Source organism: Peromyscus californicus, unplaced genomic scaffold (genome assembly GCF_007827085.1).
Source record: "Peromyscus californicus insignis strain IS unplaced genomic scaffold, ASM782708v3 Scaffold_6__1_contigs__length_162567912, whole genome shotgun sequence".
Lineage (NCBI taxonomy): Eukaryota > Metazoa > Chordata > Mammalia > Rodentia > Cricetidae > Peromyscus > Peromyscus californicus.
In genome coordinates this window covers 86,601,052-86,673,140 of record NW_026294584.1, presented here as the reverse complement: position 1 = coordinate 86,673,140, position 72,089 = coordinate 86,601,052, and the positions used below count along the sequence as shown (strand labels likewise).

General features: G+C 42.0%; 1 protein-coding gene across 1 annotated transcript; it reads left to right on the top strand.

Annotated features, from left to right (window-relative positions):
- The first annotated feature begins 14,723 nt into the window (after positions 1 to 14,723).
- On the top strand, positions 14,724 to 71,410 carry Rmnd5a (required for meiotic nuclear division 5 homolog A). Its single transcript, XM_052719951.1, is given in 10 exon segments — positions 14,724 to 14,999; positions 28,453 to 28,595; positions 43,599 to 43,733; positions 45,061 to 45,161; positions 60,615 to 60,781; positions 61,494 to 61,659; positions 62,332 to 62,434; positions 65,088 to 65,117; positions 65,119 to 65,243; positions 66,912 to 71,410. Coding segments are annotated over 10 exon segments (1,176 nt in total). The 5' UTR covers positions 14,724 to 14,857; the 3' UTR covers positions 66,976 to 71,410.
- Positions 71,411 to 72,089: the final 679 nt, after the last annotated feature.

Sequence of the window (72,089 nt, the reverse complement as noted above, 5' to 3'; positions counted from 1 at the left end):
TTGATCTCGATTTAACTTTCATGTCAAGTAATTCACCCATTTCTTTTAGTTTTTGCAGTTTTGTGGAGTACAGATTTTTGGAGTATGTCCTTATGATTCTGTGCATTTCCTTGATGTATGTGGTAATGTCCCTCTTTCATCTCTAATTTTATTAATTTGGCTCGTCTCTGTGTCTTTTGGTTAATTTGGCTAAGACTTTGCCACTGTAGTTGATTTTCTCAAAGAAGCAAGTCTTCCTTTCATTGATTCTTTGCAAGCTTTGTTTGTTTGCCTGTTTCGATTTCATTGATTTCAGCCCTGAGTTTGATTATTTCTTGCCTTCTCCTCTTTTTGCATAATATTTCTTCCTGTTCTAGAGCTCTCGGGTGTGTTGTTAAGTTACTAATAAGAGGTTTTGGGTTTTTTTGTTTGTTTGTTTTTGTGTTTCTCTGTGTAGCTTTGCGCCTTTCCTGGATCTCGCTCTGTAGACCAGGCTGGCCTCGAACTCACAAAGATCCTCTTGCCTCTGCCTCCCGAGTGCTGGGATTAAAGGCATTAGCCACCACCGCCCGGTGATAAGAGGTTTTTGATGTAGAAACTTAGTCCTAAGAACTTGCCTCCTGGAACTACCTTCATATTTTTATTCAGTTCTAAACAAAAAAATTTTTTTTTTGGTTTTCCTTTTGAGACAGGGTTTCTCTGTGTAGTTTTGGTGCCTGTCCTGGATCTCGCTCTGTAGCCCAGGCTGGCCTTGAACTCACAGAGAACCGCCTGGCTCTTCCTCCCGAGTGCTGGGATTAAAGGCGTGGGCCACTGCTGCCTGGCCAGTTCTAAATATTTTTAATTTTCTTCTTGATTTCTGTCTTGACCCAGTTTTCATTCAGTGGTGAATTATTCAGTTTCCATGAGTTTGTAAACTTTCTGTTGTTTCTATTGTTGACATCCAGCTTTAATCAGTGGTGGTCAAATGGAATGTAGGGTGGTACTTCAGTTTTTTTTACATCTATTGAGACTTGCTTTGTATCCGAGTATGTGGTCATTTTGGAGAAAGTTCCATGATGTGCTGAGAAGGAATTGCATTCTTCAGTGTTTGGGTGAAATGTTCTGTAGATGTCCACTAGGTCTATTTGACATTATTTAACTCCAGTGTTTCCCTGTTTAGTTTTTGTCTGGATGACCTGTTTATTGCCAAGAATGAGATATTGAAGTTACCAACTATCAGTGTGTAAGGGTTAGGACATGGTTTAAACTGTTGTAGGTTTTAAAAAATGAACTTGAGTGTCCTTGTATTTGGTGCATTAATGTTTAGAACCACAATATTTTCTTGGTGGATTTTTCCTTTAATGAATATATAATGTCCTTCCCTATCTCTTCAAATTAGTTTTGGTTTGAAGTCTATTTTATCTGATATTAAAATAGACAACTGCTTGCTTCTTGGGTTTGCCTGCTTTACTTTTTTCTACCCTTTTACTCTGAGGTGATGTCTATTCTTGTTGGTGAGATCTTTTTCTTGAATGCACCAGAAAGATAGATCCTGTTTTCTAATCCAGTCTGTTAGTCTGTGTCTTTTTATTGGAAAAATTGAGACCACTGATATTGAGAGTTATCAATGAGCAGTGCTTATTGATTCCTGTTATTTGTTGTTATGGTGGGGACCCTCATCCTACCCCAGCCTTTTTATTTTCTGTTCTGGGATTATTTATTCTATGCCTTCTTGGATATAGTTAACTTCTGCTGACTGAAGTTTTCCTTCTAGTGCCTTTTGTAGATCTGGTAGGTAGAAATTGCTTAAATTTGGTTTTTGTGGAATGGTTTCCTTTCTCTGTCATTTGTTAGTGACAGTTCTACTATGTAGAGTAGTCTGGGCTGGCATCTGTGGTCTCTCAGAGTTTGTAGAACATCTGCCCAGGCCTCTTGGTTTTCAGAGTCTCCATTGAATAGTCAGGTATTAGTCTAATGGGCCTGCCTTTATATGTGACTTGGTCTTCTTCATTTGCAGCTTTTAATATCCTTTCTCTGTTCCATACCCTAATGTTTTGATTGTCATGTATTATGGGGAATTCCTTTTATAGTCCTATTTGGTGTTCTGTATGCTTCTTGCAGCATCTCTTGCTCCACACAGGCATCCCTTTCTTTAGATTGGGAAACTTTTCTTCTATTGTTTTGTTTAAAACATTTTTTGTGCCTTTGACCTGGGTTTCTTCTCCTTCATCTATTCTTTTTTTTTTTTTTTTTTGTTTTGAGTTTTTTGAGACAGGATTTCTCTGTAGCTTTGGAGCCTGTCCTGGACTAGCTCTGTAGACCAGGCTAGCCTCGAACTCACAGAGATCCACCTGCCTCTGCCTCCGGAGTGCTGGGATTACAAGCATGCACCACCACCACCGCCCAGCATCTATTCTTATTATGCCTAGATTTACAGATTCCCTGGATGTTTTTTGCCTGGATCTTTTTGGATTTAACATTTTCTGTTGCAGCCTATCTTCAGCAAACTCCATAGCTTTTGGGCTCCAAAATCCACAGGAATTAGCCTCTTTTGCATGTTCCCCTGTGCAGACAGCGGGCTCTTTTGCTTCTTTCCTCTCCTAGCGGATTGTGGCTTTCACTGGGCCCCCTTCTCGGGTTGCTACTACACTGTCATCTAAATCATCACTGTCGGCAGATTTGATGAGTCAATTGGAATTTCTCAAAGGAAGGAATTGGTTAAAAGAGAGTTTCCCCCCACCACATTAAAAAAATGGGAAACATTTTTACAATGGAGGGAGTTTGGTCTCTGTTTGATAATATGCTAGATGGTTTGAAAATGGAACAATTAAATGGGAGGATAATTAACTTAGATGGGATTTACATAATGTCAATTATAAACATTATCAGTTTGATCATTCTTGTTTTATCCCTAGAAAAGTTGGTTTATATGAGTGCCAAGTTGGCTGATATGAGTGACAAGATACAAGTCTTAGAAAAACTTAATTAGAACAGATCATAGAGATATTCAGACCCAGACAGAAGAGTTTAAGGAGAATCAATTTCAGCATTACTTCATAAGGTTACAGATTAACAACCTAAGGGTTTCAAACAGCCAACCTTAATTTACCCAGTAATCTTACAGGAACTATCAAATTATAGATATCCCCAAGACTGTGTAAGAGTTGAATAGACTCGATGTGCAGTGGTGGCGCATGCCTTTAATCCCAGCACTCAGGAGGCAGAGGCAGGTGGATCTCTGTGAGTCTGAGGCCAGCCTGTGCTACAGAGTGAGTTCCAGGAAAGGTGCCAAAGCTACACAGAGAAACTCTGTGTTGAAAAACAAACAAACAAACAAACAAAAAGAGTTGAATAGACTCCTATGCAAATGTTAGATTTGAGGAGATTCAAGAAAGTGATAGTCTCACATGGCATTCACTCAGCTTTTGTGAAGCAGATGCTAAACTCATGGTCAGCTTGTAATAGAATTAACCCTCAATACTGGAGAGATTTGGTTATAGTAGCCTTAGAAGTTGGTCCTCAGTTACAATGGAGGACCTGGTGGAAGGATGAGGCTAAGACCATTGAACTAGAGGTACTGAGATTTCCCAAGATCAACTTCTTAGAGAAGGCGATTATTCTGATATACAAAGACAATCTGACTTTATGCCTCACAGCAGCCTTGAATGCTAGGGACAGAATTGAAGAAGTAGGAAAGAAAATTGAGTCATTTCCTCAAGTTATACAGGGCCCAAAAGAAACTTTCACTGATTTCTTATAAAGATTGACTTCAGCAGTAAATAGAATGATACCAAATTCAGAAGCTAGACAGACAATAATTGAATCTCTGGCTTTTGAAAATGCTAATGCACAATGCAAAAGGGTAATTAGGCCATTAAAAGCAAAATCAGCACCCTTGGAGGAATGGATCTGAGATACAATCAATATTGAATCTCATGATCATGATGATGCTTAGATAGGAGAGGTGATTTCCAGAGGTTTAAAGAAAAATAGTGATGCCAAATGTTTCAATTGTGGTAAACAAGGTCACCTAAGAAGGGACCGTAAATAAGGGGTTCCTAGAAACAATGTTTTTTCAAGGATTAATCCCAACAGAATGCTCCTCCCATCTGGAATATGCAGAAGGTGTAGCAAATGCAGATATTGGGCTAATGAATGTAGATCAACAATGGTAATCCCTTGCCTTTGCTATTGGGAAATGCCCTGAGGGGCCTCTCTCAGGCCCCCATGTCAAATTTGGTTCAGTCATTTCCTGTCATCGGGAAGAAACTCCTTCCCAGAGCAATTGAAGAACCTAATGCCTGTTGTAAAAAACCATACTTCTCTGAATGATAGAACAGCTTTAGAAAATAAAACAAAAATTTAAGTAGAAATTTTAAGTCAAAATTGATAAAGATTAGATTTGGAAACTCCCCAAAGTTAGGGTTGAAGAAGGGTTTTATTTTTGTCTTTTCAGGAAAATAAAAACCATCTTGAAGAATCAAAGACCTTTGGACAGATAAGCACCCAAAGAAGAAGGGAAAACTACCTAAAAAATAATTACCAAGAAAAGAAATAATCTAACCTAATGCAATCTCCAAATTCTCCAAAAAGATGATGGGATCTCACAATGATGATTCCACATGGACCATGATAATTCCACCAAGCTGATAAACACCACCCAAAGATCAGCATTGGACTACAAACTGCTCAGGACAATTTTGAGATGATCCAGCCTCACAGCCAGGACAAGCCCTACACTTTCCCATTATGTAGAGACTGGACAACAAATGATACAGCTACCTCTCCCAGGACTTGACAATTAACCCAAACAATTTCTTTTCAGGATCCCCTAAAGATACCTTCACCCTCCCCCCTCCCAGCCCCCTGCAGACAGAAGGAAGTAAATTTAAGAACAGGATGCCCACATTCCCAAGAGGTAGGGGTGGATGGATTTTGGTCCTTCAATGGGTTACAAATATTTGTCATTGTTTAGGGTGGTTGGTTACAAGTTGTTATTGGTAATGGTAAGGAAAAAAGCTGAACAAAGGAGATTAGATTCAGGGTTCTTGTTTGGAAAAGAAAAGAAAAAGAAAAAAAGTGATACAGATATGATAGGATAAAATAGTAGAGTATTGAATCTACTCTGAAAAAAAAAGGGGGGGGATACCAATGTGATAGGATAAAAGGGTAGATTACTGAATCTACTCTGTAAAGAAAAAATGGGAATATAGGTGTAAGACAAAAAAGGTAGATTATTGAATCTACTTTTAAAAAGCAACTACTAGTTTTAAATATTTTGTTTTTTGTTTTTTGTTTTTTGTTTTTGGTTTTTCGAGACAGGGTTTCTCTGTGTAGTTTTGCGCCTTTCCTGGAACTCACTTGGTAGCCCAGGCTGGCCTCGAACTCACAGAGATCCACCTGGCTCTGCCTCCCAAGTGCTGGGATTAAAGGCGTGCGCCACCACCGCCCGGCTAGTTTTAAATATTTTATATTGGATTGTATTTTTCTATATTGTATACAAATTGTGTATATTGATACAAATTTGAGATTAATTTTTTTTTTTTTTTTTGGTTTTTTGAGACAGGGTTTCTCTGTGTAGCTTTGCGCCTCTCCTGGAACTCACTTGGTAGCCCAGGCTGGCCTCGAACTCACAGAGATCCGCCTGGCTCTGCCTCCCGAGTGCTGGGATTAAAGACGTGCGCCACCACCGTCCGGCTTGAGATTAATTTTATTAGAACATACTATATATACACTTCTAATCTTGTTCAAGGTATTGTACCTATACAGTTCATTTAACAATGTAATACAAATTACTAGTCCTTGAAAGTTATTATTACCAACTATTTAGGACAATAAAGAAATACAGGTTAGTAATTAGCCACCTATTACAATTGAACTTGTAGTCATAAGGTATATTTTCAAAGTCAAATGGAGATATATTTTAGATAGATAGATCTTCAAACACTTCAGAGATCTATGGCATTTAAGATGTTTTAATAACATAGATTCTTTTTTTTTTATGACCATGAGACATGTCTGTTCCTGGCAGCACCAATCTACTTCAGAGAAGATGATGGGCATCAAAGAAACTCCTTTTTGTGGCAAAAGTTAGTCACTGAGCAAGAAAATGCCCTTACTTCAACTACTAACAGTATGCTGTCCAAAATGGGCAAGCAGGACACAAAATAAATGACTGCTAAACTTTGCCAAGACAAAATTGGGCACCCCTTCATAAAATCCTGCTTCATGCTGGGCGGTGGTGGCGCACGCCTTTAATCCCAGCACTCGGGAGGCAGAGTCAGGCAGATCTCTGTGAGATTGAGGCCAGCCTGGTCTATAGAGCGAGATCCAGGACAGGCACCAACAACAGGCACCAGAACTACACAAGAGAAACAGTGTCTTGGGAAAAAATAATCCTGCTTCACAGATAAGTCTGTCAAATATGCTAGGCCTGAAGGCCAAAGTTAGATGGTCCAACATTGCAAAGGAACCTTGGGTGACTGTCCAGGCAGCCAGCTGTTTCTGTCATTTCTCACCTTTTTTGTAAGTTGCTTGCCTGCACTTCCTGTTTACTTAGGTAATATTTTTCCTTCTCAGGTCTCTGAGGGAGTTGAAGAATAGATAGTTATAGTTTTCCTTGTTAACAAATTCGGAAAAAAAAATTCACTAAAGAGGTGTAAAGTGTATAAGTTTGAAAGACATCAAAAGATAGTTTTCATTGGTAATACAAGTTAGGATAGAAAGTGAATTAGGTACAACATTTTGGACTCACCAAAATATGAAAAATAATGGAGTATTTTTTCTGAATTTGTCAAATGTTTCTGGACTGGACATTGTTAATGTAATTCTTGACTGTATATATTGTATATAGTTATTGTACTTATTATATATAGTTTTTTTTATGTTAGTTATAACCTTCCTTTATTATTTTAGACAAAAAAGGGGAAATGTGGTGATATACTGTTTGTAATCTAAGAAATAAAACTTGCCTGAAAATTGGAGGACAGAGCCAGTCACAGAGTTAGCCACAGAAGTCAGGCAGTGGTGGCACACACCTTTAATCCCAGCATTTGGGAGGCAGAGGCAGAGATCCCTCTGGATTTCTGTGAGTTCAAAGCCCACACCAGCTACACGAGATGAATCCAGTCTAAAAGAGAAACAGAGACAGGCAGTGGTGGCACACACCTTTAATTCCAGCACTTAGGATCACACACCTTCAATCCTAGCAGTAGTATGGTTGAGACAGGAAGTAATATGGCTAGGCAGAGAAAGGAATATAAGGCGGGAGGAGACAGAAACTCTTTCAGGATGAGGAGCTGGTGAGGTAAGAGGTGGTGGCTGTGGCTTGCTCTGCTTCTCTGATCTTTCAGTTTTCACCCTGACATCTGGCTCCAGGTTTTTATTATAAGATCATTTAGGATTCATGCAACATGATTCAAACTCAAAGCTTTCAAAAGCAGGAAGGATGCATCTTCCCATACCTGTTTCCTTGTATAGCATCTTCTGTTACTTAATGAGCATTGACATCTCTGTCATGCAGGGTTGGCTGGAAAGAACATACAGTTTACCCCTTCTAAGTTATTCATTTTATAGATAAGGAGAGTGAGGCTGGGAGGCATTGAAAGAATTAATTACTTCAAGGTTACAGTGTGTTAGCACCCTTCCTGCTCTACCTAGTAAAGCACACAAAAGAGAGGTCAGGAAATTAAGACAACCAGATTACAGAAAGAAAATGAATCATACCAACAAAACCCAGAAGAACAGGTCCACAAGGCATAAACACCCCCAGGGGGCTGAGTACCAGAAACTAGCGACCATCCTCACAGGAAGTCTAGAGGAAAGTAGCATTTTTGCTTGGTAGCCAGATGAGAACCACTCTAGCCTGAAAAGTAGTGAAGGCTGTGCTGTGAGAGCTTGGCTGCTGTGGAGGGGCTAACTTCTGTTAACATTAATGGAGCAGAAAGGTGGGGAGATCGGCATAGAAGAAACATCTTATTTTCTGCGCTGCCCACTGATCCTAGAGAGTAGGTCACGATGCAAACAAGCATCATTCATCCAGCCGGCAAATGTCAATGTGTCCCAGACCGTGCAGTGGATGCAGAGCAGAGAGTGTTCATGTTGTCAATACATGCCGCCAGACCTTTTGCTTTCATTCACTTCCTAAGCTGGTCTTCGTGGTAATTTCCAGAAATGAATATGCTGAAAACTGATTTTGTGAAATCTTGAAGAGGACTATTTTTCATGATTCAGTATTTTTTAATAGCACAGTCTGTCAGTTTGCCCTTTCCTTTTAGCTGAGAGCTATAACAAAACCAGGCACTTGCTCCAAGATCTGTGAAAACCTTGCTGATACATTTTCACAATTATGATCATGGTCTTTCTTATCCTTATCTCAAAGCATATTTTGCATAAAAATATTTTTAAGGAAGTAAATTTTAAAATTTTCTCAAATATGAGAAATGAAATTTATGGTTGTGTGTGTGTGTGTGTGTGTGTGTGTGTGTGTGTGTGTGTGTGTTTTATTTTGGCATGCTTCTATCTGGTTTCCAGATTCTAAAAATTAATCAATCTGTTCTTTTATGTCTTAGTTTGATTTCTACTGCTGTGTTAAAAATCGTGATTGAAAGCAACTTGGGAAGAAAAGGGTCCATTTCCTCTTAAAACTCCCCTTCACCATCCATTGTTGAGGGAAGTCAGGATAAGAACCCAAGGCAGGAACCTGAGGCAGGAACTGAAGCAGAGGCCATGAAGGAATGCTGTTTGATGACTAGCTCCCCATGGCTTGCTCTGTCTGCTTTCTTAGACATCCCAGAATCACCTGCCTAGAGGTGGTACCACCCTCAGTGAGCTGGGCTCTACCACACCAATCATTAGCCAAGAAAATGCCCTACAGACTTATCTGCAGGCAATCTGATGGAGGCATTTTCTCAGTCTTTTCCCTGGTAAATCTAACTTGTGTCAAGTTACAAAAACCAGGACATTTTATTTCCATTTTAAATTGTTGTGTATGATGTGCATGCTCACCTGTGTGAGTCAGGGTATGCACATTTCATGGCATGTGTACATTCAGGGGACAACCTTGGGTGTCAATCCTCACCTTCTGACTTGTATGAGGTGGTTTGTCTTGTGGTTTGCCACTGAGTGCACCAGGCTAACTGTCCCATGAACGTCTGGGTATTCTATCTCTACCTCCCATCTCTCTGTAGAAGTGCCACGAATACAGACACACACTACTGCATCCAACTTTATGTGGGTCGTGGGCACCCAAACTCGGGGTCCTCGGCACCCAAACTCGGGTCTTCGAGCTTGTACAGCGAGTGCTTAACCCACTGAACCTTCTCCTCCAGTGCAAAGTAGTTATTAAAAAGGAATAATATTCTGTGGTTTTTGTTGTTGTTACTGGATAAGATAGTGAAATGGACTTAGGGCTGTAGGTCTGTTGGTAGAATGCACAAAACCCTGGGTTTGACCCCTAGTACCATATGACATCTGTTATGGTGGCATAAACCTGGAATCTCAGAAGTGCCAGCACCAGGGACATAGAGACGGAAGATCAGGAGTTCAAGCTCATCTCTGGGTACATTATGAGTTTGAATCCAGCCTGGAATATGTGAAACCCTTTCTCAATGATAAGATAGTAAAGTTGTAAATATAATGAACTTTCTCTTTGTTAAAGATGCACGTGGGGGTTTCTGTATAGGAATAACTAGGGGAATTCACCCCAGAGCTGTTCCTCCCAACCTCCATCCCATGTCTTGAGATTTCAAAGGATTTTTACTTTTGTTTACTTATTTGTATTTCTATTTTCTAAAAATTGACATTATTTTGATCAGATGACAGAAAGCTCCCCACCTACTTATTTAATTGCCTTGTTGGTGCAGCAAAGTATTGACCAAAGCGATGCAGGGTATGGTGTGTTTTGGCTCAAAAATTAGAGGTACAGCCATATGGTAGCAAAGTCATAGCAGCAGGAATATGAAGGAGCTGTCACCTGCAGCCACAGCCCAGAGGCTTCTCCTTCTTATCCAGTCTGGGGTGCCCTTCATGGAATGGTGCCTGCTTACCTTTAAGGTGGTTCTTCTCATATCACATAACCTAAGCCAGACACTCTCTTACAGCCATACATAGAGGCCTGTCTCCGAGTGATTCTAGACCCTGTCAAACTGACAGTCAATATTAACAACCACACATCATTCCTTTTATTTAGCCTGGTGCAGGGATCAAATGTAGGGTCTTATCCACGCACATGCTTCCCTACTAAGTGACACCCTAGCTCCTCTTTACTTTTTAGTTACTGTTTATTTACATGCCCCAGAGAATCAAATTTAGAGTGTAGGGAGACCAGAGCGAAGTCCAGAATCGCTGCAAAGGACAGATTCTCTACACTGAACAGAATGCCATCCCAGGAGTCCATTCAGTGCTGCAATGGGCTTTCCTTAGTGTGTGTCTAAGTTTCTTGTTAGGGTAAAAATGCAAAAATCGTAGACAAAACAATTTGTGGCTGCTCCGGAGACTGAATTCTCTCTCTTCAGGGTTCGTTACTTGCTCCTCCCTGTGACAAAATGCCTGCCACAAACAACGTCAAAGGGGAAAGATTTATTCTTCGAAGGCTTCAGAGGGTTCCGTCTGGGCTTGCTCTGCCTCATGTCCCTAGGAAGAACACCACTGTGGCAGAAACATGCCATGGAGGTGCTTCACCTCATAGTGGGTAAGGAAATCAAGGAAGGGATTGGGAACCAACTGCAACTTTCAAAGACTCACCTTCAGGACCCTAGTTCCTCCAAGGAAACCACATATCCTGCAGTTTCCAGAAAGTCCCCAAATACCAGACAGGGATCGAATGGTCAATACATGAGCCCAAGGGGAACATTTCATATTCAAACCCATAATCCTTTTTTTAAAAGTTTCATTTTATTTTTTATTTTTATTTTATTTATTTATTTGGCTTTTCAAGACAGGGTTTCTCTGTATAGCTTTGGAGCCTTTCCTGGAATTCACTCTGTAGACCAGGCTGGCCTTCAACTCACAGAGATCCGCCTGCCTCTGCCTCCCGAGTGCTGGGATTAAAGGTGTGCACCACCACCACCTGGCTCATTTTATTTATTTTTATATTTGTACTCAACCATGTAAGTTGAGTGCCTGCAGAGGCCAGAAGAGGGATTCAGATCCCCTAGAACCAAAGTTACAGACTGTTGACCGTAAGCTCCTGGGAACTGGACCCAGGAACTCCTCAAGAGTAGCAAGTGCTCTTAAAAACGGACCATATTTTCAGTACCCATAATACTTCTTCCTTCTAAAGATCCTTCTTTGAGAACTCAGTGCTTAGGCTCAACACAGTTATGAGCTGGGTGAGAAAACCCATGCAAAGGGAATGTAAAAGCATCTGACCGTCTAAGTACTATGTTACCCCTCCACTCAAGCTGGAAGCTTCCTCTCACCTAACGTATGGCTCTCCTTTAACAAACGCATGAGAGCACTTTTCTGTTTAACTCAAGGAGAAAGGAAAGAAGTCAGGTCTGATCTGGGACCTTCCAATGTAGTTACAGAAATGTCTTAGTTAGGTTTCTTTTTTTTTTTTTTCTTTTTTTTCTTTTTGGTTTTTCAAGACAGGGTTTCTCTGTGTAGCTTTGCACCTTTCCTGGAACTCGCTTCGGAGACCAGGCTGGCCTTGAACTCACAGAGATCCGCCTGCCTCTGCCTCCCGAGTGCTGGGATTAAAGGCGTGCGCCACCACTGCCCGGCCTAGTTAGGTTTCTTATTGCTGTGATAAAGCACCACAACCAAAAACAGCTGGGGTGGGGAGGGAGAAGAGGGAGAAGGCTTTATTTCAGCTCGTAACACTCCATTGCTGAGGGAAGTCAGAGCACAAACTCAAGGCAGGAACTGAAGCAGAGGCCATGGAGGGGTGCTGCTGACTGGCTTGCTCAGCCTGTTTTCTTAGACACTCCAGGACCATCTGCCTAGAGGTGGCACTGTGATCTGGTCTTTTCCACATCAATCATCAATTAAGAAATTCTCCAGTAGGCTTGCTTACATGTAATCCGATGGAGTCATTTTCCTGTGTTGAGGTTCCTTTTCACAAATAACTTTGTCAAGCTGATAATAAGTTAGCCAGGCCAGTACACACCGTGTGGTCAACTAGAAACTGAACTAGAAATATGGGGCAGTATGTAGGTGTTGGATGACGTCCTAGTGGTTTTACTGTGGACAAAGTCTCAATCAGCCCTATTAGAACTTTCAACAGGGAGGAAACTATTCATTGTATAATGATTAGTACAGTAGCCATTAGTCAGCTCACTGAGGATCTCAAGTGTGATTAGTACAGTCAAGGAACTACATGTTTGATTTCACATCAATTTTAATTTAAGTATGGATTGGTACTTTGTGTATCTGTGCAGGCTCAGGCGTTAGCAATAAATAAAATTTGTCCTGTTGCAGGGGTGGGGTGGGGCTATGAACGAGCTGCGTGCTCAGCTCACACTAAGAGTGTGACAATACTGGGCAATACGACGGGGCTGTGACGGGTTACGCCGGGTATCACGGCAGCTCTCTAGATCTGAAGCTGCAGTTAATGAAGAGTCACTGTTTATTTTTGATTGGTGGCTAATAATAGCTCTTACTGTGCCAGGCATTATGTTGAAGGCCTTCTATGGATTATCGCATTTAGCTATTCTACCAACCTCTACGAAAAAGGAGGTGAAAGAGAGATTTTTAAAAAAGGTGACAAACTGTCACGGCGATCGTTGGACCGAGGGTAGGCACAAGTGCAGAGCTGTCTGTGCAGTCTGGCAGCTAAAGAGGAAAACTTCAGGGGGTCAAGGGAAGGTTGCCCACGCTCTGGGCTAAGTCAAGTCCATTGCAGTCCCAAAGCAGGAAGAAGAACGCAAGTACAGCAGCCAGGAAGATCTAGGCAGTTGTAAGAGGAGGCACGGTGCCCTCCGGCTTGTCTTAGAAAGGAAGGCGGCCTTTTGTTCCTTTGGGTGCCTGAGAATTTTCACAAAATGGATGTTTGCTAGAAACCCTTTGGGGGAGAATGGTAAGGCTGATGGAGCTAAACGGTTTTTATCTTCGAGAAGCAGGAATCAGGGCCATCTGCCAAGAAAGAGGGATAGAACAAATGGTGATAAGGGGTAAACGGAGCCCTGAAATACCATCAGCTGGGGCTCCCAACTCCCCAGCACCACCCTTTATCATTACGGGCCATCATATACTATCCCACGAAGTCTAACCACCCAGGGAAGTTTCTTTTTTCCCTTACTTGTTTCCACACGATGAAAACGGAAATTGAAGTTCAAAAAGGTTACCCCCTTAATTAAAGGGAAACAAAGGCTGTCTGTCCACTACGGTGCAGGCAGTGTTCTGGCTAACAAACAGACCACAACAAAGGGTGTTTGCCCTTCACAGCTTTGAGTGGTGCAAGCCAAACACATGACACTCCAAACAATTATTATTTAAGACTTTGACAAATGATACGGGGAAAAGATGCTGCCATAAAAGAGATGGTGGATTGATGGAGAACATGTGGGGAGGCAGCGTCGACACAATCATGGTGGAGGTGGGGATGCTATGAGTGGACCGGCAAGCTGGCAACTTCAGGACCTGGAAGGTGGACTCTCCCAGGCCCAGCCATGGGCAAGTGCTAGTGGGGTAGCAGCCTGGTGAGCAAGGGGGCACCGGCCAAGGCCGGAACCCCGCGGTAAACCAGGGCAAAGCCTGCGCCAAGGTAAGGGCAAGGAGCAAGGGCCAGGTTGCCCAGCTCGCCGACGCGTGTTCCTGACCACTGCCAATCCGTCCGGCACGTGGACGAGGCGACAGGAAAGGCCGCGGGACAGCGGGGAACGAGAACTGGACGACGCCGGACGCCGGCCATCCCTAGAAGGGCCACCACCTTCCAGCGGGTGAGCGACCCCACCCGAGCCCTCCGCCCACAGGCGGCCTGACTGCCTTTCGTCCCGGGAGGCGGGCCTCAACGCCGGAGCTTTGGTCAAGATGCCATGCAGAGAGAACATAAATCGGGATTAGGGCGAAGTCCTGGGGAAAACAGCCCTGTTGATTTCTGTCTCGCTTCCCCTCCCCGCTTCCCAGTAGGAGAAGATGCTCGCCTCGCTCTCCAAGGCACCCCCCTCCAACAGCGAACGCATTGGTTTGGCCCCTCATCCCGGATTGGCTGAAGTTTTACGCCTCGGCCAGGGATTGGAGGACGCTCGTCTCTTGCCCAGCTCCCGCGTCCATTGGTCAGCCTTCCGCTTCTGGGCGGAGTCGCCGGGGACGGTTTCCACCCTCTTGTTTACCGGCCGCGTAGTTGACGCTCTCGCTAAAGTTCCCTGTTCAGCGGCGCGGACCAATTGCGCCGCTCGCTCCGCCCTCGCCGCGCTCCCTCGCCGCCTCCCGCGTGGTACGGCCCACGCCTTGAGAACGCCGGCGCGTCCCTCCGCCCGCGCTCGCCCGCGGCTTCCCCCCCCGCCCCACACGCACCCCGCACCGAGCCCGCGCTTGGTACGGCCCGCGCCACCTCCTCCGCTCGTGAGGGAGGCTTGACCCCCTCCCCGGCCGCGGCTCTTGGTGCCGCCCGGGAGAACCAGGTCATCGGCCGGTTCCCCTGAAAACAAAAACAATCGGCGGCGCCGCCGGGGGGGCAGCCGAACGCGGAGAGCCAGGGGGGCCCGGGGCGGGACGCGGCGCCGGGTGGGGCGGGCGAGAGAGCGCGAGCGGCGGGGCCGGGGCGCCATGGGGCGGGCGGGCACGGGCTGCGCGGGGCTACCCCGGCGCCGCGGCTAGCGCGCCCGCCTCGCCTTTGCTTCCCGCGCCGCCCGCCGCCTTGGGGGACGAGGAGCAGGACGCGGCCTCGGTGGGGCCCGGGCCGAATCGCTGCGGACCGCCGAGCGCCGGGGAGCCGAGCGCCGCGGTCTCCGGCATGGATCAGTGCGTGACGGTGGAGCGCGAGCTGGAGAAGGTGTTGCACAAGTTCTCGGGCTACGGGCAGCTGTGCGAGCGCGGCCTGGAGGAGCTCATCGACTACACCGGCGGCCTCAAGCACGAGATCCTGCAGAGCCACGGTGAGGGCGGGCGGCCGCGCGGGGGTCGGGGCCCGTCGCTGCCGTCTGCTGGTCCCCAGGCCGCGGCGACTTGCCCTCCTCGCACGGACCCACCCGGAAACGCGGTGGCCTGGGGGGGGTGGCAGCAGTCCGCTGCACACGGCTCGGGGCGCGGGGTCTTGCGTGGTCGTGCGGGCCGCAGGTGTGCGCGTGATAAATAGGGTCTGCTCAGGGCTCTGTCCAGTTCCTCGGTCTCGGAGACCTTGTTTTTCCCACCCCCGGTGGTTCTGGGGTTAGAGAGTTGGATGTTCTTAGCTGTGGATGTTCTTAGCCTCTCCTGCAACTTCAGAGTTGGACTGGGGATGAGCAGGCAGCTCTTCTGAACTCGGGATTCCTAGGAAGCCGGCCGAAGCAGACCGCTCAGCGCTCCAGAGGCTGCCGGAGCCTCTCTTGAGACCGACGGAGCCGTTGTGGAGTTGTTAGTTACTTGCCTTAACCTGGTCCAGTTTGTACTTGTTAATCCCTTCAGAAAAACGGGGTTTCCGTAGAAAGTGCTTTTGTCTAGATTATTTCGTTAATTGGCCTACATCTTGGAGGACAGATGCCGGGTCTAACTTGAGAAAAGGGTTTTGTGTTTTTAAAATAACATTAAAAGTCTGGTACTTGGGAGTCACAATGCTGACTCTTTCTGAGAGGTGACTTGTAAAGGGTTCATTCAAGAGGCCGAGCCCTTGTCATTTAGTGGGCTGAACAGAAATTAAAGGGATGCTTGCTAGCCAGGGAGAAATAAATGCAGATGTAGCAGGTGAGGCGACGGCATTGTTAGTTAGCTCTGCCCCTCTCTCCTCTCCTTTCCTCTACACCTTCCTTTTCCAGACAGTTCAGTTGAGGGTGACTGCGCCTCCCCGGTAAAGGAGTCTGACAACTTCTGACACAGCTGTCACTCTGGAACTCTGGGAAAGAGCTAAGCTGGAGCCATTGTGGTTGAAATATTAATGTGTGTGTGTGTGTGGGGGGGTGTATTTTAACTGTAGTAAGGTTTCTATATAGATATATGGAAAACATGTTGATGGCTGCATGTGAAAAGACATCTGACTGCTTTGGTGGTGATGATGTAGTCAGTACAAACGGAATACTGTGGGGTGGGAGGGAATCTGGAAACTAATGAATTTTGATTCGTGAGATAAAGTTCAAGGGTTTGCTGAAGATAGAGCAAGGTCTTGGGGTATACGTGAGACTGAAATTGGTTGTTTTCTTTTGTGTGTGGTGTTTGAGATAGTCTCACTGTGTGGCCCAGGCCAGCTTTGAATTCATGGCCTTCCTGTCTTCATCTTCTAGTGGTTGGGATTACTGGTGTACCACCTCTGTTCTCTGATAGTTCTAAGAAGACAGTGGAAGAGATCATAGGCTGTGAGATGAAAGATCTTAGGCTCTAAACACAACCAAGGAGAGCAGAAGTGAAAAGGGGGAGAGGCTGCTGAGCTGTTACGTGACAATTTCATGGACAAGCCAGATTATTGGGGCTAAGAAAACTCCAGTGCATACTGAAGTGGAAGGCAGTCCAAGGTGGTTCAAGTCCAGTGCTTGAAGACACCACACCCCTTCTCCCAGAAGACATTGTTGTCTTTTCACCAAAAAGGAAGAAGCCAGTAGGGAAAGAGAATGAATATAGGGCTTCTACTTGGAGAGGTGAAGGAGTGTTTCCTTTTGGGGACCAGACCAGAGATTGGAGGGTTCTACAGGGAGGGTTCTACAGCGAGAGAGAAGGTGGACCGTAGAGTCCTTACCAAGGAATGACTATAGTAGAGGGAAGATGTGAGTGTGCGGTTCGTTTTAGGGAGATGGATGCCAGTCCCCAGTGGATAAAATGACTCTAAAGATTGCCAAGGCAGGGGTTTTGGGTCTCGTTACTTGTAGGGAAACTTTTCTCAAAACCTATGGTGCGCTGTGCTGTTAGAACACAGTTGTGTTTGTTCTCTTGATTTTTGCCCCCCCCCCCCCCATCTTTTTACCTTTCTGTGAACCAAATGCCTGCCAGTTCTCTATGGCAGCTCTTTTAATTTCCTTTAATAAGTTGAATAGGATTAAGTGATGAAAGGTAGTTAAAAAACATGAAAGAAATACATACACCACAAATACTAGGTCTGGTTTTTAATGTAGTCTTCTTTGTTTCTCTTGGTGTTCTTTTGAGTGAAGATAAACATGCTTTGGTATCTGGTTATGGTCTTTTTGAAGCAGCTAATTTCTAAATTAAAGTTTCATGTAGGTGATGGGCGGTGGATATTACATTCAATCTTAAGTATGCCCCCTTTAAAGGTATGCCTACTGAAAGCGGAGTTTGCCACTCTATATAAGACTTGGAATGTGCCCATCTGGGCAAGTAGTCTGGTAGGCTGCTGTGATCTGAGAGAGAGGCTCCAATTGGGGTCTTCTGTCAGGGTTCTCTGCATCTTCTGCTCCGAGCTAGAGTGGTGATATTCTTGGAAGAAGAGAAGGAGTAAGTTAGAACCTTGGGGACTGTAAACACTAGCCTACCAGACCGGATAAAGGACAGATCATTGTATATACTGGTAGATAACTTCCTCTTTCAAAAGCATCTTGTACCAGTAGCAGGGATTAGCCCAATTTTAAAAAGCCATAATTTCTTAGGTATTGAGTTCTGCCCGATGTGTGGAACAGTCCTGAATAGGGGAGTGAGACTGAGAAAAAACAGCTAGGGAAAAAAAAGAACCATAGAGGAAAAGACAGAGACACAGGATAGGTTCGGGAGGGCTCCAGTTAATACTGCTGCAGCCCCAAGTTTATTTCTCACAGCCTTTTTATACTCAAAGCAAGGGGGGCAAAAGACCTCCCCCTCTCAAGGACACCATGGTTCAAGGTACAAACAAGCATAAATACCTCCTTAATTCTCAAGACATTTGACAACCACACCTTAGGTGATATATCCTGTTACCCAGCCTTAAGGAGCAAAGACAAACTTGAACTCTCTGACCTGAGTCAAGATGGAATCAAGCCACAAACTGGGCTCCCACACTTAGGTTTACTCTGAATCTATAGTGGGGTGTCTGAGGTAAGAGGGATCACAGACAACTAATAAATGACCATAGTTCTGAAGTTTGTGTTGGAAACTGGTTGTACTTAAATGGAGTTAGTAAGCTCTTCCACATTGCTCCAGGTTGTAAACACCACCCAAGAGGTCTAGCCTGAAACTAGTCCTGCTGTGAGTTCTAAATTGCCTCTCTGTAACCTAAAGTTGTTTCATGTGAAATTTCTCCATTATCTCTTTTTAGAATGTAGGTTTCTTTTTTTTTTTTTTTTTTTTTTGGTTTTTCGAGACAGGGTTTCTCTGTGTAGCTTTGCGCCTCTCCTGGAACTCACTTGGTAGCCCAGACTGGCCTCGAACTCACAGAGATCCGCCTGCCTCTGCCTCCCGAGTGCTGGGATTAAAGGCGTGCGCCACCACCGCCCGGCCAGAATGTAGGTTTCTTAATGCATACTCTTCAGGAGAATGAGGGTGGTAGGTGATAGTCACTCCTATCTGCTGAATTAGTTTATGTTCTGCCACTTTATCTGTAGTTCATCAGCCTGGAAAGGGGGTGGGAAATGTGGGGCTTTGTTTTGTTGTTTTGTGCGTGTGTGTGTAGTGTGTGTGTGTAGTGTCCAGCTTCTGCTAGAGGAATTATATTGGAGTATAAGACTCTGAGATGGAGATTCAGGCCTTGAGTTTGGGAGGTTCTAGGGCAGCTAGGAGGATAATAGGAGAATGGAGGGGCATTAGAGGCTAGGGAGAGTTTAGAGAAGTCTGACTGAACCGGGCCATTCCTTTTCATGGAGCTGGACTCCAGAGGATTCTCTTTGTTGCCTTGGATAGGACATGGAGGCATGAGGCTAGGCCTCAATGGGGTGCCCAGAGTGAAAGGGATAGACATAGGTATTCATGTCAGATGGAAAACAGGGACCAGTATGTTGGTCTGGGACAATAAGACCACTTTTCACCTACTTTGTCAGAAGTTCAGGAATTGTATTGAATTCTTCTGCGTAGGCTGAGTTATTTTGATTGAAGTTCAGGTTCATTAACTCCTCAACTGGAAGGAGAGGAGCATACAATAGCTTTTAGTTGTGTCCACCTTTGAGTGGTTTTCTCAGAAGGAAGAAATGGAGTATAGTGGTTGCTGGCTGGGATCTTTTCCAGGATGCCCTGGGTCTAATGTGGGTGACGCTTTACTCAGACATGTACGTGCGCTCGGTTTTTACATGGGCTCGTAGTAACATATGTGGATTTATCCTCAGTTTCAGACACTGGTACTTGTGAGGTCATAGACTGGATAATAGGCATAATAAACCAAAGCACAATGGTTTTAGTGATCTGGTTTGTGATAATTGTGCCAATCTAGTTTGTGATAATTATTTTTCCCCTTAGCATTTTCCTAGTGGAAAATACATTTTTTTTTTGTTTTGTTAGCATTTTGTGGTAGAATGAAGAACAAAAGAGAGGCTGAACAATTTTGGTAACAGTTTCACAATATGCTTAAAATGTAGTTGGGAAATTATAATTCTAATAGTTAAGGGTGTGCCATATTACTTTTAGGTTATTTTTAGACTATTACTAAAAGGATTTTGGCTGTACTTGGGATCAAACCCAGGACTTTATGAATGCTAGGCAAACTCTAAACCACTGAGCTGTATATGTATATCTAGCCCTTTAAAGTTCTCGTGCTTTTTAAATTTTATTTATTTTGAGTAGATAATGCATGCAGATAGTTTGCATCCAAACAATAAATAGGCTTCCTGGGAACAAGCTTCTCCACCATTCCTGTTCTAAGCTCTCCTAATTGCCTAACAGACAGATGAAAATGCCAGTTTTCAGAAACATTAAAAAAAAAAATTGAGGGAAATGGGGTTCAGTGGTAGATTGCTTGCCTAAGCACCTCAAAAAATGGGGGCAGTGGGGGGTAATGTGTCACTTTTTAAAATGGCATTTGCTGTGTACTTAAACTTACTATGGTTAGGTTTTGTGAGTCAGTTAAAGACACTATTGTGTGTGGAGTGATAAATACATAAAAGCATTTTAAGCAATTTTTTGCATTTATTCATTGTGTATGTGTGTGTATGGGAAAGTGTCACAGAACACAGGTGGCAGCCAGAGGACAACTTGCAGGAGTTGGTTCTCTATTTCCATCATGTGGGTCCCAGGAATCGAACCCGGTCATCAGGCGTGGCAGCAGGCCTTTATTTGAGCCCTTTTGCTGGTCCTATATTAGCATCTTAAAACTCATTTTTGTGTGTATTTATAGTTGTAAAACTTAAACTGTGACTTCTATAACAATCTTACTGTTGAGTCAGAAAATAGCTGAACTAGTGTCAAAGCTTTCTTTTTTTTGTTTTGTTTTGTTTTTTTTTTTTTTTTTGAGACAGGGTGTCTCTGGGTAGTTTTGGTGCCTGTCCTGGATCTTGCTCTGTAGCCCAGGCTGGCCTTGAACTCACAGAGATCCACCTGGCTCTGGCTCTGCCTCCCGAGTGCTGGGATTAAAGGTGTATGCTACCACCACCCACTGCTTTCTTGTTTTATTAAGTTTGAGAGTGATCAGATGCAAAGATACTTAGGCAAGTCAGTATGAAAAAAATACTATGGGTGTGACATTTTAAGCTCACATTTAGACCACCAAGGTATCAGTTAGGGCCTGGTAGACTCATTCAGCCTTACTTTTTAGTTAACTCAGGTTAGATCACATAACCAGACTCCATTTGTTGAAATTGCACTAATATTATCAAGATTATATAATATATAATATATTCTCAAGAATATAGATAATATAATATATATAATATATATGTATTCTTGAGAAGAATGACTTTTGAACTTTGAATTGAATACAGTGTGGTCTAAATTTACATCTAGAGTAGCAAGTAGCGTGTGAGTGGATCATAAATAAAAGTTTGGGTGGATGGCTGTACCATTGTTCAGGCATGGTAAACAGAATAGATGGGTTGCCAAGCTACTCAGGCTATTTTAAGTAGGAAAATAAAAGGTCAGTGTGTTTCCAGTTGGGCTTAGAAGCAGATTTAACTTTTGCTAGTCATTCCCGTCCAGGCTCATGTAGGAGATAATTCTTTGTTATTTGGAACATTATTCATTTAGATTTCTGTGTTATCCAGTATTCTTTAGGTTTCAGGTGGTTTTAATTAAAGTGGAATTTTTTTACATATGACTAAATGAATGGGTCCAGGTTAAGCAAAGCTGGCTTCTGAGACACAAAAGATGTCACCAGGAAGTCTTGTCTTCCATCATTTATGCTTTCCATGATTGCTTGCGTTTTCAGAGTTTTCCCCACATTGAGGTGAAGATGACTGATTGAGCTCAAAAGACAAACATTTCTGGTTTTGTGTCCTTTCTCCTTAATTAGTAACTGGAGCTGGAGTTTGGTCTTGGTCACCTTGAGCTCTGCTCATCCTGTGTCAGAAGATACATAGCCACATGTGTCCCCATTCTTCAGAAGACCACCTCTGGAAAGGCACATTTGCTCATAACATATGTTGATGAAAATGGAAGAACTCTGAACTGTGTCAACAGTAGTGTTCTTGGAGAAGTGTTGGTGACTAGCCCAACCTCCACTGCCTAGCTTTAGCCTTGTATCCTAACTCTGTTCATATCATTCTAAATGCTGAATAGATCTTAGTTCATGCAGCTTTGGGGACTTGTTTGAAATGGCTTTGATGCTTTACATAAAGCCATTTCTAAGAGTATTTTATCTCTTAAATGTCCTTAATTCTGTGTAGTAACACAAATCATCCCAGAAAGAAATATGCAGAAATGGCTTAAGTCTTATAGGAGTGTCTATGAACTTTATATCTAATTAGGGGGATGAGACTGGTATGAATTTTAAACAAAAACAGTGCCTTGTAAACAAGACCATCCACAGAGACCCAGTGCTGGTGAGTGGTAGAGAAAGGAGTCTGCTCTAGGACAGGGACTCTTCCCACCTGTGGTAGATTTTAGTAGCACATGGAGATGTGGGAAGCAGGAAGATGGGATGGAGAACCAGAAGAGGGGGCAAGAACAAAGGTGCAGAGAAGAAGATGGTGAAGGAACATGGGATAAAAGCATTCTATAAAGTCATGGACACCAGTGAGAGAAACAGGGAAGACACCGACATTTTCAGTATGAATGGGGCAGGGTGTGATCGGAGGACTGTTGCCCGTAGTACTCAGGTTTAGTTTGATCTGGTGACATGAGCCTGTCCTTTGGGTGGTAGTGGTAGAAATGTAAAGACTTCCTAAGGGATCTTTGAGAGTGACCAGGACTTGTGCGGGAATGGAGTCTGGCAGAGTGGGGTAAAGGTTGGAAAAATCAAAGGTTAATCCAAGGTTTTAAGAGGAGTGAAATAGATAATTATGGAACAAAGGAAAAAAAAAACCAGCAAAGTTTGGAAGAGTCGGAGAAGCCCAAGTTTGATTTTTAAAATAGAAATCCAGATTTAAATGTTACAATGGGTTCAACCATTCATTTTCAAGATACTTAGAGATTAAGTATTTGTGTTTTGAATTGGGGGGGGGGCTTTAAAAATAAGGACCGTGCAGCAGACATTTAAAAACACATGCCTGCATATTTCTTCTTTTTCTCCAGTTCTTGTCATATGTGCTCTGAAGCCTTCCGCCCCCACCCACAACAGCCATTGGTCAGTTCTCTGCTCCAAGAACACTGTCAAGTCTGTACCATGTAGTTGAGCTTTTAAATACAAACTTTGTTGTTTCAGTTTTCCTGTTTGCTTTTGCTGCTCTAGGATTGGTCTGATGGAGTGGTCTTTAATAACGTCCCTGGATGAGAACACTCATCTGTGAATTCTGCCTGTTAGAACTGCCCTGTTCTAAAAGGTCGGTCAGGACTTGAGCACCAGAGTGCTTGCTTTACAGATTTGCTCCTCTTGAGTAGACCCTAAAAGGTTTTGTTTTCAGTGTACCACCTCTAGAAAAAAAGATGAGTGAGTTTGTTCTCTTCTTATCTATTGAACCAGCTGGAAGCCTAGATGTTAAGGTTGCTCTCAAGGCCACAGCTCTCCTTGACCACCATTAGGGTACTAACATATGAAATAATCCTTTGTTAATTTTAACATCAGGCTTAGCTTTTCAAGTTTCTGTCTTAATATTTTGCAAGGAGAGCCATGTTCACTTTGGACAGGTGACTTTTTAAGAGTCAGTTTTAAGTCCTAATGTCTTTTCTTTGTCTTTGTTCACATTCTAAAATTCTTAACCTATTTAGAAACTAGTAACATGAGGGAACACACCTTGAACATTACTGGCCAAGGCTCTGACAATGTTAATTGAATCCAAATGTCGTCATCATCATCATCATCATCATCCATTCCCCCCCCCCCCCCCCCCCCCCCCCCCCGCTTTTGACATTTTTGTGGGTTTGTTTTGGTTTCATTTTATTTTTAAATATTAAGACTCTAAGCTGGGTATAGTGGGGAACACCTTTAATCCCAGCACTTGGGTGAGTTCAAGGCCACCCTTGTCTTACATAGTGAGTTCCATGACAGCCAGAGCTACGTAGTGAGACCCTGTCTTGAAAAACACAAAAGGTTTCAAAAGAAGAAAAAAAGACTCTAAAAGAGTGGGATACCATAAAAATATCCCCTTCTAGTCTTCTTAATCATACCTAATATTCTTGTGACTTGTTTGAATTTGTGCTTTGTAATTTTATTTATGTGTTTATTTTGAGACAGTCTCATATTCTAGACTGGACTGGGACTTGCTAGGTAGCCTAGAACGACCTTGAACTTAAAACCATCCTTCATTACCCCACCTCCACACCAGTGCTAGGGTTAGGAGTGAATACCATCCCCATCCCCATGCTTGGGATTGAACCAAGACTTCATGTATGCTAGGCAAATACTCTTAAATTCCAGCCCCTATGGAGTTGTTTAAGTGTTTTGTTTTAATTTTTTAGGAACTGATTTCATTGAATTCTGGAATGCAAATTTACAAGGTCTGAGTTTTATTTAGGTATAGTTAGGATTATGTTTCCTGAAAGGAGTTCTGTTTCTCTGCATCAAAACTTGTATCCTGTTTTGTTTTCTATTTAATTCTATTAAGATCTCTGTCCATTTTGTCAAAGTGCAAATAACTCAGAAGAGCTCAAATGCAGTATATGTAATATTTACAAACTAATTTTTTTGCCTCTAGCATATTCATAAAAATGTATAAATAGGGTCTGTGATTTCTAGGGGATCTGACAGCTCATTTTTGTCTTCGGCAGTAGCTTTTAGACTTTTTGAAAATCTGAATCATAATTATCTTGCATATTAGCGCCTTTTTGTGTTTTTTTGTCTCACTAGTTTTATAATGTTCTCCACTATAGAGGGTCTCATCTCATGACTTCTGGGCAGCCTGTACTTGATGGTGTATCAACACGTTTAAGCTCTCTTTTATAAACTGAATTAGAGCTTTGATTATCCGCTCACTCTTCTGCATTTCGATGGTGCTCCCCGCCAGCTGTGGTTTTCACAATGATATTTTGCTAACAGTATGTCTCTGCAGTTGGTTACATCACCCCCCCCCCCACCCCATATGAAGTAAGTACTAGACAAGTTTGAAAGTTCGAACACTGGGTAGGAATTTCGTTTTCAGTTTTACTGTCTTTGACTTGATTGAGTCTAGATGGTTCAAATGGAGTAAATAGTACCACAGTTGGGCACATGGGTTTCTTACCTTTGTGATGAGTAAGGAGAAATATAGACCAAATAAATGGTATTAAAAAATACTAAAAATGCTAAAAATGCATTTGTAGTTTACTAAAACCAACATATAACTAAAAATTTTATAATTTTTAGCTTTGTGAGATACCTTTTTAAGATACTATGTTCTGATATTAGGATGTACTTTTTTGAAAAAAAAATTAATTTGTGTGTGTGTGTGTGTGTATGTGTGTGTGTTTGTACACACACACATGCATTGTGGTCCGAGGACAACTTCAAAGAGTCGGTTCTTGCCCACCTTTATGTGGGTTCCAGGGATCAAAGTCATCCGGCTTGGCAGCAAGCACCTGTACAATCTGAGCTACCTCACCCGAGTGTGATGCGCTTTGCTACACAGAAACTGAGGTGGATGTCTCTGTGTCTTTAACACAACTCGGGGTATTTTTGTTTATTATCTGTTGTATGTATCTGTGTATCATTCCCATGAAATTAACTGAAACAGGAAGCACACTATCAACTCCTAACATTTAACCACGGTGACTGGCATCTAACAGGCATTCAATAACTTGTTTTGTTGGTGGTGGCAGTTTTCTTGTTTTTTTTTAGAATGGATCTTGCTTTTCGTAGCTTAGCCTGGCCCCAAACTCACACTCCTGATTCCATCTCCAAAGTAATAGGATTATAAAGTATGCATCTTAACACCGGCTCAATAATCCTGTACAGAATGAAAACAAAAATAATGGTGCATAACATGCCCAGTTTCAAGCCCAGCATGGGAGACTGTCTGGTATTGACAACATACTCTAACATGCCAGCAGTTTCACACACAGCTTCTTGCAGAGTGTCTAGTGTCTCCTCCACAACAGCACTGTGGCCTGTGACTCCCAAATGCCATCATAAACCCAGAATAATAGTGCCCTTTCCCAGGGAAATCATTGAGAAAAGCCCACAGAATCTTCACATGCATATACGTACACGCTCCTTTTCCTCCCTCTACCTCCCCTAGAACTACTAGCCTTTGTGTGCACACTTACTTTCAAGTATGGCACACCAAGTCCTCCTGCTCCTCTTCAGTCCTAACCACCTTCTCTCTTCCAAACACCTGCCATCACCACACGGCAGGAATGTACAGGTTTGTATTCTGACAGGAGTCACTTGAAAGTTGGTGTTTTTATTTGTAAAACAAAAATATCCCGAGTTGTGTTAAAGACACAGAGACACCCCCAACTGGATCAGGCCCTCTGAATGGGTGAGACAGTTGATTGGCTTGATCCTAATATCAGAACATAGTAGAGTAAAATATTTTAGAGGTGTCTCACAAAGCTAAAAACCATAAAACCCTGATTGGGAAGCACAGGATGCTATGGAAACATGCTTTTCTAACATACTGTTTCTGTGAAACTAGTGGACATAAATCCTGAAATGGTTAGGCATGGAAGCCCACAGTTAGACCTGGAGTCTAGGTAGGTATCACAAAAAACAGATGCCAACTCGGTTGTGTCTGATTTAGTTAAGTGACTGTCTGGGTTTAGAGGAGATTCTGCCTTAAATTCCTGTATGCTATAAGTAGTGTATATACTTAAACACTATACTTAAAATCTGTTTCTGAGAGAAAAGGTGCTAGCTGGGTGTGGTAGCCCATTCCTGTAGCAGCTCTTGGGAGATTGAGGTAGGAGGTTCCCTGAGTGTGAGGCCAGCCTGGGTTGCAAAGTGAGACTTTTCTAAAACGACAATAACAACAAAATATGATTGTATTTTTTAAAGGTTACATTGAAGTTATTTGAGGGCTTTTTTTGCTGGATTGGGGGATCCTGCATGGCAAGTGCCCTCACTGAGCTGCACCTTACAGTTAAATAATTTTGGACTTACCCATTGTCTGTATGTGATGGTTGTTTGCTTGGCTTCAACATGCTGATTCATGCTCATTTAGCCCAATCGTGTTAGACGTGACCTTAGACTGTACTTGTCTCTGTCGATGCTGACAGTGCCTCCCCGGGTTGGTGCATGCATATGGAGTCCACGGAATTGGTCACATTGAAAGAGACAGTGGACATAGGACTTTATTCTGTGTGACAAGTGGCCAACCTGGACTCTACTTTAGTTATGATGAAGATGGTTGTCTTCTTATTTCCATTTTATATCTCGGAAGTAAATCTAATTAAATTTCTTTCACAGGAAGGTTCTAGAAGCTGGTTGTGTTTTCATGGAAAGATCAGAAAAACATTAACACTCCCATTAGAACTTCGAAGTTTGATCTTGTCTCAGTCAGGTCATTTTAGTGGTACTCAAGCCTGGATTTTACCTTTGGCTGCTTTCCACTGAATCCATTTGAAAATGCATTAGTGGATCCTCTCTGAACAGGGCTTTCCTTCAGCTTATTCCATGATACTTTCTTGGGCTTCCAGAGAGGCAGACATTGCTTAACTGAAGGAACGTGTTCTGAGAAATGCCTTGTTAAGGGGTTTCATTGTTGTATGAACATTGTTATGTACTTCATTGTTGTATGAACATTGTCATGTACTTACACACACCTAGATGGCATAGCCTCTTCCACATCACCATAGGTGGCCCGTTGCTACTGAACCATCTTTATGTGGTGCATGACTGTCTCAAGTCTCTGACTGAACTAGGAGTTCACTGATTCAGTTATTGTCAGGCCAGCAACCACCGGGAATCCTCCAGTCTCTGCCTCCCCAGCACCTTGGTGGGTTACAGGTGTGTGCTGCTGCACCTAGCTTTTTCCGAAGGTGATGGGGCTCCTCGTGTGTGCAGCAAGCACCTTACTAGCCATCTCCCTAACCCCTCTTTTGGCTGCTTCTAAGTTGAATTGTCATGCTGTTGTTGAGTTGGAAGTGTGTGTTTTGTTTTATTATTACTTTGCTATGTTGAGGATTGAACCTATAACCTTACACAAACTGGGCAAATGTCCCACCACTGAGTTATAGCCCTGTCTTGTTTCCTTGTAAATTTAGCTTTGTTTTATTCTTGACATATTAAGAGTATGATCTGCAAATATTTTCTCCCATTCTGTTTTTTTCAACTTCCTGAGACAGAATTTCTTGTGGCCAAAGCTAGCTTTGAACTCTTGATCTTCTTAATTCTACTTTGCAAGTGCTGTGGTTACAGACACATCAGCTCAAACTTAATTTTAATGAAGTCAAACTTAGTTATTTCCCTTTGGTTGCTTATGCTTTTTGATGTCGTGTTTAAGAAACCATTGGGTAATTCAAGATCCAGGATACATTTTTTTTTTTCTTACAAAATTCTGACAGTTTGAGCTTTCAGTTTTGGAGCTTTATTCTCTGTGAATTACTTTCTGTGTATGATGCGGTGCTTCTGCATGTAGCATCTTTTGTCATCCTGTCCCATTTGCCTTCCCATGCTGTTTGTGTTTGGCGCAGAAGGGAGCTTGTAGGAAGGGTTGATTGCTGTTTCACCGCTTTCTCACCTGCCCATCCTGGCTGCCTCGTCAACATTCGCTAGGATTTGACCCTGTGTCTAGGTGGGTTCATTCACTTAGACGTACATAGTGATACTGCACGATGGGATAGTTCACAGTCTGTGGTGATGATGTTGTGGAGGTAGTTCGTTTCATAGTAAAATTTTAATTTTTTAATTTCCAAAAGTAGATTCAGTTACTTAGTATCTGCTTGAAAAATAACTTCTATGAATGTGACCATCTGTTTTAAAAACATACTGATTTTTCTGTTTCCTCCTATCTTTCTTTGTGGCGTTTGCTTTAGTGAGTCACCAATATCTCTTGTTTTGTTGTTTAATAGGTCAAGATGCTGAGTTATCAGGGACCCTTTCACTCGTCTTGACACAGTGCTGCAAAAGAATAAAGGACACCGTTCAGAAGTTGGCCTCCGACCACAAAGACATCCATAGCAGTGTTTCTCGAGTCGGGAAAGCCATCGATAAGGTATGGAGTTGAGGGACTTGTTTTTGTTCTTTTTCAGTTCATCTTAGTTACTATATTGTTGGTGTGTACGTGTGTGCATGTCAGAAGACAGCTTGGGAGTCAGTTTTCTTTTTTCACCATGTGGGTCTCTGGGATTGAACTCAGATCGTCAAGATTGGCAGCAGACTCTCTTCCCTAATGAGCCCCTCACCAGCCCCAGAGGGGCTGGTGTTTCTAGCACTCTTCCTTTACCAGTATTTTGACACCCTTTGCTTTCTCAAATTGCTTTATGCTGTTCCTTTTTTCTTTGCTTCTGATAACTTTTACAGTTCTTGTTTACTGTGTTACTCATTAAAAGTTTCCTGTTGCTGTTATTTGAGAAACAGAAATAAAAATAAACCAATAAAACTCTTTCTTTTTATAGCTTTACTGTTTATCCTTTTGTTTATGTGACTAGAGTCCTGATGAATAAAGGTGCAGAGAAATTTTAAGCCACTATGTGGGAGTTTGTTTATAGGACTAAGCTTCGCTGCTTCCTAAGTGAGTCCCTGGTGATGACCCTGTCTGTCGTGGGATGGTTAGAAGAAGACCTTTGTATCTGTCTCTCCTACCTCTGCCTGCAGGCAGGCTCGTTGCTTTTCTTTGGGGTTGTCTTCTCTGCGAGGGAGTGACTTGGTTGTTAGGGAGCCAGGCAAACCTCTTTGGTTGGGTGATTTTATTTTTTTTCTTTCTCCTTGTGACATTTCTTGAAGAAGCCATCCTTAACTTAATGGTTGACTTAGAAGCAGTTTCTATTTTTAGCACTGAAGCTGTTTTACCCATGGGGTTCACAGTTCTGAAGGAATTTTAAGAGGAGCTGCCCAAGGTTTCTATCTGATGTTCTCTGACTCCTCCACCTATTAGGGAGAGTGTGCCTGGCCATGGCCATTTCTGTTATATGTTGTGAACTTTGGAAAGAGGAGGCAGAATGGTGGAGAGCTCTTTGTAGCATTCCTGAGTTGCTTGACACGTGTATGTACAGTGATGGCAGCATAACACAGATGGCAGAGTAGCCCAGAGAGTGTGTCCAAGAGACTCATCAATTGCCCCGTAGAGTACAAGCATTGAAAGGCTAGACTCAGTGATGCCTAACTCAGGACAGCTGCTGAAGAGACATTGGCAGGTAGGTGTGCTACAGTAGCACTGTGAGTAGCAGCTACTCTGGGGACTGTGTGACTTAGGGAAGTTTTAGCAGCTTGTCAGCGTGTGAGCACAGGCTGGGAATGTAGTGCGTATTCCCTGAAATACCTTTGAGGTTTGAAGCCTGTTTGGTAACTTGATGCAGGTCAGCATGACTGTCGAAGTAGGCTTGGCATCACACCATCAGGGCACTGTGGCACTGGAAGTTATCCTTTGGTACCTGAAGTGGTTGTTTTGATGCATGTGGAGTGGTGGGTACTTGAGAGACAATCTTAAATAATCTTTGGGTGAGGAGCCTTGTGTTTGCTTAAGAAGCTGCACATCTCTGTGGTCAAAGCATCCTGGTGGTCCTGATGACAGAGAGAGAACCCTAGGAGGTTCTGAGGGTGTCTGCTGGACCACAGGGCCTGCTGCTCCCTGCAGTTAGTGTTTGTTCAGCAGACCCGATGTCATGACAGTGAGAGTTGATGCTTGAAGTAGGTAGGGATGGTCTCAGCAGTCACCTCAGGTTTGTGTGTATACTGCTCTCGTAGGATTCTGTATTTCCGGCTAATGTTTGAGGCCTTCTTTCTGTTGGCCTGCCAGAACTACCAGAATTCTCTTTTGCTCTTAGGCCCCCTTCCTGTAGGTGACTTGGTGTGCATGGCTTCCTCTAAATGCAGCATATTTTTACAGATACCACTAAGGGTTGTCAAATATTTTGACTAGTCTTTGAGAAAGTAGTAATGTGTACTTGGTGCTAAAAATAGAGTTTCTCTTTGAGAATGGGTGTCTAGGGAACACATTTATAGTTAATAATTTACATTCTGACCATTGGGAGAGGATATTAGAAACATGTTTCTTATTAGGTATTTTATTTAGTCTTACACTTTGGAGAATTTTTTTTCATATACTTGAAAGTTATAAATAACTACAGTTCTGAAAGAAACAGAATAGTTCCTTCCAGAAATGAGTTTTTGTTTTTAGGAAGGGAGTTGAAATTCTAGGTACATTGATTCTTCTCAACCAACACAGGAAACTAGAGCAGTTAGTGAATACTCTACTTGGTAGATTGTAGCTCAGAGCCATGGAGGAAGGCTTAGATGGCGGGGCTCAGTTTTCAAGCCTCTCTCAGCACATACTCCCTGTGCTTTTGGCATCTACTATGCTGCTTGGCGAGGAAGCTGTTTCCCTACTGATGTTCCTAGATGTGAAGAGGTTTTGTGTATGCATGAGGATCTATGTAGGCTGTTATTACATAGGACTCCTCTGCCTTGTTAAGTCTTACACACTTAACTTGAACTTGACACATGTATGCACGCTCTGAGAAGCTTTTTGTAAAGGTGGGGTACATTCAGGTATTGGTGGTGAGCAAACAGCTCAAGCTGAAACCATTGTGGTCCAAGGATTGTGGTATCAAGGCAAGCTGACGTGAGTAATACATTGGAATGCTGTCTAGCTGCCCATGAATACCATCTTATGGGCACATGCTTCTTCCTTTGAAAGGTGAGAGAGAAACAGTTGGTTCCTTAGGAACAGGCTAGATTTGTTGTTTTAAAAATCATATTAACAGAGAACAGCCTATGAACAGGAGTGAGTATGCAGTTTCTACAGGTTCAAAACATAGGGTTTGGAAGAGCTTAGAGGAAAACAAATGGCCTTTCTTAAAGGGAAAAAGAAAGATTAAAGGACCAACCAGGCAGCCATCATCTATTAGGGGTTTGTGTGTATGTGTATGAATATGTATGTACAGTAAGACCTCGGATATTCGCCTTCTGCTTAATTGTAGTTTCTGTTCTCAGAAGACTCTTGAGGGGATGGTAGCTTCAGGTCACAGCTACACCAGCTGAGGTTAAAAATCCTTTGTTCCGGCCGGGCGGTGGTGGCGCACGCCTTTAATCCCAGCACTTGGGAGGCAGAGCCAGGTGGATCTCTGTGAGTTCGAGGCCAGCCTGGGCTACCAAGCGAGTCCCAGGAAAGGCGCAAAGCTGCACAGAGAAACCCTGTCTCGAAAAACGAAAAAAAAAAAAAAAAATCCTTTGTTCCAAAAGCCTGTGTTACTTGTAGTGTGTGTTTGTGTATGCTTAAGACACTTGTTTGACAAGTGGGTGAGGGGAGTGAGAAACTTTGAGTGTATCTTTAAAGCGCTAAGCGGTACAGTTTTTTCTTTAAGTGCTTTTTTTTTCCGTTTTAGTATTAAATTTTTTTTTTTTTTTTTTTTTTTGGTTTTTCGAGACAGGGTTTCTCTGTGTAGCTTTGCGCCTTTCCTGGAACTCACTTGGTAGCCCAGGCTGGCCTCGAACTCACAGAGATCCGCCTGGCTCTGCCTCCCGAGTGCTGGGATTAAAGGCGTGCGCCACCACCGCCCGGCCTTAAATTTTTTTATTCTCTGAAAATAAAAACTTAGCAAAAAAGTTTGCATTATCTAAGGAATTTTCTAGTTTTTTATTATTGTGAATATAAATCACTGAAGTTTTTACTTTCTTGTGTTGGCTATTTAAGTATTTTAGCCCTTGAATTCTGTGTTTTTTTTTTTTTTATTCATTCACTGTTTTTTAAAAAACAAATAGTGTGTTGGGCTGTTTTTAATTTTCTACCTCCTACTTCTTAGAAATTCTGTCTAAGGCTATGGGGAGGACTGAAATGAATAATAACGAGATTTTTAAGCTTCTAAAATGTATGTTATAGTTAAGAGCTAAAAATAGTACATGTTATTTATATGCTAGAAATCTTAACTATAAGATTATAAAAAGTGAAATATTATCTTTCTTTTTTGGGGCACTCAAGACAGGGTTTCCCCTGGCTGTCCTGGATCTCACTCTGTAGACCAGGCTGGGCTCGAACTCATAGAGATCGTCTGCCTCTGCCTCCTGAGTGCTGAGATTAAAGGTGTGCTGGGTTTTCTTGACACATAAAATAATAAAGTTCTGAGGCAAGTGCATGTTGAATTTTGTAAAGGAAAGATTGTACTTTTAGCGAATCTAAGGTTTGCAGAGTTAGTGTCTTAAATTTGACTTGGAAGAAGAAAGCAATGAAGTGAGATTTCTGTTAAGATAGGTAACAGAAGTGTAACACATGTTAAAGACTGAAGGAGTGACTTGGTTAGGGTAGGTTCTCTTCCTGAGACTGGGGAAAGATCAGGTTGGTAAAGATTAGGGATTATTTATGAATTCCATCCTGAATTCTGTTCAACAGGTGACCAGAAGGAAATGAAGGCAGTGAAGGCAGGGGAGGGTTAGCTTGACGTATAAGATGGACATAAGTGGTAGTCAGGGCAGTGAGGGGTAACTTCGCTTACCCAGGGTTGACTGTATCTCTGATACTGAGCTTTCCTCACATTTATGTGTCCATGATGCTAGTGTGTGTTCTCATTGATTTAGAGGAAACGGAGGTGAAGACATGTTGAAGAACATGCCCTGAGCCTGGAGGGCAGACCAAGGTGTGGAAATGTTTTCAACTGTGAATTTTTCCCTAAACTTTACTTAAAATCAGTGAGGCGTGGCAGGGCTGGTAGTGTTGGGGTGAAGTGCTGGCCAAAAAGCTTACTGCATTGCCCAAACTGGTTTTCCGCCACTAGAGGGAGCAGCTAACATTGGGGAAGAAAATGTTGATGGTCTTCCTGCTGACAGTATACAAAGTGAATTAGCTAGTGTTTTTAAATAGGTGCAGGCAAACAGTTGGAACTGCCTTTTATGTCAGCTTAACTGGTTTTCCATTTCAAGAATGGAAAGAGGTAACACAACAAGAAGATCTTGTGCTTGGCTTAAAGCATTGATCCTTCTGGGATTAGACAACTTTGTTACCACACCCCAATTTAAAGGTGATTTTTAAATTAAGGAATTTGTTGTTTTTTATATGGTTGTTTATATTTTCTAATGGCTTTGCAGATAAAAGTACAAAATGCACAAGCCTGGTGACCTGAGTGTAATCATAAGTTTTCCTGTGTCCCACCTGGTCCTGCAGCAGCTCGGACCCAAGTAAACACACACAGGCTTATATTAGTTACAAACTGTATGGCCTTCCCCTTTTCTGTCTAATCAAAAAGGAAGGTTTTAACTTTAACATAGTAAAATTATATATAACAAAGCAGTTATCAGCAAGAATTACAGTTACAATGTCTAGTCTATATTTGGCAAAATTAGAAAATATCTTACCTTCTATTTTGTGAATCTAAAGTTTTATATCTAATTTATCTTTCATCATGACTAAGGAAAGCTATAAATATAATTAGTCTTTAACTCCATCGAAGACCCCAGAAGGATAATAATATTACCTAAGTAAACAGGAAGTGCATTGTAAGCAACTTTCAAAAATCTAGAATGACAGAGACAACTGGCTGCCTGGACAGTCACTCAAAGTTCCTCTGCAACGTTGGGGCATCCATCTTTAGCCTATAGGCCTTGAGTTTTAATCACTTCTCTGTGTGTCCTGTAGAATATCTGGCAGTCTCCTCTGCAAAGCAGGAACCTGAAGGACTATCTTGCCTTGGTTTGGCAGAAATCAGTGGTCATTTTTCTATGGGTCCTGCATGTCCAGTTTATACAACATCCTGTCAAGCAATCCAGGCAAGGACATTTTTTTGCCCAGTGACTAACTGTTACCACAAAGAAAGCAAACACCATGATGAGTTTCTTCGATGCCCATCATCCTCTTTGAAGTAATTGGTGCTGCCAGGAGCAGACGTGTCTCATTGTCCGGAAAAGTCTTAAGTTCTTACAACACTTTAATTGCCATATTCTGTAGGTCTTTGAAGTGTTTGAAGATTACCTGCCTAATTGAAATATATTTTTGTATATCCAAAAAAATGAAACTAATATGACTATAAATTTGACTATCATAGAAGACTAATCATCAATCTGTATTTCTTTTTTTTCTTTTCTTTTTTTTTTTTTTTTCGAGACAGGGTTTCTCTGTGTAGCTTTGCGCCTTTCCTGGGACTCACTTGGTAGCCCAGGCTGGCCTTGAACTCACAGAGATCCGCCTGGCTCTGCCTCCCGAGTGCTGGGATTAAAGGCGTGTGCCACCACCGCCCGGCCAGTCTGTATTTCTTAATTAAATTTGTATCAATAAATCAAAATCCATAGCAATGTAAAGCATTTCAAGTAAGTTGTTGCTCTTTAAAAGTCGATTCAATAAGCTACCCTTTTATCCTATCATCTATATCCCCTTTTCTTTTTTAGAAAGAGATTGTATTTATAATCAGTCCCCTTTAAAATAAAAGTAAACATATATAAAAAATATTTTGGGAATTTGGGTGTAGCTTTTTATATTACTTTCTGTTGATTGGGGTTGCTGGCAATCTTAGGAGGATCCTGAGGAAATTTGGGATAAAGGTCAAGTCCTGGAAAGACCGGCTATAACCTCTGTTAACCTTGTTAACAAATTTGTTAATCTGTTAAGGTTCAGGAGGTCTGCTTGATCAAATCTGATCCATCTTAACCTGGAACAAATCCATAGCTTCTTGTTTCCTGTGGAAACAAAAGCAGAGCCTCCTTTCCAAAGCAACGTAACCTTAGATCCAAGTTTTGAAGTCAAGATACCTTTAAAATATATGTATTGGAAAAAAAGTATGTATTGGTTTATTTTAGCAGCCTTTATAATCAAATGTCTTTTTGTAGTTAAAAAAAAAAATCCCAGCCGGGCGGTGGTGGCACACGCCTTTAATTCCAGCATTTGGGAGGCAGAGGCAGGCGGATCTTTGTGAGTTCGAGGTCAGCCTGGTCTCCAGAGCAAGATCCAGGAAAGGCGCAAAACTACACAGAAAGAAACCCTGTCTCGAAAAACCAAAAAAAAAAAAAAAAAAATCCCAAAGACAACATAATCCAGACTCTCTGTGTAATATCTTTTTTTTTTTCTGGAGCTGAGGACTGAACCCAGGGCCTTGTGCTTGGTATTATCTATCTTTATGTGGCTTATTTATATATATATATATATACCTTATTTTCTTAAGACTTTATTTTATTTTTATGATTTTCTAATCTTTTTTTCTCTCTCAAGCCTATGTATCTTTTATATATATATTGTAAACCATTTAGAGGTTTATTCCATCTGAATCTGTCTTTTGTGTATCTATAGTTCTTTTTTGATCATCGCTTTAAACTGTAGCGTGGCTGTGACTGAAGTGCCGGCTTTGGCTGTTGACTCTGCCCATCTCAGCTGCCCAATATGGCAGAGGTACTTTTACTGCCAGCTCTGGGCAGTGGGTCTGTGCCTCCATCAAGCAGCATGTAGCCCAGAAACCATTTTTTTTTTAAATTAGCAAAAGGTAAATCCACGTGCAGTGCGCTGTCCAGCTAGCTCAGTCGGTAGAGCATGAGACTCTTAATCTCAGGGTCATAAGTTCAAGCCCCATGTTGGGCACCAAATGTAGTTTTAAGTTTTCCTCTGTCCCGCCCGGTCCTGCAGCCGCTCGGACCCAAATAAACACACAGAAGCTTATATTACTTACAAACTGTATGGCCTAATGGCCCAGGCTTCTTGCTAGCTAGTCTTATAAGTTAACCCATTTCTTCTATAAATCTATAAGTAGCCATGTGGCTGTGGCATTACCGGTCTGCTGGCATCTTGCTGCTCTTTGGATGGTGGCTGGTGTCTCCCTCACTCTGCCCTTCTCTCTGTAAGTCTACTGGATTTTCCACCTGGCTGTAAGCTTTCTTACCATAGGCCAAAACAGCTTTATTTACTAACCAATGAGAGCAGCAAATATTCACAGTGTACAGAAAGACATCCTGTAGCTAAAGTTTTCCTGCCTGGCCCACAGTCAGAACAAATCTCTATCACCCGCCAGTCCCACAGCCACTCAGACCCGACCAAGTAAACACAGAGACTTATATTGGTTACAAACTGTATGGCCGTGGCAGGCTTCTTGCTAACTGTTCTTACAGCTTAAATTAATCCATTTCCATTAATCTATACCTTGCCACATGGCTCATGGCTTACCGGCATCTTCACATACTGTTTGTCATCGTGGCGGCTGGCAGTGTCTTTCTGACTCAGCCTTCCACCTCCCAGCTTTATTCTCCTCCTTGTCCCGCCTATACTTCCTGCCTAGCCAATGGCCAATCAGTGTTTTATTTATTGACCAATCAGCAACACATTTGCCATACAGAACATCCCACAGCAACATCCCATAGCACCTGAGTTTGATCCCTGGAACTCAGGGTGGAAGGAGAGAACTGATTCCTCCATATATGTGCCATGGCACTCATGTATCTACCTGTTTCCACAAACACATCATATAGACACAACAACAGCAATAAAAATTTTAAAAGTTTGTGTTTTCTAATGAAAGCTATTTTAAATGTTGCATCAGAATTGGTGGCATGGACTGACTCAGAATCACCTATTGCATGTTGGATATTTATGGTTGGAAGATTGTTGGTGGAACATTTCATGTACATTATTTACATCATCTTGAACAACTGTTTAACTTAATCTGCATCCCAACAAGTGCCATTCAAGCATGGATGTGGAGCTGAGGTTTATGTTAGAGCCAGAGAGAATATAGAAAAAGCTGAGATTAAAACCTAAATCTGAGACTTTAAGGACCCTTTCTGTACTAGAATTCCTTGGGAGAAGTGATCTTTAGTGTCTTGGGAGCACCTGCTTTGTGCACAGGTATCTCTCCTTGTAGAATGGTAAAAGATGTTTGCCATCTTTGGGAGAATAAAATCACTGACATTTCTGCGTTCTGTTCTAATAAGGAGACAGTGGGGCAGCTGATTGGAACGTGAGATCCTTGGGTAGGGATGTGGCAGACAGGAGATTATGGAGCATGTTTACCTTTTTAAGAGCTCAGCATGTGGTATGACTTAGTATGCCCTTGTGCTTATAAAGTAAAAGCTTACTAGTGTGACTCTATCTACCTTTCTCTTAACTTTGAAAACCAAAGCAGAGGTATGAGTGTGAGTATTGTACAGAGGAGGTACGAGGATGTCCAGAAAGGTAGTGTCGGCATCTGGAGTTCCACCTATACCACTGCTGATGCTACACTACCGAGTTCGTTTCCGAGCCATAGCTTGTGAAGCACTGCTGTCTAGTCTATGCTTAAGTACAGGTTTATTTCCTCATAGGTCCTGCACCTTAGCATCAGCTTTACAGGTGTTGCCAGATTTTCCCGAGGGGTGGGTTTATACCAGTTTACAGTCCTGCCCAGCATGTTTGACAGCCCTGTTCCTCACTTCTCTTAGCATCAGCTTTACAGGTGTTGCCAGATTTCCCCGAGGGGGTTGTTTACACCAGTTTACAGTCCTGCCCAGCATGTCTGACAGCCCTGTTCTTCACTTCTCACCACGTCCACAATTGCCAGATTTTAAACATCTTTTAAGATTAACCAGATGGGTGTGAAATCGCATCTGGTCATAGTCACTTTACCTTTCTTATCTTTGGAGGTGAAGTGTCTTTTCACATGTGACCACTAGGATTGCCTCCTTTTGTGCATCTGGTGTTCTTTTGCCCGTGGTTTTCCTCAGTCTGTCTGTCTCATCAATTGGAGGGGTTGCTTCCGTATTCTGCTGAACATAATCTTTGTAAATTGAGTATGAATAGCTGTCTTCTCCCAGTCCAGGTCTGCTTACTCTGTTAAGAATCCTTTGGAGTCCGCTCTCTCTTTCTAACCCAGATTAACCAGATGTTGAGAAAAACAGTTCCTTGGTGCAGCAATGACCTACAGTGCAGCAGTTGTTGGGGTCATATACCAAGTCTTCTTCAAAGTAGATGGGAAGCTTAAAAGTAACATTGAGAGTTGACACTTAGGAATTAAAGCAAATACTGTTTTACCATGAACTGCTAGTAACTGATTTATGAATGTATTTGGTGAACAATGAAAACTAGTCTTTAAACCGATTTGGTTGTATTCTATGGAGCTCTGTCCATAGATAGGTTGGTTAGGTCTCATGGGTTCATGATGTTTTGTGCTCCTCCACCCTTCAGTCCCTAGATTTAGTGTGTTGTGGATTTCTTTTTCCAAGCTTTATTGCATCCTGTACAAATGGACATGCCCTTGAACATGTGCTCTTCCTTTTTTAGTCCTTGTTTGAATCCTTCCTCCCTGAGTAGGAACATCATGTCAGGCTTCTTTTTGATTTATTGATTGTTTTTCGAGACAGGGTTTCTCTGTGTAGTCTCGGCTGTCCTGAAACTCACTCTGTAGACCAGGCTCAGAGATCTGCAGGCCTCAGCCTCTCAAGTGCTGGGATTAAAGGTGTGTACCACTATGCCTGGCGTATTGTTTGGTTTTTTGTTTGAGACAGGGTCTTCCTGTGTAACCCAGGCTGACTCTGAACTCAGGATCCAATGGTCTTTGCTTCCCAAGTGCTGCATATAGGTGGTTCTCATTGTTTGAAGAAGGTGAAAGGAAAAAGTAAAGCAGATGATGCTAATAATAGACAGATGTTTCTTCACATTAGCGCCTCTGCTGGTTTACAGTGTTGCTGATTTCCTGGGTAGCCATGTAAATGTATTTGGTCACCTAGTAACGGAAGCTGGAAGGAATGCCAGTTCTGATGCAACAGTGAGTAAGAATCTGCAGATACAACAAAGGGAGTTTGACTTATATTGCATCTCCTCAGCATCCATTTATAATTTTGCCTTTAACTTTTATTATGTGCAACCAGAACATAAACTGTGAAAGGTTTTCCTGTCTTCCTTAGTTGCTTAGATGAGTGATAGAAGGGAGCTCAGAAACATGCATTGTTCTTGCTTACTTTCCAAGACAAGCAACTTTGTTACAAGGCTTCAGTGTGACTAAAGATATGCCTACTGTAAGGGCTGTTCGTTTTTTATTTCCCATGAAGTAGTAACCATAGTAAGCCTTTAGAAAGCAAATACATGAAGGGCATCCTTGTAAAACTCCATAACACTGTTTAAATACTAGACTGTTTTTAAAGTTTTCTCAGTAATCAGCATTTATTTTTAGTATGTATCTCAAGGAAGTTAATTATCCAAATAATTTTATTATGTGAGCAGATACTGTTGGTGATAATTGTTAGATTATTTTAGAAGCAGCCGTAAGGAAGAGAAGGTGGAAAGAGAGTCTTGGTCTGACCTTAGGACCATGTTTATTCGTGACAAAGGGGCATCTTCATTACTCACATGTGTGAATGACCAAAATGCCTACAGAGGAAGATGGGATGTGGCCTCTTATATGGGCAGAAATGACTTCTGTAGTCCTCAAGAAAAGCTGGGAAGTGTAGTCCTTCAGCAGGAAACTATCATGACTATTAATCTGACAGTATGCTAGGCATGAGGCCTGTATACTCAGTCTGCACTTGTGAGGAAGGCAGGAAGAAGGTCGGAGTTCAAAGTCATTTTTTATTACATAGTGTGTGGAAGCCAGCCTGGGCTACATTAGACCCTGTTTCTAAAAACAAGCAAACTGATAATACATATTAGCAAGTAAAAATGTCTTTGAAAGCATATTTATTTTTCATGGTTGTTTCTTTCTCTCCTGGAGAATTAAATATCTAATGACAAGTTTATAGAAGGTTGATAAGATTAAGAAGTAATTATTAGATAGGTTATTACCACCCTGGGGGCTGTGTTTGTTCACAGATCAGGGAAGGGTATAATTCTTAAGTGGTTGTTGCTTGTTACATAAGCTTAGGCATGTATATGGAGAATTATAGGCAGATTCCTGAGTTTGCAGTAAATTACATCATTAGATACCCATTATTTCATTCACTTGAATGGCCTCTGGGGTAGTAAAATAACCTCGTCATTCTTTGGATTACTAGTTGAGTTCAGAAGAAGAGCAAAATACCACCACTCTTGTGTTTTGGTTATTATAGACAGCACAAAAAAATAGAAATTATTTTGTTTAAAAGTGTCAATGACCTGCCATGAGTCAACTCTCAAATGTAGGGTCTCTGATAAGCAGAAACAAAACTCAAAACCTTTGTAGGTGATGGTGGTTCATTAGTAAGTTCATATGTGCATTATTTTTGCATTGAAGTTAGTTGTGGTTTTTCCACTGGTTAGGTTAAGTTCTAGCACAAGAGATTGTGTCAGAAAACAGTGGTGAGGGAGGGCTCCCGAGACCCCCCCACTCTAGCTGAGCTTTTGGTAGTTAATGGCTGCTGGAGGGACGGGAGTCATCTTTCCTCACTGTTAAGTTACCCATACTCCAGTAAATACCCCATAGTCGTTTCCATGCAAGTAACCCTCAGTTTAACTCCTCAATCATTAAGGGGGAAAAAAAAGACATGCAGTAGGAGGGTAGTTATTAGGAAGAAGTAGTCTAGAAGTACCAATAAGACAAGGTAAGTGGGGGGGTGAATATGATAAAATATAGTATATACATGTATGAAATTGTCAGTGTAAATAAAAATTAAAAATGAGGGAAAATATTATATTAGAATTAAGACATAACAATGTTGAGTTTTCGGCTTTCATTTTGCCTGATTCCAGATTTTAATGTATTTACTTGGGCTCCTGCATGGACACCTAGAAACAGGAACTATCACTGTGAAAAACTGTGGTCAATTTTGAAAAGGAGCACTCTCTTGGTCATTGTAAATAGTATGTTGTTTGCATTGCTATGGCAGGTTACTTGCAGTCTGTTCTTTCATAGTCTATAATTAGTATCCTGTTTATTGGTTAGGCTAGTTAAGCAGTGGTTGCCTAGAATTGTAATTTCACCTATATCCAAATGATCTCGTCTCATTGATTTGTGTGTTTTTTAAAAATTAATCGGTAGGACTTATAGGGTAGTGCCTATGCAAGGCGAAGAAGGCAAAAGTGAACTAGGCAGAAAACCTTGAGACCATGATAAAGACTTGGTTTTTCTTTTTTTTCCTTTTATTTCCTCCCGTTTTTTGAGACACGGTTTCTCTGTGTCACAGTTCTAGCTGTCCTGGAACTCACTTAGACCAGGCTGGCCTCGAACTCACAGAGATCCGCCTGCCTCTGCCTCCCGAGTGCTGGGATTAAAGGCATGCTCCACCACACCCGGCTCTTTCTTCACTCTCAATGGATGTAACAAATCTTTGAGAGTGCTTATTTCATCTTCCTTTCTGAAGGATACTTTTACTGGATATATAATTCTGGGAATATTGACCTTTTCTTTTGCTACTAGAAAAATGTAAATATTCTTTTAACTCCATAGTTTCTGTTGAGAAATCTATAATTATTGAAATCATAGTCTCTCTGTAAATAACAGTCCATTTTTCCTTTACATCTATATACGCACGTGATAACCTCAGATGTTCTTGCCTTTTACCTTATTTGAGACAGAGTTTCTTGCTCCTGTGTGTATGTCAGGCTAGCTGGCCTATGAACTTCTGGGGATTCTCCTGTTTCTGCCTCCCATGTTGTCATAGGAGCTCTGGTGTTACAGATGTGTGCTACTGTATCCAGTTTTACATGGGTGTTTGGGATATGAATGAGTCTTAGAGTCACTGAACCAGCTCTTTAGCCCAACAGGCCATTTTTATCGGCTGGTTGCCTTGGGCTTTGGTTCATTTTTGCTTTGTTTAGATTTTAGCATTTTGATGCTCTGGAGTGGAATTTCTTTGAGCTTGTCCTTTTGGAGTTCCCCAAGCTTCTTGTATCTGAGTGTATTTCTTTGCAATTCTTTTCCCATCCTTTGGTTCTCTAATGGCACCAACTAAATCTTTTGTTATTTTCCTAATCATTGATGCTCTGTTCATTTGTGTTTTGTTTTGTGTTGTGTTGAGTCTTGTTTTTCTGTTGTACAAACTGGATAATATTTATATATGCTGGCTTCCTGCACTGCCACTTTGTATTTGCTTTTCTGTGCGTCTAGTGAGTTTATTTTGGTTACTGTCTTCTAATTCTTTACTATGTGTCCCTGACGTTTCAAGAATGTTTGACTTCTGGGGTCTGAGATGGGGTTCAGCCAGTGAAGACTGCTTCAGAATCTGACAACTGGAGTTCTATCCCTAGGATTCCTGTGGTAGAAAGAGAGAGCACGTTTTCTGACTTCCATAGGGACTCTGTTTCCTTTTCCCCTTCATAAATACATGCAATAAAAGTTCTCTTTTGTTTTTTTTTAAAGAGTGCTGGCCCTTGTTTTTGGAACATTTTTATACTGATAGCTTGGAAGTCTTGGGTTTCAGCATTTGTCCTTTTGACCTTGGTGCTCATCACTTCCTCTCCTGTACCAGTTGAACTATGCTTGGTTCCTTGTATGCCAGACAAATTGGTGCTGCCCTCCACCATGCTGATGACAGTCTTCTGGAGGCTGCAGATTCAGTTTAGTTCACACCTGTCTGGAATGTACTAACTATTAAATAGCCAGCCTACCTTACCTCGGTTTTCAAAATCTGTACTGTGCTCTGTGGAGTCAGAATTGTGTATCCATAGTTCCAGTGTAGGCCTAGGAGTATGTAAACTGCCTTTTGACCATCTGGCCCTCCTGTCTCCTCACTCCCAGCCTTAGAAGTGCAGCTGTCAGCCTGCAGCATGGTTTATTAGCAGTACTGTGTTGATGGAGATGTGCATGTGTGTGTGTGTTTCTGTCCTTTGCATTACAGATAGTGCTGTATTCAGCGTACTTTTAACAGATTACTCTAGCATGCTTCTGAAAATACTGCTATAGTAGAATGCCCAGAAATTGGCCTATTGATTTCAGTTTCACAGAAGTCAATGTTAAATCTATACATTTTCCCAAAGTGTTTCTCAAGTTATCTTTATTTCTTTAATGTACGGGACTATTCCAGCAGTACTCCCCAAGAGTGAAAAGATTTAAAAGAAAACTAGGAAAATACTTGCCTGTGATTGTGCAGATGAGTTGAATTGGGTACTTACAGCAAAGTAAGATGTAAACCTTTGTTTCTTTCTGTTAGGTGGGGTGAAAAAAGAAAGTCATCTATATGTGATTCTTTTCTATCCCCTTTCCCCCTCTAGAATTTTGATTCTGACATTAGCAGTGTGGGAATAGATGGCTGCTGGCAGGCAGACAGCCAACGGCTTCTCAACGAGGTGATGGTGGAACACTTCTTCAGACAAGGAATGCTGGATGTAGCTGAGGAGCTCTGCCAGGTAACCATGTGCCAACAAGCAGAGGGAAAACGAACAAGGCAATGCTGTGGAGTTTGCATTATCTGCAGTCGAGGCTTTGTGTCACGCTATAGATAGATTTGTAGCTCTCGTTGCTAGGAAATTGTTTAAGTTCTTAGAAATTATAGTGCTGCAATTTAATACCTGAATTGCCCTTTCCTTAAGAAATTATACTCTGAAAGCTTAATAGCTAAGTTGCTCTTTTCTGATTCTGAGTCTGATAGATTGGTTTCTAGTCATGAGTCAACATATTAGAAGTGATGGTATTTTTCCTATGTGGCCCAGGCTGTCCTTCATTCCAATTTCAGCCTTTCCAGTGCTGCAGTTACAGGCATGCACTATTTACTCCACTCATATTTCCTCTTTTGATAGGAAATGTTAATATAGCAGAGAAGAGGAAAGACACAAAAATAGTAATGTTTGTTTTTCTGATCTAGTAAAACTGTATCAAATGAATTTCAAACTAAAATTTACTTCAGCGGGGGCATTGCTCCTCTTATTTCTTTTAGACAGGAACACCATGAAGTCATGATAGTAGTGGCTGCGGTGTGTTGTGTTTCCTCCAAGCCACACCCTGCTTACTCCTTTCTGCTCCACTGTGAAGTAGCAGTTACTGTTGATGTTCTGCACATGAGAAGTGTGAGGTGTGGAGAATCAAGGAATGGGCCTAGGGCCATTCGGGGAGCCTTTGTGAAGGAGCTGGGATTCAGTCCCTTACTCATTTCTTCAAACTCCACTCTGTTGCATTTTTTGTTTAAAAAATGAAGAACTCAAAAGATAAAATAATTAAAAGTGAATCTATAATCCAAGCCTTTTCTATTTGAAACAGTTGGAATAAATGGTACTTGGGTCTTTCTTTGTACCTTTTGAGGTGTATTTGTGTGTGCCCATACAAATCTTACAGTAAATTATATCATTGAGAATTAGTTTGTTTTCCTTGTATGGAAAGAGAGATAGTAAGAGAGGTTCATAGCATCTGTCCTATGAAGTTCTTAGACACTCCTTGTAGCCCTGCAGTTCCCAATGTTTACTCCTCTCCTTGTGGCCAGACCTGCAGCTGCACCTTGTGTCCCAGGAAAGAGTGTGTACTTAGACTTCATTGGCTTGAATGTGGAGAACCACACCCAGCTTTGGTCCGTGGTCTGTGTTCAGCTCAGAATTGACAGAAGCATAGTGGTAGGACAGTCTCTGCCACAGTATATGCTACAGAGCTTTGACAGCCCTGTACTATATAATCTAGCTCAGCCTTTGCCATTGTGAACGAATATTCTAACAAGTTTTTGTTTGTTTGCGTTCCTTTTCCTTTTAGGAATCTGGGCTGTCTGTGGACCCAAGTCAGAAAGAACCATTTGTGGAGTTAAATCGAATATTAGAAGCATTAAAAGTCAGAGTTCTGAGACCTGCCCTGGAGTAAGTTACTGTTTCTTTTAGGTACCGCAAGGGAACTCTGTAAGAAAATATTTGTAAAACACAGAAGACATATTTAGATAGGTCTGTTTTACCTGGGGTGAACTTCAGGGGTTTTGAGAGAGAATACTTACATTTCTTTTAACCAAGTGAAAGATGGACTATATAAGCTGGAACCTGGGCAGCCTGCTTAACTTAGCAGTTGGTCGTGTTTCCAGAAGAGAGAGGGGTTCCTTATCTACGCTGCAATGCTGCTTCGGGTAGACCAGCATTGTAACTGAAGCACCACTGTTTTCCTAATCTTTATGTGATATTTGAGCTTCGAGAATCGGCTTGGGTGCTGTGCTGTCGTGCTGAGAGGTGATTTAGTTGGCTGTGAGAACTAGGTGATGATATTCATGAACAGAGCAGAGATTCTGATAAGATATGGAGTGGGAGCAAGTTATTTGTCCCATTGCTAAAGACTCTGACTCCATTCTGAAATTTTTAATGTGAAGATTACTAAGATATTTACAATAAAAAATATAAAATGAAGATAAAAAACAAGATAATAAAAGTAGAGTCCTGGTGTTTTATAACTTGGAAGATCTGAAAACAGTATTAATAGTTGGGAATAATCCATGTGGTATTTTAATTATTAAAATAGGTGATTGTATTTTGAGTTTGGGGTGGTTACTGCACAGTTTTCTACATTTGATCAGTTCTTTTAAAAATTTGCATATTTCTAGAACTAGCCCAGATGAACAGTTGAGGGTTCCTGTGTTAATGTTCGTGTTTTATGATTTCTGTGTAAAAATTAAAAATATAAGCGATCTGTTTAGAACTAAATTTTTTTAACCATGTGTCTTTGTAAGGTGTATGTTACCTTTGTGTAGTGTGTGTGAGTACTATTGGTGCTTTAGTTTGGTTTTGGAGAGAGGGTGTTGTTATTCATAGCCATGGCTGGCCTTGAACTTGTGATTTTTCTGTCATAGTATCCCAAGTGCTGGGATGACATATTTGGTATGTTTTGTGGGTTTGGGGGTTGATTTTAGATTGTGACACACCTAGGAGATATATTTAACTAAGTGTCTGTAACCTTTTGTTTACAAAATTAGCATCTACTCTTAGATGAAGAAGCGAGGGGCCCAAGTACAGAAGTGTCCTGAGCTTCCCAGTTCCACAGTGATGCGGATGTGTAGCTGCGTGTCTGTCTGTCCAGAGACAGTCGTTTCTCTGTTGTTGGTTAGGGGTCCACCTAGCTTGGGTTAATTGCTCACTGTGTGACTGTGCTGAGTACTTGATCTCCTTCAGCTTTAGAAGCACTCACCACTTTTCCTGTTGGAGAAGGAAATGCTAAGTGGTTGGAAACTTGTCTTTGGAGTTATTCCAGTAACTGGCGTTCAGAAGCAAAGTGCTGTGTCCAGTGAAGCCAGCTGGTTGCTTTGCTAAATATTACCTTGATGGATTGAAAACACTTGGAATCTGACTTCAATTTTGTGGATTTAGGGGAAATTTTTTTTCTTTAAAGACAAAACAAAACACTTAAGAAGACTACTTTTAGAAGCTTTGAGTTGCCTGTGGCTCTGAGGCAGCTCAGAAGCAGCTCCAAGTAGAAGGTGGTTTAGTGTACACTCCATGACATGCAGTCAGGGTAAGAGGTTGTTGTCGGAAATTTAATATTCACAAGTTAAACATCTGATGTTGGCCTCCCTTCAAAAACATCACATTGAGAGACAAGCAGATTTCTATGAGTTTGAGGCCAGCCTGGTCTACAAAGTGAGTTCCAGGACAGCCAGGACTGTTACACAGAGAAAACTCTGTCTTGAAAAAAAAAAAAAATTAAGTATTTTTATATTAAACTGTTGTAGAATATTATTTTAAGATGTGTTACATTTGTTGATTTTGTAGAACATTTGTTTAATGATGCAAAGATGTGTTGCATTTGTTTAACTCTGTGAAGCTTTGTTACTGTACCTGTGTAAAACACCTGATTGGTCTAATAAAGAGCTGAATGGCCGATAGCTAGGCAGGAGAAAGGGATAGGCAGGCAGAGAGAATAAATAGAAGGAGAAATCTGGGAGAGATGAAGGAGCAAGAAAAGAAGGGGCCAGCCACCCCGCTACACAGCCAGACACGGAGTAAGAAGTAAAGAAAGATACACAGAAATAGAGAAAGGTAAAAGCCCAGAGGCAAAAGGTAGATGGGATAATTTAAGAAAAGCTGGCTAAAAAAAAGCCAAGCTAAGGCCTGGCATTCATTAGTAATAATAAGTCTCCGTGTGATTTATTTGGGAACTGGGTGATGGGTCCCCAGAAGAGTTAAGAGTATAAAACAGACAACACAAAACCTTTATATTTGAGTTTAGGGTTAACATTAATTATTCCAAGTAGGTAATACATGGACCAGGTTTAAAAAAAAAATTTAAAAGGTACAGTAAAGTAAAAATGTAGTGAGGGATCTCTCCTCCTGACTGTAAGTCACCCAGTATCTCACCGCTTTAGGCAGTCACCATTAACCTTTTTTGCATCTGTCTGGATAAGTAAGTCTTCAGTGTGACTGCTTAGTATTTTGAGTTTATACCTGGATTTTATTTAACCATTTCAGGTATATTGATACATATTTTGATAGTTTCTAGCATTTTATCTAATAATCAGTACAACAGTGATTAATTTATGTTATTTTCATTGTGCCCTGCTCTGTCTGTCGGGTGCCTTCCTAGAACATTGGGTCATGGTGAATTTAAAACTTGGGTTGATTTTTTTTTTGCCAAGTTTTCCTCTGTACAAGTTGTTCCAAAATGAAACGATGCCATAGGTCTAAAGAGTCCCTTCAGCCGTCGATGGTGGTACACACCTTTAATCCTAGCATTCAGGAGGCAGAGACAGAGAAGCCCTGTCAAGGAAAACAAAACAATAATAATAATAAAGTCTTTGCAACTTTGATAACATGTATGTTGTAGGAAAGGACAGCATCTTAGTATATTTAGTTTGCATTTATCTTATAAGGAAGTTTACCTGTGTCTTCTGTAGATAGGCTTATGCGTTTATGATGGCACAAACATAATCTTTTGACTCCGGGGGACATCTTAAGGATCACTACTGATGATATGTAACCATCTTAAATCATAAAATGATTTCCTGGGACATGTGAGAGCATTCCCCCACTGCCTCTGTTAGCGAAAAACCCTCCATGGAACACCTTGAAGAACCAAAAATAACTGAGTGATTATAAGGAGAAAGAAAGAAAAAGTAAAGGATGCAGAATTTTTCTCATACGATAAGAAAATAATGCCTTGATTTATGCTGCAGAAGGGTTTAGATGGGACAGGCTGTCAGCAGTACCCGGCAGGCTGCCCCATCTCTAAGGCCGGAAATTAGGTAGGGAAGGAAAGAAAAGTCAGATGAGACTGCCTTTGTGGTGTCATGGTGTACTGTTTGATTAGTGGTCTCACGGATAAGAATCCTTGTTAAGAGAAGCTATAGTGTGAATGAATAAAATACAGCTTTTTAATAGAAAAACGGGCTAGGAAGTGAAAGTGGAGAAGCAGGTGGAAGCTCCTGACGGTCAGATTTGATAACGAACCAAGTGAACGGTGCTTAGTTTCTGTTGAGGCTAGAAAGATGGTTTGGGAGTTAAGAGAACTCACTGGTTGCTCTTTCAGAGGGTCTGGGTTCAATTTTTGGCACCCACATGGTGATTTACAACCATCTGTAACTCCAGTTCCAGGGCATCTGACTCCTTCTTCCGGCCTCTGTGGAAACCAGGCATGTACATAGTACACAGACATACATGCAGGCAAAACATCCACACACGAATTTTTTTTAATTTTAAATAGTTAGTGGTGTCCGTCTCTTGTTCTTCACTGTGAAGCTTCGCACGGGTGTGCAGCCTTTCACTTCAAGCAGCTCTCAGTAACCACAGGCAGTAGAGGAAACAGGGCTTTCATGGGGAGACAGTGGAGAAGGGCATCCAAGGTTGAACAAGTTGGGTTTTTTCCCTAGAGTTTGATTTTCTTCTTACCCGATTAATTGGCCTTAATTCTGAGAAGACCAAAAAAAGAAAGATGATCCATTTTCAACTAAATCTGTTTATATGCAGAGTGGTGGAGAAAGAACACTTCAATTAAAGAGAAGCTAATTACAAAGAGTGGATATGGTACACACACCTGTAATCCCAGCACTTGGAAGGTGGAGGCAGGAAGATGAGGAATTCAGTCATCCTCTGCTATATAGAAAGTTCTAGGCCAGTCTGGGCTAGCTGTCTCAGAAAACAGTGTAGTGAGGGGCCAGTGACGAGGCTACAGAAAAGATAGAGCAATTCAGTAAGGAGACTCGAAGAGAGGAGAGCACATTGGAGGTAATAACATCTTTTTCTGTTTTCAATTTACTGCTGCTAGAAGTTTATAGGAAGTTCCAAGCTTGGTCCTCAGGAAGAGAATAAGCATAATCTGACTCTGTCCTCACCGAGGGTTCAGCATTGGAACAACGTGTGCCTGTATGTCTGAGAACCTCTGTAAAGTTGAGTATGTGTGTGTTACTTTTTGTTTTAGGATTTTTTGTTCTTATGAGATAGGGTCTCAGGTAGCTTAGGTTGGTCTTGAATTTCTGATTGTCCTGCAGTCTACCTCCCAAGTACTGGGATCAGTGGCCAGCTTGTTTGTGTTTGTGTTAATCGTGTGTGTAATACTCTAGTCTCCATCTTCTCCTCTTCCTCTGTTCTTTTTGAAACAAAATGTCACTAATGCTATCTGTAGCCCATGCGGTCATTAGCCTCCTTAGTGCTGGGAATACAGGCATGTGCCACCACACATGACTGTGAGTTCTTTAAGAAAAAACAGTTGACATTTTATTATTTTGTGTGTGCGTGTATATGTGCACGTGTAACTTGCAGAAGTTTGTTCTTTTATTTCTCCATATGCACCCTGGGAATTAAATTCAGATTGTCACTCTTGGTAACAAGTCTCTTTACCCACTGAGTAATCTTGCCCCTTTGTATGGTTTCTTAAACAGCTGACAAAAAGGACAAAGACAGGCTGGAGAAATGGCTCAGCAGTTGAGAGCACTTACTGCTCTCTGAAAGGAGGACCCAAATCGGATTCCCAGCACCCAGGCTGGATGGCTCACAACCATCTGTAACTCCAGCTCCAGGGGATCTGGCACTCTTCTAGACAGCACTCATGTATACATACCCATACAGGGATATAATTTTAAATATAATAATAATAAAAATCTTTTTTTAAAAGCTACATCAACTCTGAGATTAAAAAAAAAACAAAACATAAGTATTTCTAATGATGGAGTTAGCCAATAACCAAGACTTCACTGTTTGAAAATACCCTCTTTTTGTGAAAAAACATTCCAGACACTATATTTTGATCATGTTTTTCTCCCTCTCTCAGTTCCTCCAAGAGCCTCCTAACCTCCCTACCCATCCAACATTATGCCCTATTTTTTTCTTTCAACAAAACAAGCAAACAACAAAAAACAAGAACACAAAAAGCACAAACACAAAGGAAAATATAAACAAATAAGCAAAAGACCAAAAACAAAAAATGACAAAAACAGCCAGGCAGTGGTGGCTCACACTCCTAATCCCAGCACTTGAGAGGTAGAGACAGGTGGTGGATCTCTTGAGTTCAAAGCCAATCTGGTCTACAGAGTGAGTTCCAACACAGCCAGGGCTACACAGAGAAACCTTGAATCAAAAGTCAAAACAAAGCAAAATGAAACAAAAGACGTCTACAGAAATACCATTCATTTGTATTGGCCAGCTGCACCTGGCATGGGACTTCTACCTCACTGTCTGCACATTGTCCAGTTGAGGGTTCCTCTCTGTTCATTCCCATCTACTGAAAGAACTTTGATGGGTTGAGTGAGACGGTCATCTATGAGTATAGCACTGTGTCATTAGGAGTCATTTTAATGCTGTGCTTCTGTAGCAGAATAATAGTAGGTCTCTGGTTCTTGGCAGTTGTCAGATATGGTTGCCATTTCATGGAGTAAACCTTAAATACAATCATGGGTTGCATCCATGACATTTATGCTGTTATAGCATCAGCATACCTTCCAGGCAAATCATAAAACTTAACTCCAAATGTTTCAAGGACCTTAATATTTGGAGTTAAGTTTTGTGCCGGATAATCAATATGGATCTATTTATATACTTCTACATTCAGCCATCCAGTTTGACCAGCACCATTTTTTGAAATTACTGTCTTTTCTCAGGTGTATATTTTTGGCTTCTTTGCTTTTTGTCAAAAATTTGCAGAATTATGTCTGGTTTGATTCATTGGTCACTATGGCTGTTTTTATGCCAATAAAACTTTATGCTGCCGGGCGGTGGTGGCATACACCTTTAATCCCAGCACTTAGGAGGCAGATCTCTGTGAGTTCGAGGTCAACCTGGGCTACAGAGTGAGTTCCAGGAAAGACGCAAAGCTACACAGAGAAATCCTGTCTTGAAAAACCAACCCCCCCCCAAAAAAAACAACCAAAACTTTATGCCAGCTTCCATATGAAGCTGAAGATTGTTTTTTCAATTTCTGTGAAGAATTGTGATATAATTTTGATGGTGATTGCATTGAATCTGTAGATTATTTTTGGTAGGGTGGCCTTTTTCATAATATTAAAATACAGATCCACAAGTATTGCACAAATCCTAATTGGTCTTAATAAAAACCTAGAGCCAGATACCAGGGCGAAAGCTGAAAGATCAGAAAAGCAGAGCAAGCCACAGCCACCACCTCTTACCTCACCAGCTCCTCATCCTGAAAGAGTTTCTGTCTTCTGCCTTATATTCCTTTCTCTGCCTAGCCATATTACTTCCTGTCTCAACCATCCTACTGCTAAGATTGAAGGTGTGTGATCCTAAGTGCTGGAATTAAAGGTGTGTGCCACCACTGCCTGTCTCTGTTTCTCTTTTAGACTGGATTCATCTCATGTAGCTGGTGTGGGCTTTGAACTCACAGAAATCCAGAGGGATCTCTGCCTCTGCCTCCCAAATGCTGGGATTAAAGGTGTGTGCCACCACTGCCTGACCTCTGTGGCTAACTCTGTGACTGGCTTTGTCCTCTGATCTTTAGGCAAGCTTTATTTCCTAGATTACAAACAATATATCACCACACACAAGCATGAAGATCTTTCCATCTTCTGGTGTCTTAAAGTCTTTATTCTACAAGTCTTTTAACTTGCTTGACTTATCTCAAGATTAATTTTTTTTTTTTTAGGCTATTGTGAAAGATGTTTTCCTGATTTCTTTCTCAGTTTTTTTTTTTTTTTTTTTTTTTTTTTTTTTTTTTTTTTTTGCTATTTATATATAAGAAGGCTACTGTTTTTCTTTTCTTTTTGTTTGTGTGTATGTTGGGGATGGGGTGTTCATTTTGTATCCTGCTACTTTGCTGAAAGTAGATACCAGCTCTAGAAGTTTCTGGGTAGAATATTTAGGGACTTTTATGTATAAACTCTTATCATCTGCAAACAAGGATACTTTGACTTCTTTCTTTCATCTTTATACTTCCTTGATCTCCTTCAGTTGTCTTACTGCTCTAGCTGAATCTTCAGGTACTACATTGAACTATGGAGAGAATGGACATCCTTGTCTTGTTCCTGATACTAGTGGAAATACTTTAAGTTTCTCTCCATTTAGGTTAATGTTGGCTGTGAGCTTGCTGGAAATCACCTTAATTGTGTTGTGGTATGTCTTTGTATCCATAGTCTCTCCAGGACTATTATCCTGAAGAGATGCTGGGTTTTGTTAATGGTCTTTTCTGCCTCTAATGAGATGATTGTGTGGTTTCTGTCTTTCAGTATATTTATATGGTGGATTATGTTTATTGATTTATGTTATGTTATGTTGAACCATCCCTGCATCTCTGGGATGACTCCAACTTGATCATGGTGGATAACCTTTTTGATGTGTTCTTAGATTTGGTTTGCAAGTAATTTGAGAAATTTTGCGTCTACATTCTTAAGGCATATTAGTGTATAATTTTCTTTTTGTTGGGTCTTTGTGTGGTTTTGGTATCAGGGTGTCAGTGCCTTAAGAAGAATGAGTAACTGTTCCTTCAGTTTCCATTTTGTGGAAGAATTTGGGGAGTATTGGCGTTAATTCTTCTTTGAAGGTCTGGTAGTTTTCTGAGCTGAACACATCTGGCCCTGGGCTCTTTTTGGCTGTGAGACTTGTAATTACTGCTTCTATTTCACTAGGGGCTTGGGGCTTGTTTAAGTTGCTTATTTGATCTCGATTTAACTTTCATGTCAAGTAATTCACCCATTTCTTTTAGTTTTTGCAGTTTTGTGGAGTACAGATTTTTGGAGTATGTCCTTATGATTCTGTGCACTTCCTTGATGTATGTGGTAATGTCCCTCTTTCGTCTCTAATTTTATTAATTTGGTTCTTCTCTCTGTGTCTTTTGGTTAATTTGGCTAAGACTTTGCCACTGTAGTTGATTTTCTCAAAGAAGCAAGTCTTCCTTTCATTGATTCTTTGCAAGTTTTGTTTGTTTGCCTGTTTCTATTTCATTGATTTCAGCCCTGAGTTTGATTATTTCTTGCCTTCTCCTCTTTCTTCCTGTTCTAAAGCTTTCAGGTGTGTGTTGTTCACATGAAAGCTGTCTCTCTCTCTCTCTCTCTCTCTCTCTCTCTCTCTCTCTCTCTCTCTCTTTCATGTAGGCACTTAGTGCTGTGAACTTGCCTGGAAGAACCGCCTTTGTAGTGTCCCATAGGTCTGCCTATGTTGTGTTTTCCTTTGTATTCAGTTCTAAAATTGTTACATTTTCTTCTTGATTTCTGTCTTGACCATTTTTCATTTAGTAGTGAGATCTGTTGAGATTTGTTTTGTGTCCTAGTATGTGTTCAATATTTGGAGAAAGTTCTAATAGCTGCTGAGAAGAAAGTACATTTATGTTTGGGTAGAATGTTCTATAGATGTCTGCTGGGTCCATTTAATTTATGGTATTATTTAGCTCCAAGATTTCTGTTAAGTTTTTGTCCAGATGTCTGTCTTGTTTGTTGGTGAGAGTGGGATGTTGAAGTCACCAACTATCATTAGGTGGGGGTCTGTATGTGATTTTAACTGTAGTAGTGTATAAACTTGAGTGTCCTTGTGTTTGGTGGATAGATATTTAGAGTTGCCGTATCCTCTTGGTGGATTTTCCCCTTTGGTGAGTGTATAATATCTTTCCCTATCTCTGACTAAGTCGAGTTTGAAGATTGTTTTATCAGATATTAAAATAGCCATAATTGCTTGCTTCTTGGTTTTATTTGCTTCAAATACTTTTTCCATTTTTTTTACCCTGAGGTGATGTCTATCCTTCATGATGAGGTAGATTTCTTGGATACAGCCAAAAGATAAATCCTGTTGTTTTTTAAAAATTATTATTATTATTTGGATTTATAATTTTATTTTGTATTTTTGCCTGCATGTCTGCCTGTGCACCATGTGCATGCTTGGTGGTGCCTTTGGAGGTCAGAAGAAGGAATGAATCCCCTGGAACCAGAGTTACAGATGATTGTAAACTACCATGTGGGTGCTGGGAATGGAACTCAGATCCTCTGTAAGAACAACAAGTGCTTTTAGCCACTGAGCACACTCTGCAGACCCTGGATCCTGTGTTCTAATCCATTCTGTGTCTTTTTATTGGGGGAATTGAGACCATTGATATTGAGAGTTATCAATGAGCAGTATTTATTGATTCCTGTTATTTATTGTTATGATGTGGGTTGTTTCTCCATATACACACTTTTGATTTACTGTTCTGGGACTATTTATTCATTTTGTCTTCTTGGATATAGTTAAACCTCTGCAAACTGAAGTTTTCCTTCCAGTGCCTTCTGTAGATCTGGATAATTAGATAGAAATTGCTTAAATTTGGTTTTATTTTGGAATGTTCGTTTTCTTTTTCTCAGTTGTTAGTGATAGTTTTGCTATGTATAGTATTCTGGGCTGGCATCTGTGGTCTCAGTCCAGGCCTCCTGGTTTTCAGAGTCTCCATTAAGAAATGAGGCGTATTCAAGCCGGGCGGTGGTGGCGCACGCCTTTAATCCCAGCACTCGGGAGGCAGAGCCAGGCGGATCTCTGTTAGTTCGAGGCCAGCCTGGTCTCCAAAGCAAGTTTCAGGAAAGGCGCAAAGCTACACAGAGAAACCCTGTCTTGAAAAACCAAAAAAAAAAAAAAAAAAAAGAAATGAGGCGTATTCTAATCAGCCTGCCTTTATGTGTGACTTGTCTTTATCCCTTGCATCTTTTAACATCCTTTATATTGCTGTTGTATGTTTAGTGTTTGGGTTGTCATGTGCCATGGGGAATTTCTTTTCTGGTCCTGTCTGTTGGGTATTTTTTGAGTATATACTTTGATAGGCAACTTCCTCTTGGATGGGGAAAGTTTCTTCTATGATTTTGTTTAAAATTATCTTATTTGCCTTCGACTTGGGTTTCTTCTTCCTCTATTCCTATTATTTGTAGATTTGGTCTTTGCATTGTGTCCCATGTTTCCTAGATGTTTTGTGCCTGGAATTTTTTGGACTTAACATTTTTTTTGACTGAGTTATGTAACAGGAATATTAAAAGTTATTAATAAAGACAAACCTGGAGCCAGGTATGGGGGTGAATGCTGGAAGATCAGAGAAGCAGAACAAGCCACAGCCACCTCACCTTGCCAGTTCCACAGCTGATCCTGTTACCTCAGACTGGATGCCTCTCAGCTGAACTGTGCTGCCAAAAGCCTAAAAGCTTAAGCAGCCTATAGTTCCTCGTCCCCACGCCTTAAATACCTTTCTGCCTCCTGCCATTACTTCCTGGGATTAAAGGTGTGAGTCACTATGCCTTTTTGTTCCCAGTGTGGCCTTGAACTCACAGAGATCCAGATGGATCTCTGCCTCCCAAGTGATAGGATTAAAGGCGTGTGCACCACCATTTTCTGGCCTTTATATCTAGTGGCTGTTCTGTTCTCTGATCCCAGATAAGTTTATTAGGGTCACACAATATTTTGGGGAACACAATACCACCACATTTCCCCTTTTTTGTCTAAAATTTAAAAAAGCTTATAACTAATACAAGAAAAACTATATCCAATAAGTACAACAACTATATACAATATATACAAGCAATAAATACCTAAACAATGTCTAGTCCATTTGCATTTGACAGACTCCAAGAAAATAATTCCATTATCTATCCTATTTTGGTAAGTCCAAAATGTACCTGATTCACTTTCTATCCTAACTTATATTACTAACAGAACTATCTTATAATGTCTTTCAAATTTATACACTTATACCTCTTTAGTTTCTTTTCTAAAAATGTCTAGTCCATTAACATTTGACAAAGTCGAACAAAAAACTCCATTATATATTAACAATGTCCTGTCCAGTGACAGAGTCATCCATTTCTTCTACTTTTTCTTCAGTGCCTGACATTCTCCATGTCTTGTAATCTGTTGGTGAGGCTTATCTATGACATTTTTGTTTGATCTCCTAAATTTTTCACTTCTAGTTTTATCTCAGTTTTGGTTTTTTGTAGTGATTCTGTTTCTACTTGAAATGTTTTCATTATTTCGTTCCACTGTTTTTGTTTTCATGGTCTTCATTGAGGCTTTTATTCATACCTTCTTTAACATACTCAAAATTGGTTTTTCGAAGCCCCTGTCTTGTACGTCAGTTAAATTGCATTTCTCAGGGCCTCTTGCAATAGATTTGTTTCTGGAGGAGACATGTTGTCTTTGCTGTTTATATTTGTGTTTTGAGGCTTGGATCTAGGTATCTGGAGTTAGGATGTTTGAGGTGTTCTTGGTGTAGATACCTGGACTTGTCTTTTTTGGGTGGGTGTCCCATTCTTTGGTTGTTGTTACCCTTTCTGGATCCTAGTTAATTGTGATGCCATGGGATCCCTGGTTGAGAGTGCTTTTGTGGGTTAGATTGGCAGGACACAAAGATGGGATAGGAGGAAAGGCTGGAGGGGAGTTAGACCTTGGGTCCACACCCAGAGGGCTGATAATACCTTTGAATGAACTGTGGTCCATCTCCACAGTGAAGTTATGGGGTTGCTAGCTTTTTTTGTTGAATTAGACTTATTAGCGTTTGAATTTTGAAGACATTTGGATTGTACTATTAAAAGCTTTTTTTTAAGTCCGTACTTATAGGGCTGAAACTTAAAAATAGGAAGAGTGGAGAACGTCTCCCTAAGGAAGACTAGAAGGGAAGGATGCTTGTAGCCTTTAACCTGCTGGAAAGGGTATAGTGGTGTATGTTGTGAGACTTGGCCGGGTGCATTTTTCTTTGATTGTGACCAGAAATAGACACCTATCTGAGTGGCAAATTTAGGGAGGAGAGGGAGCAGCAGAGTAGACTCCTGAGGGAGAGCTAACGGTGCGAGCCAAATCATGTTATTATTTTGGGGATGGTAGGAAATCTGAGTACAGAGCCTTCGGTATACCAAGCCTTGCCCCAGGCTAAGCCGAGTAGACTGCTCATGTCCCGTCAAGTGTGTGTTGGTGTGGGTGCCACTGCTTGGTCACTAAGTAGCAGCATTTGGGGATCCGTTTATGAAGGCTGAAAGGTGACATTCACATGTCCTTTGACAATGTGGAAGTGCAGCTAGGATGAGCCATCAGCCCATGGGGAGCTGTGGGGTAAAGTGAAAACCAAGGCGCAGTGGCTGCAGTCTCTGAATCTGAATTAGCAGGGAGCAGAAGCAGATACAGCCTCGGCCACGGGTCCCTAGAGAGCTGAGTGGCCAACACAACATTTGTAAATTTACTTAAATTCGCTGGGCGGTGGTGGCGCACGCCTTTAATCCCAGCACTCGGAAGGCAGAGGCAGGCAGATCTCTGTGAGCTCGAGGCCAGCCTGGTCTACAGAGTGAGATCCAGGACAGGCACCAAAACTACACAGAGAAACCCTGTCTCGAAAAACTCCTCAAAAAAGGGTGGGTGGGTGGGTGGGCTGGAGAGATGGCTCAGTGGTTAAGAGCACTGACTGCTCTTCCAGAGGTCCTGGGTTCAATTCCCAGCACCCACATGGCAGCTCACAACTGTCTGTAACTCCAGGATCTAACACCCTCGCACAGACATATGTACAGGCAAAACACCGATAAAATAAAAAACAAAACAAAACAGAAGCCTGCATTCCACTCCTGGGCATATACACAGAGAACCCTGTTACCTACCACAGAGACAGTGGCACCCTGCGTTTGTCACAGTAGCCAGGAAACGGAGCCAACCTAGTCCAGCAGATGCATGGATGATGAAAGTATATTACATGGATAATACAGAGTATTTTTCAGCTCTAAAGAAAAGTGAAAGCACAAAGTTTGCAGGAAAACGCAGAGACTTAGAATATATAATATTAAGCAGGATCAGCCAATCTCAGAAGAAAACAAAAACAAAACACATGTGTTTTTTTTCCCTCTTGCTGATTCTTAAGCATAAACTTTGAATATGATAACATCATGTCACAAAGTCAAAAAGGTGGACATGCCTGTTTGGCACATTTATTTCTGCTTTGGATTAAAAGCCTTTACTTTTATAAAAATTTGAATTTGTCTAACCTGCAGCCTAAATGTTAAAAGTAGTTGAACTGTTGGAAGAAGGCTAATCGCAGAGAGCTGGAAAAACAGTGTTTTGTTTCATCTATTCAGATGGTCACTCACTGATGAGTGTTGGGCGGCTTGAGAAAGCTAATGGTAGGGACAAGAATGCTGCCGGGATTTTATTAGTTAAGGAATATTTTAATGTTAAGTATGGTGTAATAAGTTACTCAGGGGCTGGAGAGATGGCTCAGAGGTTAAAAGCACTGACTGCTCTTTCAGAGGTCCTGAGTTCAATTCCCAGCAACCACATGGTGGCTCACAACCATCTGTAATGAGATCTGGTGCCCTCTTCTGGCCTGCAGTCATACATGCTGTATACATAATAAATTAATAAATCTTTAAAAAAAAAAGTTTGTGTTTAAAAAAAAAGTTACTCAGATTTTATGTCATCTTTATTATGCCCATCTCCCCCACCCCACCCAGTGGCACTAGGTATCAAAGCAGAGGCCTGGTGTATGCTGGGCAAGCACTGTGCCACTGAAACATAGCCCATCTCAAGTTACTCACATTTTATATTCATACCTAGTTCAGATTCCACTGGGTTAGCTAGACAAATGCCCAAGTAAAAGTCAATTAAAGAATAGCTTTTATAGTTGAACATCTAGAGAAATAAAGCTTCCTTATCACATTGTAAGCTTTGATTTTAACAGCTGACTTGTGGTACATTTGTTTTTATCACGCTTGACATGGTAGTCCCAGTTCACTGAGAGTTAGTTAGTCCCTGCTTGTGCTGCTGGTACCTACTCACTCAGGGTACCTCAGAGTCTCAGAGCAGAAGCCGTCCTTGCCCTTCATAACATATATGGTATCTATACACATCTTTCGGACACTATGTGTAGATACAGTGTGTATGCGTGTGTGCTGTTTTCTGTCCTTCTGTTAAGACTGAAAGTGCTGGGACTCAGCACAAGAGTATTGTTACTCTTCCAGGAGACTTGGGCTTAGTTCCCCGCATCCACGTGGCAGATCAAAACAGTCTGTAACTCCAGTTCCAGGAGATCCAGTGCCCTCTTCTGGCCTTCGAGGGCACCTGACACACACTCAGTGTGCACACAGTGTACACACATACAAGGGAACAGAACACAGGCATAAGATAAAAAAAAGACAGCAAGTACATTGAGAAATATCTGTTTGCTGGTTTTGTTTGTTTTTGTACTGCCGAGGATTGAACCCAGGACCCTTCTGTATGTGTTGTAAACCAACACCCTATCACTAAGCTGTACACACACACACACACACACGCACACGCACACGCACACACGCACACACGCCCGTTTGCTAATTTTTAATGCAAAACAGAGTAGCATAAAGTAGGAGACTCCAGGCCTGCAGTGAGATATGCAGCAGCAGGTAAAGAAAGACGCTCGCACCAAGCCGTACCTGGATTCAGTGCCCTCTATCCACCATGGTGGAAGGAAAGAAATGACTTCATAGGCTGTCCTCTGAGTTCCACATGAAGGTCATGGTGAGATGGCCCCCAATAAGGAATGAATGCATAAATAAATGGGAGAATGTAATTTAAAAGCTAAGAGGTTCACCTTCAGAGTTTTGGTTATTTGCAGATAGGCTGGTTTAATAGGAAGAGGGGTAGCTCTAAGCAATCTAGGTGTGAATCCCAAGGCTCACACTCCAGAATGTGGCCCTCTTGGAATCCAAGTGTATTATGTGACATTCCAGAGTCATTCTTACTATGAAACCTCATTAAAGAAGTAGTTGTTCTCTAACTTGGTATGTTTTTCCCTGTGTTCCCATCTCCTAATGGTTGATGGTACTACAACTTCCCACAAGATGGCAGACCAGACCCCCTTTTCACATGCTAGATGTCAACCAGTTTTTAAAACACCTTGCTCAGGCCCTTGATTATTCTTAAAACCTTTTTCTGTTGCTTTAGGTGGGCAGTATCAAACCGAGAAATGCTCATAGCCCAAAACAGCTCCTTGGAATTTAAGCTACACCGACTGTACTTTATTAGCTTATTAATGGGTGGAACTACAAATCAGCGGGAAGCCTTACAGTATGCGAAAAATTTCCAACCATTTGCCCTAAATCATCAAAAAGGTAAGTCTGGAGTCAGACAACTGTTTTCCTTTGTACTTTGGGGAGGGAGCCTGGGCAGGTGGGGAGAGAAAGTACAGGGAATTGAGAGAGTCTCTCTGTGTAGTCCAGGCTGGTCTCAAACTTGTGATCCTCCTGTGTCAGCAGCCTCCAGAATGCTGGGAATACAGATGAGCACCACCAGCATGGCTGGAGTCAGATTTTTAGGGTTTGGAAAGAGCCAGTAGCCACCACAGTGTCTGTCCTATACGTCTGCTAAGGAATAAGATGGTTGGGCTAACTGGTAATAGGAGCATTGCGAACTGACTAGAGCAGCAGCACAGCACTGAGGCCAGAGACATTGCAGAGTTGGGGCGTCCTTACTCTAAGACACTGACGAGACACTTGTGTATTACCACATTACCATATGTGTATTTCACATACCAGTGTGGTGAGTATGGCTCCTCCTTCACCAGACATGCGTGCCGGGGAAAGACTAGAAATTCCAAGTTGAGTGTTGAAGAGCTTCCCTTTTCTCCTCCTCTCCCATGCTGTGTCCTTAGTTTACGGGGAGGGACTTGGCAGTCAAGATTAGGGACCAGAGTGTTTGCATTGCTTTAGGATATGCTACATGGGATGGAGATGTTCTTAGCTTTCTCAGCCTGTTGTTCACAAGGAAATGCTGTTTCAGATATGGCTGTGCACACCTCCATTTTGCCGGGGCTTTTTCTTTCAGACATTCAGGTATTGATGGGAAGCCTCGTGTACCTGAGACAAGGGATTGAGAATTCACCATATGTTCACCTGCTTGATGCAAATCAGTGGGCTGACATCTGTGACATCTTTACCCGGGATGCCTGTGCCCTCCTGGGGCTCTCCGTGGAGTCTCCGCTCAGTGTCAGGTGCAGTAATGGCCCTGCTCGCTCTGAAATGGGCACTGTGTTGGGCCACTTTTCCTGTTTCCTTTATGTTTAAGCCAGTAGATTGTGTTGTCTTTCTGCAGAAGCGTGCAGTGGGTACTTCAAGTGCTTGTCACAGTTGGCAGTGACACAGTTTTAGGGTAGCTCTTCTCCAAGTGTGGTCTGGGAACCAGGGAGTCCAAAACCCCTTTTCCCGTTGCCGACCTTTGTACAGATGAAGGTCTGTGTTGTGGGGGGTTGTCACCAGCCTTGGCAGGTACTCACTGCTCCTCACTACTGTGCTGGCTACCTAGGAAATGCTTTGAGCTCAGCAGTGCCTTGGGTAGGCAGTCAGTACTGCTTTTAGTTGGCATTTGGGTTACTTTTTTTTTTTTTTTTTAGCATTCTGTGTGACACAAAAGGACATTTACATAAAGCACTTAGGTCTGTGGTCCCCCCCCCCTTCTCCCATACTGGCTAGGCTTATGTTGGTAGCACTAGGGTTTTATGTTTTGTTTGTAAAGGGGATTATTTTTTTAGTAACTACAGGAAATATAGCTGAGGGCTGGGAGCAGGAGGATGGGGAGAAAATGAGTTTCTTTTTCTTTCAGAGGAAACAGCTTACAGGTGTATGCTTGGCATTGGCACTGATGTTTCTTCCCTCTCTGCCCTCAGTTTCTCCGCAGGCTGTGTGGCACTGCCCGCTCTCATTAACATCAAAGCTGTGATTGAGCAGAGACAGTGCACTGGAGTTTGGAACCAGAAAGACGAATTACCTGTGAGTTCTAGCGACAGTTTACTTACCCTTCCACCTTAGAAGAGGTCAAAGTGGGAGGGATGGCTCAGTGGTTATGAGCACTGGTGCTCTTCCAGAGGTCCTGAGTTCAATTCCCAGCAACCACACGGAGGCTCACAACTGTCTATAGGGGGATCTGATGCCCTCTTCTGGCATAAAGTTGTACATGCAGGTTGAGCACTGGTACATAAATAAATCTTTAAAAAAAAGAGTTAAAAGTGCTCATCGTGCCATTTCTTCAGAAAACACGGTTATAGCCACTCAATGGGTTTGTTTTTGTTTGCTTGTTTTAATGCACCTAACAGGAGTGAAAAATAGAGTGGAGAGAATAGCTTTGGGTCCAGCACCGCTTTAAAAAGGAAACAGATCAGTTAACAAATTCAAATTAAAATAGGTGTGGGGGTGGTGGTGCACACTAATTCCAGCACTTGGGAGGCAGAGGCAGGCAAATCTTTGAGTTTGAGGCCAGGCTTACCTACATAGTGAGTTCCAAGGCAGCCAGGGCCTCATTGAGACCACCCTCTCTCAACAATAACAGAATCAAACAAGAAAATAGATATGTGGGACATAGTATCTTTTGGAGACACTGGGGGAGTGTATCCACAATTTTGACTTCAGTTTCGGTTGCAAGCTGATAGATGCAAACCCCAGAAGTGGGGAGAGTTGTACCTTCTGTTAGCACACAGAGTGTCTTCTCGTGAACTCACTTGTGGGCAGTAGTTTGTTATCTGTAACAAGAGGGTCCCTTCTCTTTATGGACTACTGAAGCCTAGAGGTGGCAGGCACTTGGTGGCTGCCATGGTGGTTATGACATGAGGTGCAAAGTTTATTGTATGTGTTTCCTCTGGCAGTAGACACTAAGACTTTTTAACTTGCAATTACCATTTCTGACACCATTATGTCCAGACCCTGGAGGACTAAGTTAAGCCTTGGGCGCTGGCTTCTTGTTGCCACACCACCACAGGTTTGTCTGCAGTTGCCTTGTTCCTCCAGCTGTAAGCCTGTCAGTGGGTTGCATCAACTGGAAGAGCTTGTTGAAGATGGTTTGTGATTAAAGGCACAGGTGCCCTCCTGGTACTGCCTGTGGTCGGGACAGAAGCAGCACTCTACTCTGCTGCCTGAGCAAGTGAAAGAACACGATCCGTAAGCAGGTGCCCAACCCTGGCAGTTTTAGGATCATGCTGTGAGCATCTTTGAAATGTGCACACTGAAGTAGAACACTCAGTAGGATCCCAACTGACAGTGTGCACTTGGGGCTAGGAAAGCAACAGGCGCGGTGGTTGGCCATCTCCCCTCACGATTGCTTTCATGTACTTTTGACTTTCATCCTCTTTTTTTCTTTTTTTTTTTAAGAGGCTCTTACTATGTGTCTAGTTTAGGTTCCTTCCGATCCTCCTGGGTACCAGGTTTATAGGTCTGTTCCACCATTTTTGTGGTGCTGTAATTTGGACCCAGGTCCCTGTGAACACTAGACTCTATCCCCTACCTTTGGTCAATTTTCCTTAAAGAACCTTAGTAGGTCTATTTTATTTTGGTTTTTTGAGTCAGTGTCTCACTGTGTGTCCCTGGCTGGCATGGAACTCAGTGTATAGATCAGGCTGCCCTCAAACTCAAATCTCCTCTCTCTGCTGGAATTAAAGGTGCGTGCCACCACCCCTGGCAGTAATGGACTTTTAGGACAAAAGCTATTATAGATTGAGAAGAAAGGGAAGCAGTGTATTTGCTGAGGCTCTGTGTGAAGCAGCTGCACTGCTAGATGATTTCAGGCGTTCATATGATTTGATATGTTTGTGGTAAAAACATAATGGGGATGCCATGCCATGAGCTTTAATGTCCCAATCACAAAAGATCCTGTTGAGATTTGGCTTAAGCTGGTATTGGTGGTACAAGCCCATAATTCCAGGCACTTGGGAGGCTGAGGCAGGGGAATCACAAGTTCAAAGCCTGCTTAGACAACTTACTGAGATCTTATCTCAAAAAGCAAAAAAGAAAAAAGGCATGTACATAAAGGATAGCAGGTGGGGGTGGGGGTGCTGGCTTACACTGCCTGGCCACATTCAGAGCCCTGCATTGGATTCCCACCACTGCAAAAAAAGGCGGGGGTGGGGGCAAGCCTTGCCTTACCTCCCTGTTTCAGGTTTTCTCTGGACCACTTCACCCAAACTATATGGGAAGCTCAGGTCTCAAGTGCACACAGGCAGTAACTATATTTAGACTGCCCTTGGAGGAGCTGTTGCACTGAATTTATCACTTCACCAAGTGCTGCCTCTAGGGCAATCAGGGTGGCTGATGTTTTTGCCTTTGGTATATATTCTGATAAATTTTCGAGGTGTTTAGGCTGGGGATGTATGTGGCTTAGTGGTGGTTGCTCATGGGCCAGGCTATGAGTTTGCTGCCTGCCGCCACCCGAAAAAGGTATCAGCTTCTAAAGCACCGTGCCTGGTTCTCTCAGCCCTCCGAATCTGGTTTAAAAAGTGGTAGTTGTTGTTGAACTCCACTTTGAACCCTGAGACTTGCCGTTCTTTGAGACAGCTCCGCTAGAGTCAGCCCAGACAGATATTCTTGCTGCGCGGTGATGGTGATGTGGGTCGTTCTCAGGCTTAACTAGCCTTTCTCACTTCTCCTTTTCAAACAGATTGAAGTGGACCTTGGTAAAAAGTGCTGGGTATCACTCCATATTTGCCTGCCCCATTCTTCGTCAGCAGACAACAGATAACAATCCACCCATGAAGTTGGTTTGTGGTCATATTATATCAAGAGATGCCCTGAATAAAATGTTTAATGGTAGCAAGTAAGTATCTGATTTCTTAAACATTAAATAAATCTTGGGCCGGGCGGTGGTGGCGCACGCCTTTAATCCCAGCACTCGAGAGGCAGAGCCAGGCGGATCTCTGAGTTCGAGGCCAGCCTGGGCTACTAAGTGAGTTCCAGGAGAGGCGCAAAGCTACACAGAGAAACCCTGTCTTGAAAAACCAAAAAAAAAGAAATAAATAAATCTTATGTGAAGATAAGATGTAATAAGGATAAATGAATGAAGCTAGAATTATGTATTTATTTATGTATTGGTTTTTTGAGCAAGGTTTTTCTGTGTATTCCTAGTGATCTGTAGACCAGACCAGGGTCAAACTCACATATTTGTGTGCCCCTGCCTCCCAAGTATTGGCATTTAAGGTGTGTAGCACCATGTTCAACCCATAACTAGATTTAGAAATTAGTTTCTTAACTATTCATTGAAAGTGGGTAACATCTAACCTCTTTGGTTAGTTTAATCTGCTCAAGGATTTGGTGATTAGATTTATAAATGTAGTCTAATTCTTTGGGTGGACACCCCTCCCCCAAGGTTTTAAGAGTAATGTACTGTGTGTACCCTTCTCCCTTCTGTGATTTACTTTTCTCAATTAGGGATTTACTCTGGAGATCTTTTTATATGCTGCAACAGTAGGCAGTATGCTGCCCTTTGTTATTGTTGTTAAAGTTAATCAGAATAGCATGGCATGGTTGTACTTGCTTATAACCCCAGCATTTGAGTAGTAGAGACAGGAGGATCTGGAATTTAAGATCACCCTTGACTACATATTAAGTTGGAGGGGCTATCCTTAGCTACATGAGATTGTTTCAACCTCATGCCTTCCTGCCTCCACCCCCGCCCCCCCAAAATGTAGACTACTCTGCAGTATAGAAATATTATTATTTAGTTAGTTTCCTATTGATGAATACAGTGTTAGTGTGTGTTATCCACATGTGATAAATTCCTACCATTGTAATCACGGTTCAAAGTGCATGGTAATTTTTATAGATAATGAGCCCAACTTTAAAAAAAAAAGTCTCAAAGGTATTCTAGTTCAGGCAGTTAGGGGAGTCTTCACTGGTGTTGGTTCTGGCCCCATTGTGGGAAGACACTTTCCTGGGAGGTCTCTTCTTGAAAGAAACTGTTTATGCCCTTCCCAGACCACACCGAAACCCTGGCAGTGCAGATCACTGGTGACCCTGTTCACATGGAGCCAGTGTTCTTTGTCACTGAAAGGTATGTGGGCTTTTCTTGGTGCAGGCTTGGCAGCTCACAACAGATTTGCTGTCCTTAAATAAATTATACAGTTCACACATTTGAAATTCGTTTAGGGGCAGGTGCAATGTAAACCTTGCTGGGCTGAAATTAGATTTACTTCTGAAATTCAGGAATCAGTATTCAGAAAATTGTCTTTGTTTTACCTGCAAAACAATTTTCACCAGTTACTAAGTATTAAAGAAGCTTTCAGGTGAGGGTCTGACTGGGGTGTTATTTTCTGTGACCCTACAAAGCCTGGCTGGCAGTTACGTTAAGGAGTGCAGTTCATCCTGCAGACAAATAAACATAGAAGCTACGCTTTTTGCACGTGTTACAGGTGTGTGTACCTAAGTGCAAATGGAGTGCTCAGTGCTGACATCGTTCTTGACTCATTCTTTTCCATCTTGTATTCAGATTAAAATGTCCATATTGCCCAATGGAACAAAGTCCGGGAGATGCCAAACAGATATTTTTCTGAAGAAATGAGTTTGTTTGCAACTTGTAAGTGAAACTGAATTATGGGTCCATTGGAGACAAGAGCGATCCATTGACTGCAGTTGTCCAAGGACTGCCGGGTTTGTAAGCTGTGCTCCAGAAGCTGCTGGCACACTCGTGTGCACGAGGGAGGGAGTACTCCAGACGAGTGTTACATAGGGCTTTTCATTCTTGGTCTTTGCTTCGGATCAAGTAAACACACCAGCAGTTGTCATTCAGTGCAGGTTTTGTACTTCCTATACGGTGATTTCTACTGCAAACAGAAACAGAAGTGGCCCTTCCTGACCTGTCTTTAGTGCTCCTCCTGCTTTTCCTCCTGTCATCTTCTTGATAACTGTAAGCTTGAGCGTGTTGGTGGAAGAACTTCCTTTCTTGTTATGTATACATAATTAAATGAAAATTCTTCATAGGAGTTTGACAAATTGAATTGTGGTTATACAACGAATTTGCTTTTTTGTTTTGTTTTGTTTTTCTTTTTTGGCTTAAGGAAGAAAGCTGTGATAAATTCCAAATGTATGTTGCTTTTTGATGTTTTTCTCTGCTCTAGCTCCTGCTTCAAAATCAGCACGCCTGCATTCGAGTTCTGTCTATAAGTCCTAGAAGGCTTCCTGTTTAAAATCCCATCATGAATTTAGCAGGCTGATAATGAAAATGAAAGAGATATTACTGGTTCTTTGCTTTTATTACCAAGAGGTGCTTTTTAAAAAGTATATTTAATAAATGGAATTCTGAAGTTAGGGTGTTACTAAGTTGATATATGCTCTCTCGGTCTTAGCACCCTGCCCTTTCAAATCTGCCTTCAAGACTTGGCTGGGTATCACATTAGTTTATCATCATAGACACACAGTGTTGTGCATGTGTATATAAATATGTGCACCAGCATCAAACATTGTGTATGTGGAAGGGAAGAAGCATGTTCCAGTTCTAAATGCAATTACCAGACTCATCACTTCAGGTCCTTAAGGATAGACACTAGCAACTTTTAGTGCTGTGGACCATGTTTACTGCGGTTTTGTGTTTAATTAGTATTTGTTCATGCCTCTCTTCTGCAGAGTGTCTTATCAGATTGACTGTGAACCTGTATATTAGTCAAATGGCTACAGATATGATCTTTTCTCTTGTGAGGTATCTTCATTTAATGTACTGCCCAGAAAGAGCCATGTGTAAGAGTTATTCTGTATGAGGAACTACATGGAAAAGACTTCTGTGGACATAATTCTGACTTAACCCCATGAAATGCTTCACCTTGAGAAGAGTGCTGTGTGGAAATCACCAAATAGTTCACAACTTTATTTCATCTGATATAGATCTGAACATCAACATAGGAATACTTTGATGAAAAAATGAAAAAAGTTGTAAACAGAAGCAAAGAGAAATGTGACTCTTCCTGTTTTAAACTGCAGACGGACTTGGTTTAAGGGGATGGGGATAACGGCTTTGGTGCTAAGTCAATTAGAAATTGCCAGCATTCACGGCGGTATACTAGCCCGATGGTCTCTGCTAAAATGTTTGCCTGGGAGCTGGCGTTTGCTTGTGAAGGGAGGGACTAATACTTCAGAGAAGCCCTGTGAAATGACCATGTATGTGGTCAGCTCACCTTGATGGCTACTGTGTGCTGGGTCGGTTAGCCGGGATCATGGTCGGCCCAGCTCAGAGTGCATGCTTTGTTCAGACTTGCCTGGCTCACAGTGACTTCTGCTTCACTGTTGGGGTGCTCTGTCGAGTCCCCCATGCACCATGCCGCAGTGAAAGAAGAGCAGAGACCTCTGGACTGAGGGAGAAAAGGCATAGTGCCAGGCAGTGTCCTGTTGAGGGTGTAAACTCGTTTACTACAGATAATTTTCCTCTGAATTAAATTCTAGAGTGTCAGACTTTTTAAAACAACTTTGTTATTCCTAGGCCAAATTTAGTTTTTAGGTTTTTTCCCCATAACTTATTCTTACCTTCCAACTTCAAACATCTACATGACATTTAGACTTCACATAGAATTTGTGTGATACAGACATGTTTTTGAGGCCAGTGGCAAGTCTCTTTTGGAAGCAAGACCCTTACACAGTTGGCTCAGGCCATTTTAAGGACAAAGGCTCTGCTTGGTCCTCCTGGTGCTGGGAGTCACATTGGCAGTTTCTTGTAAAGCTCATGAAACTTGAAAAAAAAATGAGTTTTAGCAAGTGTCTGGCCTTAGGGCTTCCTCTGTAAGGTCTTGTAGTCCTGGCGGGCTGGGAGGGCAAAGGCCCAAACCAGAAACTTGATCTGACAATTTACCATGGGAACTAGGTCTTGAGCTCTTCTTCACATGTGTGGACTTGTACTGTGAGAGACTGACTGAGCAAAGGTGGATTTGAAGAAGCTAGACCTTGACCAAAGATGCTGAAGTACAACATACCTTTACACTCTAGAACCTCCTGCACAGTAGTTAAGACCACACCGTGCTCACGCTAGTGTGCAGGAGGATGCCATCTGTCTCTTCAGGCTTGTCAGTCACCTGGGTACCAGGCATTGGAAACAGCCACAGAATGGCTTAGCCATTTCCTTTCCTGGTAGTGGACAAGGGCCGCCATGGAACTCTGCTAAACCAGTAAAACCTTCTTAGCACATCTTTAGATTCTGGTGTAGCCAGAGCCTCTCCACAGTGGCTACGGTTGTCATTGATCTTTTTCTCCTTTGTGTGACCATCACAGATGCCATTTCTGTTTTATTGATGATTATATGAGACTTTTAATACATAAATGAACGGGTATTGGTGCCTCTTTATTTTTAAAAGAAAAATGAAGAAAAAGAGCCACCTCATATTCATAGAGTATGTATTTTGTGAGTTTGTGACATTTAATTGAAAATAAGAAAGCTAGGAGGTAAATTTTTCGTTTGACTTTTTCCACAGCAGCTAATGTGTAGGGAGACGTTAAACCCACACCAAATCATGTGGGGATGAGGATCCCCAATCATCCTCTCCAGGTAGCCAGTCCCGTAGGCTGTGCTGTGTGGGGTTTCCACCTCAGTGGTGTCAGCCTTTGGGACAGTGCATATCAAAAGCCAAGAGCTCGGTTGATCTGCACAATTCAAGCTGCTGGTAGACTACACAAGCCCTCTGGTTTCCCAGCTCAACCTCTCATAGACTGACAACCATGCTGTCTGTCTGTCTAGTCAGCCGACTCAGGTTATCTTCAGGGAAGGTATGGAGACGTGGATTGTTCGGATCATCCCTAGGATGTGTATGGTGAAGACGAACCAAATACTTTTCACCATTGAACTGTCTGTACATTATCTTTGGTAACAGTAGAATACTGTGGTCTTGCGGAACACACCGAGGGAACATGTAGCAAGGATCACATACAAAGCTTGGTGTTTCATAAGCCTTCAGCTGACAGGTTGTATGTGGTACTGTAGTGTTCACCATAAGCAGGTACAGGCTTCATGAACTTTTCATATTGAATTACAATTGAGTAGATACCAAAAATAGAGTGGCAAATGTATTTTAGTAGCAGATGAGGCAGTTAGTTTTAGGGTGAATTTTCCACTGTTGATTTACTTCAAGATGTAGCAAGAGAAGTTTTTTTTTAAGGTGTTTTTAAGCTGTAGCAGGCATATGCTTCATTTACTTCCAAAGAGGCAAAACGCAGCTAGACTGGCCTACAGCGCGTGCTTCGCTCCACGGTGTGGTGGATTCCTACACTATTTTAGCAGCAGTCTTAAGCTCCTCACGGCCAGGCAGGTGTGGGCTTCTGTAGGATTTAGTGCCTGAACATTTCTTTTGGGAAGGGGCTGGAGTGAATGTACTGGGACAGGAGGGAAGCAGAAGGAAACAGGAGTGTGAGAGTGTGCATGTGTGGAAATTCACCATCACCCCCGAAGCTAGCAAGCAACGGCTGTTGGCCGGTTACTCATGACTGCAGCGTGCATGGATTTCTTCACTATGTTTTCTAGCCTACACTAAGAATTCATCAGATCATCTTGCTCAGATGGCTCAGGATTGTATTTCTTTGGCTTACCCCGTGCTCCTGGGTTCTATAGTGTTTCTATAATTATGAATAGTGTTGCACTGTAATCTATCATATAGAGCTATATGTATGGAAATTTTTGATCAGTTTTTTTAAGAGATGTATCCTGTTTGCAAAGGCACAATAAAACTGCATCTTCTAGATTATAGGCAATAAAGGTAACAATAAACCTTACTTAAATCATACTGATACTCTCTGCTCATTTGATTTTGGGGGAAAAAAGTCTTAACATCCAGTAGTTTCAGGGATTTCATTTTAACTTAAAAATTCTGATATGTTTAATTTATAAATTTCAGACTGATACAATAGAGTTTGGAAAACTATAAGAAATGCTTTGTTAACGTGTGTATTCCTATGTAAAACACATGACTTCTCCCGTGTATATTTTTTAAGATTAAAGAATTGCACATTTAAAAAGTGTTTTGTGGAACCAGTCTGTGAACTTGCTAGGTGACAAGTCCGGGCGGGGTGTGGAGGTGGTCACTGTGAGAGGAGAGAGTCCCTGAGAGAGTGTCTTTGTCAACACCTCACCAGCAGCAGTGTGGGAAGAAGAGGTGACTGGAAGCCTTCTAGAGCTTGAGATGAGGGGACTGTGTTTCTAGGTTGCAGGGGGGGGGGGGTGCACCTCAGCACTGTGGGGCAAGAACAGAGGCTGAATTGTCTAGCCTTAACAAGAAGCTAAGGCCATCTATAGGGAACAGGAATTGATTTGTGTGCCTTCTTCTAGGTTTTAAAGACATTGAGATTGTTACCAAGGGAAAATCTTGTTTCATGAAGTGGCCTGAAAGAGCCCCAGAGGCAGCCCCGAGTGTTGACAGTTTCAGAGCGGAGTCGGGCCACCATAAGTTGGTTTCCCTTGATGGCTGGCCTGGTTTGTTCTCTGGTGCTGTTACAAACACCATGGCCAAAAGCGACTTGCCTTAAGCCAGTCTGTTGGAGTCAGTTCCTTGATTGAGGTTTTTATTTCCACATTGACAAAACTAACCAGTACAGTATCATTGAGGAAAAGACCCTAAATAAACTCTACCTTTTAGTTGATTTAAACATGGCTAATTGTGGGTGGTACATGTTTAGGCAATATATTAGCGACTTCTAACTC